Genomic DNA, 60,948 nt, shown 5'->3' with positions numbered 1-60,948 from the left:
AGGGTGACTTTACCACAAACTTGTTAGTTTAACTTCCTTGTTCCAGTTCCCTTCTGCCAATAAAATTCTTTCATTTTAGTACAGAGGAGTACTGGGAAATTTCCATTCTGTACCTACATTTTGTTTTTCATTTCTTCTTTGTCCTCTTTTCCCCCTTTAATTCAATCCCAATCCCATTTCTGTACCACCAGGGTAATGTGATTTTTGCATACATTCATATTTATTTATAATTTTGTGGTATCGGATTGATTTTTTTCCTCCTGATCCAACTAAAATAAAATGAATTAATGAATAAATAAATAAACAACCTAAGTATTGTTTCTAACACTTTGTGTGGACTATGGTGGTTCTCTTTGGGAGGTGGGAGGATAGGGACACAGAACTTTGGAGATGGGTATGGTGTGGAACTACTCACTGTACTCTTACAATCTTGTGACCCGCTATTAATCGCAAATAAAAAAAAAATGAAACAAAATCCCAAGTAAAAAAAAAGTAATGGGAACAATTTTATTATTTAGTTAGTTAGTTTGACCAGATCACTGCTCAGCTCTGGTTGATTGTGGTGCTGGGGAGTGATTGAACCTGGGACTTTGAGACCTCTGGCATGAGTCCTTTTGCTTAACCATTATGCTATGTCCCTAGCCCCCAAACAACTTTATTTCAAGAAGGAATTCTTTTTTTACATATAAGATTTCTTAAGTCTTTATTTATTTATTTATTTATTTTCCCTTTTGTTGCCCTTGTTTCACATTGTTGTAGTAGTTATTATTGTTATTGATGTGTCATTGTTAGATAGGACAGAGAGAAATGGAGAGAGGAGGGGAAGACAGAGAGGGAGAGAGAAAGATAGACACCTACAGACCTGCTTCACTGCCTGTGGAGCGACGCCCCTGCAGGCGGGGAGCTGGAGGCTCAAACCGGGATTCTTATTCTGGTCCTCGTGCTTTGCAGCCACGTGCGCTTAACCCGCTGCACTACCACCGGACTCCCCAAGAATGAATTTTGACAAAGCCTGAATTGCAAGTCAGATGAGGACACCTAAAAGCTTAGCCTGGCTTGGTGCTTTGCTAGGCAGGACTCCAGTGGAGCCCTAGGTTCTCAGTTTAGAGGTAGAAGTGCCCACTGCATCCAGATTGGGGGTGACATTTCCTTAGAGGTGCTTTACGAGCGGGGGACGGGGGTGGGGGTGGTTCGCAGGACACAGAGCACCCCCAGAGCTGACCTGAGGCCGCCCATTGATCTCACAGAACACACTCATCCCTGTAGTAACTTCCATCTTTAAAAAGCATTTTCCCATGTCCGTGTTTCTTCCCTCTCCTTCATACTGAAAGAAAAAGAATTTGGGTGGATGTAGCCGGCAAGTACCTGAGGGTCCCTACGCTACAGGCGGGAACCTGGGGAACTCTGCTAGAGGCCGCCACCATTTTGCTGCCAGTATTTTTTTTTTTTTTAAGAAGCTTTAGAGGCTGGGCAGACAACATAATGGTTATGCAATGAATTTTCATGCCCGAGGCTCTGAGGTCCCATGTTCAATTTCCAGTAGTACCATAAACCAGCTGAGCAGTGTTCTGGTCTTTCTCTGGGTGTCTTTTTCTCTGAATCTTCCCCTTCCTCATTAAAATATAAATGAATAAAGAGAGAAAGAAAGAAACTTTAGTACTAGAAACATAGCTCACCAGACAAGAAGTCTGTATTGCCTAGTACTTGGCTCAGACCTGAGCCCTCCCACCACAGGGGAGGAGTTATGGCAACAGAGGAAGCTCTTAAGCTGAATGAAAAAGTGGCCCACAGCAGTGAAATCCTGCATGTGTGAGACCTAACTCTAATTAAAAAAGAGGAAAGAGGGGATGGGAGGGCCAAACAGCCCTGTAAAAAAAAGAGGAAAGAGGAGAAGGAGGAGCAGGAGCAGGAGGAGAAAAAAGAAGAGGAGGGAGAGGAAGAGGAAAAGAACTTTATATCAATGGAATAAATATATGACTAAAAAGGGAGGAAATGAAACAGCAGTAAAATAAGTACAGTGAAAACAGAAGTGATAGAAAGTATACTAAGATTTTGTTGGTTATAACAGCATTGAGAGAGGGGTTAGGGAATGTAAAGAGAGGTGTTGAAGACAGCCTAGCAACAAGCAGCCTGCATCCCTGCATTATTTATTCAATGTGAGGGCCTTAGATCTTTTTATGCAGCCTGAAGGTCATTGTAGGAATATTACTCTGTCCTTATGCTTTGTTCTCTTTCTCTCTCATTTCTTCCCTATTTACCTGTTCGTGTCATCATTTCCTCAGTGTTTTTCTCCTCACTTCCTCTCTTTTAAATGTTCTCTCATCAGCATAGGGGAAGAAAAAGTACTTTCCTTCTACCCTGCCAGGTACTTGGTTGAAATGCCTTCTGTAATAGAGGGCAATGAACAGGAGAATGACAAATTTACTTTTGTATATATAAGACCCCAAAGATATGAGCCCTCAGACTGTCAAGCAATTGAAGCATATGTATAACCTGAGCTAGTGGGAAGAGCTATAGCATTAGGCTTCAAGGAGGGATCACCTGAAGATAAGAAGAACAGCAGTGAGGTAAACAAATGTTTAGTCTTTCTGATTTAAAAAAAAGGACTTGGTTGAGCACACACATTAGTGCATAAGGACCTAGGTTGTTCCCACCTGTGGAGGGGCAGCTTCAAGAATGGTGAAACAGTGCTACCTACAGGTGTCTCTCTTCCTCTTTCCTTATCACCCCCTTCCCTCTCAATTTCTCTGTCTCTCTCCAAAATAAATAAATGAATAAGTAAAATATATCCTTAAAAATAGTGGACCTGGGAGCTGGTGGATAGAGCATAGGGCTTGCAAGCATGAGGTCCCAGGTTTGGTCCCCAGCATTTCATATACTAGAATTGAGTGCTGCTCTAGTCTCTCATCCACTCAGTCTCTAGTCTCATAAATTAGTAAATCTGTGGGTCTGTGAGATAACTCACCCAGTAGAGGACACACCTTAACAATCATAGGAGCCGGGATCAATGGTACATGGAAGCACAATGGCACCAAGGCAGGGGTTGTGGTGAGGGAGTTCCACAGATGGTGGAGCAGTGCTATACGCCCCTGTCCCATATAAAAAGAATGAAAAGTTGACCTGGGACCATGGAGTTGTGCATGCTCAATGCCCCAGGTAATGGGGAGGGGGGATGGGACACACACACACATATATATATCAAAGTAACATATTTTTAAGTCATGTATTTTGCTTCCTGCATCTTCAATGCACTAGATACTCCATGAAAAAAGAAAGAGAGTGAAAACCCACAGCTAGAATTACAGCCTAGGTTGTCACCTAGCCCCCTAATGCTCTTGTTTAAAATGAAGACCGACTATAGTGGATTCTCTCTAAGGATTCTCCAGCTCTAAAGTTCTAGAGTTCTAAGGATTATAAAACTGATGCTCAGAAATCCTAAACTAGCCCAAGTGGCAAACTGAAGATGTAACTGAGTCCCTCTGGCCCTACCTATTTCAGTCACTGCCTTAAATAGTAACAAAGAAGGTAATATTTTCAGGGTTCTTCCTTGATTTTTTTAAGAACAAGACAACAGACCCCCAAGTGGTGTTATTTAAGCTAAGCTCCACCTCACCAAATTAGATTGAACATAATTAGTTTCTGCCTCTCCCTGAGAATGGACTCTTAAACCAGTGCACCAGGAACCGGTTGGCCAGAACTCAAGCAATGATCTGCCACAGAGACCCCCGTTGTTACCCTTACAAGAGGATGATACAACCTGGTACCAACTTCCTGGTACCAACTCCTTCCAACCAATACAAATCTTTCATTTTGTCCAGATCCTCAGGCCTCCATTCTACTACCTGGACCAGATGTTGCCCCATTCACACATTAAGGAATAAGACTAATAAGATCTTTAAATTGTGCCCGGTGACGAATTATTATTATTATTATTATTATTATTGAGTTTGTTGGTATTCTTGCCCGCTCCTTCTCACTGTTGCTATGCCAGTTTAGGATCCCTAATTAGTTAATGCTTTGATTAAGTTCTTTCCCTGTTGGTTTTCCAGAAAGCGAGTGACTGGAAAGGAAGAGAAGCTCTGGTGTTTTTCCTCCATCTGCGGGCCACCGCATGACTCTAAACAAGCCGTGGGCGCGGGGAGGCGGCCCAGCAAGGTTCGGAGGCGCCGCGAGGTCAACTCAGGCTGCACGCCGGGAGCCACGCGCCGCCGGGAACTCGCAGGCACGAGCCACTCTAGGGCCCAGTCCAAGTGAGCCCAACTGGCTTACTCATGAATCGTCCACCTCCGTCCAGGAAAAGGGGTGAGTCACCAAGGGGCGGGGCTCGCCAGAGAAAGAGGGGGCAATTAACATGACAAATGTCCTGCAGGAAGTGGGGAGGGGGCAGTGACGGGAGCGCTTCCTGTTTCTCCTAGCCCCCCGATCTGGAGTAGGTGGAGCTAAGCCAGAGTGACAACAGGGAAGAAAGACTTCGGGAAAGATGAGTCCTGTGAGTTAATGTTTACCCCTGGGCTCCAACCTGGGCGGTGTGCACGGCCAGCCCCACCCCCTACCCAGTGAGCTACCGCCCTGACCCTTCGTTGTTTTTTTTTTTTTTCGGACTAATACTATAAATTACTTAGTGTCCAAAATTCAGGAAATAAAAGCCTAAAAATAAATAAATAAAGATGAGTAATAGGCAACTCATCTACTACGAATGTGTTGATTATTACTAGGACCTAGGCACTGTAGTAAGCAAGCTCTTGTAGACTCTCATTTAATTTCCCCCCAAAGTCCGATGAAATAAGCACATTATAGGGGGTAGATAGTATAATGGTAATGCAAAGAGATTCTCATGCCTGAGGCTCCAAAGTCCCAGGTTCAATCTCCGGTATGACCATAAACCAGAGCTGAACAGTGCTCTCATAAGGAAAAGAAAGAGGCACATTATGATAACCAGTTTGCAATGAAGAAAGCTGAAGTACAGAGAGCTTGACATCTCCAACCAGGGCAGAAGAGATAGCAAAATGGTTATGCAGAACTTTCATGCATGAAGCACCAGAGGTCCCAGGTTCAAATCTCCCCTTCACCCCCAGTCCCTTCCCCACCCCTTCACACACCATAAGCCAGAGAGGTGAGCTGCACTCTGATAAAAGAAAAGAAAGATAGGAAAAGAGAAACAAAGTCACATAACTATTAAGTTGTAGAGTAAGAACAACAAAGGTAAAGTTAGATTAACCATGGCTGGAGATGGGCTTTAGGTAGCAACTGACAGAAAAATCTGACTCAGACTAACTTTAATAATATAAAGATTGCATTGTGTTGATAGCTGGAAGGACATGCTTCAGGATGACTGATTCAAGTGACTCAACAATGTAGTTCATCAAGTTCTCTCTTCCCACTCTGCTACCTTCAGTATTGTATCTGTCTTCAGAGTAAAGACAACATAGCCACTTCCAGACCCCAACAAATGTTCAGAGCTAAAATGCAGACCGTCTCTTCCTATGCATTTCTTTTAGGAACAAGGAGATTTTTTTTTTCCAGAAGGTCCCTAAGTGACATTCTTTAACTTTTTACTAACCAGAACTGGGTCACATGCACCTTTTCATACCAATGAGTTGACAAAACAAGCCAGTTAGATCTACTCTGGAGTGTGGGGCTAGGATTAACTCCCTTGGAAGACACTGACTGCTTGGGGGATGTGTATATTTTGAACAATACTGGAATTGGAATAAAAAGAAATAAGTGTGGGAGTTGGGCGATAGCACAGTGGGTTAAAGGCAGGTGGCGCAAAGTGCAAGGACAGGTCTAATGACCCTGGTCCGAGGCCCCAGCTCCCCACCTGCAGGAGAGTCGCTTCACAGGCAGTGAAGCAGGTCTGCAGGCGTCTGTCTATCTTTCTCTCCTCCTGTCTTCCCCTCCTCTCTCCATTTCTTTCTGTCATATCCAACAACAACGACCTCATTAACAACAATAACTACAACAATAAAACAACAAGGGCAACAAAAGGGAATAAATAATAAAATTTAAAAAAAGAAAGAAGTGAGGATGGTTGCTGAGGAAAAAAAAAAAGATAACAGTGGGTAGGTGGGCTATGAGTACCATCATGAAAACTATTCTGCTTTAGCTTATTTATTATTTTTAATGTTTTTATTTATTTTCATTAATGAGAAAGATAGAAGAGAGACAGAAAAAAAACAAACATCACTCTGATACATATGCTGCCCCGAACTGAACTCAGGACCTTGAGAGTCCAGTGTTTTATCCACTGTGCCACCTCCTGGACCACTATTATTAATTTTTTAATTGCCACCAGGGTTATTGTTGGGGCTCAGTGCCTGAGAGTTGAATCCACTGCTCCTGGGAGCTTCCCCCCACGTTTTTTTGTTGAGAGAGAAAGAGACAAATTGAAGGGGGCCAAGTGGTGGTGTAGATGATAGAGCACACATGTTAGCATGTACAAGGACTCAGGTTCAAGTCCCCAGTCCCTACCTGCAGGAAAGAAGCTTTATGAGCAGTGAAGCAGGACTGTAGGTGTCTCTATTTCTCTCTACTTCTCTATCTCTCCCTTTCTCTTTGATTTCTCTCTGTCTCTACCCAATAAATAAATAAATAAATAAACATTTTTTAAAAGACAGAGTTAAATTGAGAGGGAGGTAGAGAGGGAAAGAGAGACACCTGCTGTCCTGCCTCACTGCTCATGAACCTTCCCCCTTCAGATGGAGACCAATGGGTCCTTGACCATGGTAACATGTGTGTTCTGCCAGGTATGGCACAGCCTAGCCCCTCAACTTTAACTTAAAAAAATTAGTTGGCAATGTGTAGGGGGGATAAAGTAGCTGGGAGAGCACAGGACTTGTATGCCCAAGGCTCCTGGTTAGTTCCCCTGCCCAGCATGTACCAAAATGGTGATCTGGCTTCTCTCACTCTCTACCTACCTTTCTTATATCTCACAGAAAGTAAGTATTTATTTTTAAATAAAACAAAGGTTAATTTTTTTTTCTTTTCATCTTAGGGGGTGTGGGGGTGGAGCCCAGAGTAGTGATCTGCTGAGGGTGGAACCTGGAACCTCATAAATGTAGGTCCTAAGCCCCAGCTCTGAGCCACCTCCCTGGCTGCTCTTTTAGTTTTTCATCTGCTCAAATTCTCACTGGCTATGTTATGCTTATTTCTTCATATACACCTGCTGCTTTAGTCATGCATATCCACCTCTTGCTCCTACATTATACTTTGTATTTCTTCACTTTTCCCTGTCTGTGTTTGTGCTCCTCCTTCCACCCACCTTCTAGCAGGTAACCAGACTCTGCCCCTCAAGGTCTGACCCAAACTCAATTACTTGGTCTATAACCACATAATATTAATGCCCTAAAGAACCTTCAAGACCATCCTGTCTGGTAGTGTCTGTCTTTAGGGAGCTCTGTGTATAGACATAGCTCTTGGAGAGAGAGTGGGTTCAGTCTCATACTTCTCAGGGGTCCTCTTAGCCCCCAGCACAATGACTGATGCACACAACAGATGTTCGCTAAGTACTTATTGACTGACAGATTAATCAATAAATGCTCACAGATGGAGGAGTTAGTGTAACCTGCCCTGCTTTTAAATCTGCAAACTGGCTCTCAGGAGAGAGACCCTGGGATGGTGGGAGGAGAGGCTGGCTATGAACCAATGTGCCATTGCTGGGCAACTCCTGGATGTTGGTTGGAGTGAGAAATAGCAGTGACTTCAACACTGAAAGGTGCAGAGATTATCACTCTTCAAAGAGACTCATTAAATAACAAATTCCAGCCTTTTGAGTGTCTTGTAAGTTATACTTTGGCTGGGGGCCAGGTGGTGGCACACTAGGTCAAGTGTACATGTTAGTTACCATGAATAAGGACCTAGGTTCAGGCCCTCAGTCCTCACCTGAAGAGGGAAAGCATTACAAATGATGAGGCAGTACTGCATGTGTCTCTCTCTACCTCTCTAGCTGCCCTTTCCCTCTCAGTTTCTCTCTATCTCTATCCAAGAGAAATTAATTTTTTTTCTTCTGGTCTGAGTGGGGAGTCATAATCCATCAAAAAATATTTTTAATAAAAAAAAATCAACTTTGACATCACCTTTGAAAGTGAGTGTACCTGCTGCCATTCTCACCACTGGCCATTTTTATCACAGGCTTTAGAGTCAGGATCCTTGGGGAAAGAGATAAATAGGGATCTTTGGAATGTCGCACAGAGACTTTCCCTGTGAAAACTTCCTTTTCTTGTTCTGGGGGAGAAGGGGCAAAAGAGGGGGCACTGCTATTTCAAAGGTGACCCAATTACCAAATAATGTGATTATAGCAACAAGTATCTGCCTTCTTAAAACCTGAGACAGCAGGAACCTCCCGCTTCCTCTATAGAGCCTATATTTCCCCCAATCCTGGAACCGCTAGGGTGCGGCTCACTTTCCTGCATGCTTCTCTCAATTCATACCAAATGATATTGCATCCACTGATCCCAACCAATCAAAGCAATGAGTACCACCTCAGTGTGCTCCACTTCAGACTGTGTCCAGAGACGTCTGGCATAGAATGTCAACCCTTCACCCTCATTACTTGGGTGAGACCTTTCCTTTCATAGGATTCTCTAATTCATTCCAGGCAGTTCCCTTCCTAACAAAATCCTAAAACCTAGATATAGACCAGGCCCCATGAGATAGAGCATATGTTCACATGTATCCATAAATTAGGGCAAAATATATACCTGAAAGCAAAAGTACACAATAGTCTGCAGTGAGTCAGTATCAAGTTCATAATGAAATAGTGTCTACTTAGACTTAGATACCCTCCTCACCTACTTCCTATTCCAGTTCTCTCACTCACTCCAAAGCTAACCTTAGCAAAGCAAGGACTGCAAAACCTGAATACGGGCAAGAGACTGGCATACTTGAATGATGACTCTTTAGTCACTATCAGGCCACCCCATCAGCTGGGGCCCTAATCGGGGAGTCCTGAGATTCCCAAACAGACTTGATGGACCTAGACCTCAAATAAATCCCTTTCTCCATTGTTACTGGTCATTTCTATCAGGAACAACACAATAGACCCCTTTGTGGGCCCCCCATAGGACCTTGTCATCAACTTGGATCAACAATGGTAGAGAATGTTCCATCCTTCGAAAGGAGGCTGGACAACATACTCTATGCTACACCTGAGGAAGATGGGTCGATATTAGGGCAGCTTGGAATGTTCCTACTCATGACCACAGAATGTGGTCCCTGATTGGTGAACAACTTGTTTGGCTTTGTATGTTAACTTTCTTTTCAACTACCAGGTTCCAGATCCTAGCATGATGCCAACCAGACTTCCCTGGACAGACAACCCCACCAATGTGTCCTGGAGCTCTGCTTCCCCCAGATCCCTTCCCCACTAGGGAAAGAGAGATACAGGCTGGGAGTATGGATCGACCTGTCAATGCCATTGTTCATCAGGGAAGCAATTACAGAAGCCAGACCTTCCACCTCTGCATCCCACAGTGACCTTGGCTCCATACTCCCAGAGGATTAAAGAATAGGAAAGCTATCAAGGGAGGGGATGGGATATGGAGAGCTGCTGGTGGGAATTGTGTGGAGTTGTGCCCCTCTTATTCTATGGTTTAGTCAATGTTTCCTTTTTATAAATAAAAAAAAATTTTTAAAGAGGGGGCACTGGATGGGAGAAATTCTTTTCATTTCTTTTATTTATTTTAATTCAATTTAAAAATATTAATTTATTTAGAATAGAGACAGAGAGAAAGTGAAAGGTAAAGGAGAGGGAGAGAAGGAGAGGAAGAGAGAGAGAGACACTAACAACACTGATTCATGGCTCATGAAGCTTCCTCCTTCACCTCTAAGGAGGGCACCTGGGACCAGCGGCTTGAACTAGGGTTCCTGTGCACTGTGATGGGTATTTTCTACTAGGTGCATAACTACCTGGCCCTATTTATTTATTTATTTATTTACTTACTTACTTACTTATTTCAGAAGAGGCCAGAGCCCCAAGCTAGTATATGTGGTACTAGGGAATTCCCTGAACCCACAGAGCCACCTCTCTACTGTCTTTTTGATTTTTGATGGCAGCAGCAGGAAGTCTGGGTCTCCCCCAATTAGTCTGAATTTCCAGAAGCCTTAAAGAGCCTGAGGATTCTGGGTCAGCTCTGAGTTTCACGCATAGGCCTCTTTTCAGTGATTGGTGATCCCTGACAGGCTAGTTTGCCTGGTTAGTCAGACAATCAGTAAATTTGCTGAGGGCCTGTTTATTGGGAGACACAGCAGAGTAAGCAGGGCAGATAATCCCCTCTGAGGAGTTCACAGGCAACTTTGATGCCATGGTTAATGAACACTGACAAAGATGAGTGAAGGACATGGCAAAGATGATCCGGGCAGCTCAGACTGCCAGATTTCCAGTGCAATCCTCTTCTAAATCTTCTTCAGAGACTTCACCAACTCCAGAGAGAAAAGGATGCTTCTGATTATAGGGTTGAGAAGGTAGAAACTGGCAGCAAAGATAGCCTAGTGGTTATCCCAAAAGATTTTTATGCTTGAGGTTTGAAGTTCCCAGGTCTACTTCTGGTACCATAAGCTAGAGCTGAGCAGTGCTCTGAGAAAATCAAGAGCATGAGAGAGAGAGAGAGAGAGAGAGAGAGGAGAAAAGGAACTGGGAGCAAAAAGGTCAATTTCCAGCTTTAGAAGGCAGCCAACCTGAGGGGAGAAATCAACTTAGAGACAAACTGGAATTTGCCAGGCAGGAGCAGGTGACATAAAGTTTAAGTCCTTAGTTGAGCAGGCTGGTGCTGAGTTCTGCTTGGCACTTTTCTCAGATGGCTATGATGACCTTTAAATGTGGTACCTTGTTATATTGAATATTTCAAGGTAAATGAGCTTAAAGAATGATAGAAATGGGATGTTTACTTCGATACACATACTCCCTAGTCCTTCCACCTCTACAACCTTCTCCCTGAAATAGGCTATAAAATCCTATGGAAGAGATGCTCTTCCTATACCACCAGAAAAGAAACATTCTTAACTCTGGAGACAAAGGGATGCAAGAAAAATCCCATCAAGCAGCCTTCAGCCCCCACTTGCAGGGGAATAGCTTCACAAGAGGTGAAGCAGGGCTGCAGGTGTCTCTCTGTCTCTCTCCCTCTCTATTGCCCCCTTCCCTTTGACTTCTGCTGTCTCTGTGCAAATAAATAAATAAAGATAATAAAATTTTTTTTTCAGAATCCACATTGGGCACCCCAGTCAGCAGCTTCTGCATATCCAATCAGACAAAGATGAAGTTCTAGATATTCTCATGACAAATCTGATTTACATTTCCGAAGGAGCCTTCTGTATCACCAACTGGATCCAGGGTAACTTTCACTGGGCAAACCTGACAAGCCACCTTAGGGATCTACTGCAGCCCAAGAGCCTCCTCCCTGTCCCTGCCCCACCCAGACTCTGAGTCCTCCACACTTGGCTCCTTCCTATTACACCCAGGTAGTACCCAGCCACCCTCTCCCACTCAGCTCTGTGACTCAGTGGAAGACAGTGCCCCCCCACCCACACTCGCATTCCAATGGCCAGCTCACTCTCTCTTGGCATTCAACCCACACCCAACAGGCCTCTTTGCCTAGAGTAAACAGTCATCTCTTTATGGCATGATTTTCCATCAGGGCCTGGCCCAAACTGGACGGGTCACTGTCTGCCTTAGCCTTCGAGTGCTGGCCTTTCTCACCACAGCTATTAACTGACCTCTGCGGACTGTCTTTGAGCCCTGATTGATCTTGAGTCTGTGTAAGGGAACTAGATTCATACTCAAGTGTTATACCTGGCACAGTGCTGGCTTAACACATGTCTGAAGAAAGGAGTTTTTTTTTTTTCCTCAAGAGGATTAAAAGGCCAAAGAGGTGACTCAGTGGTAAGATTCAATCCTTGCATGCTCAAGGCCTTGGGTTCACAAGGCCATGCATTTGAATTCCTGCACCATATAACAGGAAGAATCATTAGTGACAAGGTGGTGCAATTAGGGTGGGGTAGCTTGCATAATGTTTATGCAAAGAGACTCTTATGGCCAAGGCTCCAAAGTCCCAGGTTTAATCCCCTGCACCACCATAAACCAAAGCTGAACAGTGCTCTGAAAAAAAAAAAAAAAACAACAACAAGGTGGTGTTATCATGTCTCTCTCTCTCTCTCTCTCTCTCTCTCTCTCTCTCACACACACACACACACACACACACACACACACACACACACATACTCATTCTTTATCTGCTCAAGTGATGCTACTTGTATGTGTAAGGCCCTGCCACTACGCCACCAAGGCTGAAAGAGGATTGATAAATGGAGTGCAATTAGGGGAGGTGGGTCTCAGGCTTCCCTAACACCTGACAGATACTACCACCTCCATAAATGCTCACTCTGGGCAAATGAAAGGTGAGTTGTGATAACCTGCACTGACGCACCAGTTGCCCAGTCTCTCTCAAGGACCCCCCCTAAGCCTCCCTTTCTCATCTGTATACTGGGGATGGTTCTGTGTTTTGTCAACTGCGGGGCATACAGTTACTGAACCTTTTCATTTCTCTGAAATGTCTTCCAGTTGATACAGTAGTAGGAAATGTTATTACTCTTCACTGCAATGCCCCCCCCCCGCCCCGGCCCCGTACAGGAGAAACCTACATCTAGCCTGTTGAACTTGTGCCCATGCAAGCTGTTCTGAACAATGGAGTGTGCAGGGATGGACATGCATAATTTGGGGTTAAATCTTTCAAAGCTGGTAAAGTTCCAGATGAAGACTATTCATAAGTTTACTGTATCCCACAGTGAAGATGCTATGGAACTAAGCTGCTGTCATTGGACATTTAAAGGAAAAGAAGCAGAACCTCTTATTTAACCAAGCAAAGTTGCAGATCCTTATTTTGACAGCACAGTCTAGCATATCCTGTCTGGATCTGCATCTTCCAGTTAATTGACAGATTATCTTTCTTTCTTAGTAGTGCAAGTCACAATCAATGATATTGTCCATTCAGTGAAAGGCCGTAAAGGTTGCTTCAGGTCTATCACTTAGCACAGCGATTTCCCTGCAGTAAGTGTTCATGTATATTAGCCTTTGTTACATTTCTAGCCTTCTGTACCTTTCATCATAATTCTGAAGTAATGATCTGATGATATAGATAGTAGGAGGCCCTCTCAGGTCCCTTGTGGAATAAGAAAGGACAGTGGAGTAAACAAAAGTGTGGTTTTGGCAATTGCCACTGGGGCCTAAGGTGTTTCAGTTGGCCTTCTCAAACCCAGCCATTTAAAAAGACACGTCTTTTGCCATGTAACTAAGAATACTGATTTTCTTTCTTTTTTTTTCCCCCTCCAGGGTTATTGTGGGGTTTGGTGCCAGCACTACAAATCCACTGCTCCTGGCAGTCTTTTTTTTTTTACATTTTATTGGATAAGACAGAGAAAAATTAATAGAGGAGGTGAAGATAGAAAGGAAAAGAGAGTGTCCTGGGAGGTGGCACAGTGGATAAAGCATTGTACTCTCAAGCATGAGGTCTTGAGTTTCATCCCCAGCAGCACATGTATTAGAGTAATGCCTGGTTATTTCTCCCTCTCCTTTCTCATTAATAAATAAATACTTTAAAAAAGGAAGAAAGAAAGAAAGAAAGAGAAAAGAGAAAGAGAGAAAGGCAAAGAGACAGACACCCACAGACCTGCTTTGATGCTTGGGAAGTGTTCCCCCTGCACATGGAGAGTCAGGGGCTTGAACCCAGATCCTTGCACAAGTCCTTGCACTTAGTACTATGTGCACTTAACCAGGTATGCCACCACCCAATCCCCCTGATTTTCATTATCATTAATAACTTACTACATTAGATATGATAAAGTGAGGAAAACTAAATCAGGCTTTTTTTTTTTTTACAAGATTAAAAGACTGCATACTTCCTTAGGCAGCAAAATACAAAAATCTTTAAGTTTTTTCAGAATTAGATATGAGCCACAGACCTGGTCTGAAAATACTAGACTTCTAGCTAATTCTCCACCTCTGTATAATATCTCAGTGTTTTAGTATAGCTCTGTCTGGAAATTTTATAGACAGTTCCTGCAAACACAAAGGCAGGAGCTTGTTGGGCTGGACCCAGGCATCATTGTGAGGGCAACCAGGCCTCCCTCTGCCTTTCATAGCCACTATGCACCCCTTCCGAAGCTGCTCCTCTGAAACTCGTGTTACCTGCCTGCCCTCCCTCTTACTCCTTGTATTGGTGACATACTTCCTCAGGCTTTTTTTTTTTTTTTTGTATTTAAAAAGGAAAACTGGAAAGTGGAAAAACGAACACTGCAGGACAGTAGGTGAGACTGTCAAAAGTCTGTTGATTGAAAGAAAAAAAAATTCACGGGGCCGGGTGGTAGCACATTGGGTTAAGTGCATATAGTATGAAGCCCAAGGACCCGTGCAAGGATCCTGATTTGAGCCCCCAGTTCCCCACCTGCAGGGGGGTCACTTCACAAGGGGTGAAGCAGGTCTGCAGGTGTCTCTCTGTCTCTCCTTCTCTCTATCTTCCCCATCTCTATTGATTTCTCTCTGTCCTATCCAATAAATATGGGAAAAATGGCATCTAAGAGCAGTAGATTTGTAGTGCTGGCACCAAGCCCCAGTGATAACCCCAGAGGCAAAAAAAAGAAAAAGAAAAAGAAAAACTCACTCAAACTACTATTAAGATTTTTAAAAAATAATTATTTATTTATTCCCTTTTGTTGCCCTTGTTTTATTGTTGTAATTATTATTGTTGTCACCATTGTTGGATAGGACAGAGAGAAATGGAGAGAGGAGGGGAAGACAGAGAGAGAGAGAGAGAAATATAGACACCTGCAGACCCGCTTCACAATGCTTGTGAAGTGGCTCCAATGCATGTAGGGAGCTGGGGGCTCTAACCAGGATCCTTATGGCGGTCCTTGCACCTTGAGCCACCTGCATTTAACCCAGGGCACTACCGCCCGAGTCCCATTTTTTATTTTAGCTTGTCATTAGGAAATTGAAATTCACATAAAAATTGGTTGCAGATAGTACAATGAGGCCTCAAGGGAACTGAAAAGTTTTCAGGTAGTGATGCTCTTTGATTCTTTCTTATTCTCTGGAAGTCCATGTTCTTTTCAGTTCTTCTGCCTATGTCAATTCAGTCTATCTTTCCCTCTCCCTCTCCCTCCTTTCCCTCTCCTTCCTCTCCCTCTCCCTCCTCTCCCTCTCCCTCCTCTCCCTCTCCCTCCTCTCCCTCCTCTCCCTCCTCTCCCTCCTCTCCCTCTCCCTCCTCTCCCTCCTCTCCCTCCTCTCCCTCCTCTCCCTCCTCTCCCTCTCCCTCCTCTCCCTCCTCTCCCTCCTCTCCCTCCTCTCCCTCCTCTCCCTCCTCTCCCTCCTCTCCCTCTCCCTCCTCTCCCTCCTCTCCCTCCTCTCCCTCCTCTCCCTCCTCTCCCTCCTCTCCCTCCTCTCCCTCTCCCTCCTCTCCCTCCTCTCCGTCTCCCTCCTCTCCCTCCTCTCCCTCCTCTCCCTCTCCCTCCTCTCCCTCCTCTCCCTCCTCTCCCTCCTCTCCCTCCTCTCCCTCTCCCTCCTCTCCCTCCTCTCCCTCTCCCTCCTCTCCTTCCTCTCCCTCTCCCTCTCCCTCCTCTCCCTTCCTCTCCCTCTCCCTCTCCCTCTCCCTCTCCCTCTCCCTCTCCCTCTCCCTCTCCCTCTCCCTCTCCCTCTCCCTAAGTATCACTCTGACACTTAAAATGCTAGAGCTTGAACTCAGGACCTTATGCTTGTAAGTCTAAGGCTTTATCCACTATACCACCTTCTAGGCCACATCTCAGTCTTATTTATTTATTTATTTATTATTTATTTATTTCCACTAGAGTTATTGCTGGGACTGTGCCTGCACAATGAACTCACTGATCCTGGTGGTCATTATTATTATTATATTTTATAGAGACAGAGAGAAATTGAACAGAAAGTGGGAGATAGAGAGGGAGAAACACTGGCAGCACTGCTTCATGCTTATGAAGCTTTCCTACTACAGATGAGCATGGGAGGTTTGAACCCGAGTCCTTGCATATTGATAGCATGTGTTCTACTGGGAGTCCACCTCCCTACACCTCAGTCTTTTCTTTCTTCCTCATGTACCAGTTCACACATAGTCTCATCATGGGAGCCCTAAAATGGCAACCCCCAAGCACCTTTGTGGCTCTCTACTTCAATTCCCAACATCAGTTAACTACAGTGTCTTTAACCTAATTCTTTGGGAAGGGGAGGAGTTCATCTTGTTCTTTTAAAAAATATATGTATTTACTTACTTAAGTAGGAGTACAGATTAACATAGTTATGTTAATAACTCCCACCACCATAGATCTATGTCTCTATGCCTACTTCCCTAAAAATGAGCTTAAAATCTATTCTCCCCTGGACCAAGACACTTTTACTTTCATGTAAGAACTATTTTGAAAGAAGGAAAGAAAGAAAGAAAAAAAGAAAGAAAGAAAGAAAGAAAGAAAGAAGGAAAGAAAAAGGAAAACTCTGGCAAGGAGACAGCAGTGCTTAACTTAGAAGAAAAATTTCTAGAGGAAGAATTTTAGGGCTCAGAGAAATGATGGTGTTTTCTCCCCCCCCCCCCCTTTGTTTTTTGGATAGTAACAAAGAAAATTGAGAGGGAAAGGGGAGGTAGAGAAGAAGAGATGGACACCTGTAGCACTGTTTTACCTCACCTCCTGCAAGTAACCTTGGGGACTTCAACAGCTTTCCTTGTTCATGGTAATGTGTGAACTCCACCAGGTGTGCCACCACACAGGCCCAAGATGGTGGTGTTTTAGAGGTGAAAGCCCCTGCCAGAGATACTTGTTATTCCACAAAAGTGTGCAGAAGACCTATCTGGTTTGTGTGCATGTGGTAGTCATGAGTGTTCATCTCTTTCTGTCCTTGAAGCCAAATGGCTCTCTCTACATTACTGTTTGCCCTCTCTTCTCTATTGTACAATGCTTGTCACTTAGTTTGGTGGAGTGTGAAACTTCCCTTAGATGCACTTCTCTTTTTTTCTGCAATCCCTGCCCCCATGCAAGTACTCACTCTAAAATGTGAAGCAAGCCTACCCACCCCTATTTAAATCCTTCTCAGGCAGCCAGATCACAGTAGGAAAACTCCCTCCTCAGTAAACTCCCCTTTTTATCTAAGCCCTATTTTCTGCCTCTGTCCTTCCTCAAATTCAGTCTCTAAGAAGCTTTTGCTTCTTAGGATGCCCTCTGTTTGCTTGCTTACTTAACAACTCCTATACCTTCTTCAAAGCCTTACTCAAAACCATGTCCTCTGTGACACTTACATCAATGGTTCACAAGTACGGGCCTGTTCCCCTAATGGTTGTGAACATAGATTCATTGCTACCTGACCTGGGCTCCAAGCCAGGCTTTGCTACCTACTGTGAGTTAATATCTCTGTGCCTCAGTTTCTCTACCTATAAAAAGCTGTTAACAACCCCTCTTGTCTCACAGGTGTTCAAGTGGAGAAACATTTTATCTTTATTGTTTCTGGATCAGATGCTTGAGTAGCATGAGGGGTTTATATAGCCCTGCTCAGTGACATTTGGCTAGGCAAGACTGTATCCTTGAGAGACAGAAGGTGATGCTGCTTACAAAGAGGTCTGACAATGAAACACGAGCATGTCATCTTCCTGAAAAATTTAGGAAAGTTACAAAACACCATATCTCTCCTTGAAAAATCATTCATATGCCCTTGGCCCTAGTCTGTTTGTAGAGAGCCAATTTAGTAGCCTGAAGAGAGGGTCTGGAACAGGCTTTACTCTACAAGGTTAATCCCAGAACCTTAGAAAGAAGTGGACTCCAAGGAAAGAAAGTTTTCTAGGGATGGTAGGAAAAGAGGTCTCCCTACATCCATCTGAGGCACTGGGAGGCATCATCATGGTAATAGAGCTTGAGTCTCATCCCTACCCTGAGAGAGACAGAGAGAGAGAGAGATAGAGAAAGAGAGAGAGAGAGGGACATGCATTTCAGTTCAGGGTAATGAGTTCCCAACTCTTGGAGCAGAATTTCCATTCTTGGAAAAATGAATCCATTGCAAAGACAAATTACTCAAGAGGGAATGCGATTACTAGATAGGGAGCCAGAAAATGAGAGATGGCACCTAACCATAGGCTCTGTCCTGAGGCCAGAACTGTAGTCTGAGGAAGTAGAGGTGGGTCAAGGCAGGTATTAGGGTGGGGCTGGTTATTTGGAGAGCAAACAGTTTAACAAAGATACTGGCTACCTTCTTGGCTGACCTATCTAAGTCTTTGTAGTCTAGGTTTGTCAATTAACATGTCAGTATACTTCCTTCTGGAAATGGCAGAGAACTTACAGTGGTAGACTATAAATTTTGCCACAGACCTTCACTGTTCCCTTACCGTAAAGGTGGTAAACACTTTGCATCCCTTCCCAACAAGAACAAGCTATTTCTTCATTCCTTAAACTTGGGCTTTCTCAATGACTTGTTTTGCCCAATAGAATGCAATTGACATTATGTGCATAGTCTCAATGTAGACCTCAAGAAGACTAGGCTCACTTCTCTCTGGAGAACTCCTGCAACCAGGCCAGGCTAACCTGTCACAAAAAAAGGGGTGTCATATGGAGACCAGAGAAGCTGTCCCAGCTGAGGCCACCTTAAACCAGCTGGCTTCCACTCCAGTCCCTTGATGGATGTTTAGGAGACACACTCTGACTCTAATTTCTCTCACCTTGTATCTTTCCCACCTTCCCTACAGTTTGCTTTGGGAAACCATATCCGCAGTCCAAGTTTCACCGTATATTCCAGCAATCAGTCTTATGGCTAATGCAAACACCATCCTTCATCAAATGTTAAGGAAAAGCTTGTGAATTACCAGTGGGTTGGATTTATTTCCTTTAGTGTTCATGGGCTTCAGCTAGAGGAGGAAAGACTTGTAAGCACCTTGGTTCTCAAAAGTTTCAAATTTGATCTCTGTGTTTTCTTCTCAGGTGGTATGGTGTAACTGAGAAGTCATTTCTCAACCATTTCCCATTAAAGCCACGGGGTGTGTGGGGACAGTCAGATATTTCTGTATTTAAGACCTGTCTCTAAGTAGCAAAACCAGGAAAGAAAGGAATAAATAGAAAAAAAAAAAAAAAAAAAGCACAGACTTGGTAAAGCACTCTTTTGGATGGTTTTATAGCAGACTTCCTGTAAGTTTCAAATTAGTTGATTCTGCTGACATAAAAGGGACCCTACCATATATGGGCCCCAATACTTAGATGTCTCCATGGGCCGACTGCTGAGAGGATATCTGATAAATGTCTCCTGAATCTTCAGGTTGTAAGTAGTCTCCCTTGAAGGCAGTGTGGGTCTCTTCATATTCTTCTTTTCAGCCCCCTTGTGGCCTACCTGCTTCTAAAGAGCTCAATGCTCATAATGACAAAAACCCAGAGGAAACCCAGAGGCTAAAAATACAGCTGGTTTCCCAGAATCTCAGGTACCAAGAGGGAAGAGGGGTGGGGACTTCTTGAGCATGAGTGCATATTAGCTAATGAGATGTGGCTGTCATATGCCCCACACTCAGTCTAGCCTCTGGGACCAGGAAGGGAGCTGATTTCACTAGGAAACACTGCAGAGGTTTTTCACCACACTTTTATGAGAAGGGCTGAACTCTGCACACTGGAAATGTGGACCAACATCCAATGAACCTGTGGCTGGAACTACTTTGTTCTGTGAATGTGCAAGGTCAGTTCCTAGCCACGGGGGTCTTCGAATAGTTTCCTGGATCTTACTTTAATATTTGTCACCTGAAAACTAACCTCTGCCTCCCTGAGACCACTGGCTTCTGAAGCTGAAGCTTTTGAGGTAAGTGTGAAAGTTGTCATTTCAAAGGAAGCTTTGCAACTTGCCCAGATGGTCCTAATCCCATCATATTATACATAACATCAGAGCAAAGTGTCCTCAGCTATCAAAAGTGTTCACAGCACAGATGCGTCAGGCCATCTCCCTCCTCAACTTTGTGATCCATTTGGAGTTTACTTTTGCGTGTAGTGAAATGTAGTGGTTCAGTCTGCATATTTCATCCCAAATTTTCCAACGCCACTTGTTGAGGAGACTCCTTTCTCCATGTAATAGTTTGGGTCCCCTTGTCAAAAATTAGATGGCCATAGATGTGGGGACTTATTTCTGGGCTCTCCTTCTTCAACTTTTTTGCTGTAGTTCTGACCCAAGAAAAAACAATAACAGGGCAGCAAGATATGAAAGATGATGAACCTGTTTTGTTATGCATGACCCAGACTCAAGTCCCCATCTCTACTAGAGGAAGTTTCTATGCAATGGTATCTTTCCCTATGTCTCTATTCTTTTTTTTTTTTTCACCTCTAGGGTTATCACTGGGGCTTGGTGCCAGCACTATGAATCTACTGCTCCTGGAGGTCATTTTTCCCATTTTGTTGCCCTTGTTGTTATAGCCATTGTTGCTGTTGGATAGGACAGAGAGAAATGGAGAGAGGAGGGATAGACAGAGAGGGCAGACACCTGCAAACCTGCTTCACTGCCTGTGAAGAGACTCTCCTGCAGGTGGGGAGCTGGGAACCTGGATCCTTCTGCCGGTCCTTACGCTTGGTACCACGTGTGCTTAACCCATTGTGCTACCACCCAACTCTCATTTCTCTTCTTTTATCTGAAGAAAAAAAATTTTTTTTCAGCTTGGAATGGTGACAAAAACAAAATAAAACAAAACAAAAAATAATGCACACAATAAATAAAATAAAATAAAAGTAAAGTAAAGTAAAAAATAATGGCAACCAGGGCCAGGCAGTGGTGCATCTAGTTAGGCACACATGTTACAGTGTTCAAGGACCCAGGTTCAAGCCTCTGGTCCTCACCTGCAGGGGGAAAGATTCACAAGTGGTGAAGCAGTGCTGCAGATATCTCTCTGTCTCTTTCCCTCTCTACCTCCTCCTCCCTTCTCAATTTCTCTATGTCTCTAATAATAAATAAAAATATAATTAAAAATAAAAAATAATGGGTAAACATTAGGTATTGGCCCTCTTTTTTAAACTGGTTCTCTTTTCTTGTGTGATAAAGTGATTCCAAAGTCTAGCTGCTTAGAGCAGATTTATTATCTCACACTGTCCCTGTGGCTCAGAAATGTACACTTCTGGAGGGCCGAGCAGTAGCACACTGGGTTAAGCGCATGTAGAGTGCCAAGCTCAAGGACCCACCTGCACAAGGATCCAGGTTCCCTGCTCCCCACCTGCTTCACAAGTGGTGAAGCAGGTCTGCAGGTGTCTATCTTTCTTTCCCCCTCTCTGTCTTCTCCTCATTCAATTTCTCTCTGTCCTACACAGTAACACCAAATAATAGCAGCAGCAACAACAACAACAGTGGAAACAAAGATGGCCCCCAGGGGCAATGGATTTATAGTTGCAGGCACCCAGCCCCAGTGATACCCCTGGAGGCAAAAAAAAAAAAAAAAAAAAAAAAGAAATTTACACTTCTGGTTTAGGGTGTTTAAAAGCTTGAGTCAAGGTATCAGCAGAGGCTGTAGTCAGCTAAAGGCTCAAAAGGGGAATCCACTTCCAAAATGGCTCCCTCAGCTATCTGGCAACTGTGCTGGGCTGTTGGCAGGAGGTCTCTGCTCTTAAACTATGTGAAAATGCTACCTTGACTAAGCCTTTAAACTCTGTATTAAACTAAATAACTGATTATTCACTACCATGGATCTAAGGACCAATTTCCCGGCAGGGATTCCATTCACACTGCAGCTCCCTCCTGTGGTTACACATCATCTCCCCCACTGAACTGCACCCCCCTCATGGTCAGAAACCTTGTGTTCTTGGTAATCCTAGTGTCTTGCAATCCTTGCCCCTCTCTTGTTCCTCTTCTTCCATTACTGAGGAGTTTGCCCAGCATAATACACATAGGTGCTCAGCGTGAAGAGAATTAGATGGAATCATGTACTACCTACAGTACCTTCACATCTGGAGAGTCACTTAACCCATGTTTGGTGAAAGGGAGCAGAACATGGGCCCCAGATCTCCTGGTCTGATCACTTCTCAAATGCACTGGTGACATCAGGGTGAAGAGTATGGTGAACAGTGCCAATGTAGAAAGAGGTTCAGAGACCCTAAGGGTTTCTTTACTAACCTAGGTCAGGGGTTTTGCTCTATCTGGAGTCCAGACTGAGCCGACACGTTTGACCATGGTCAGCTCCCCACCAAATGTGGGCCAGAGGGCTGACCTGCAGCTGAGTACCATGGAAAATCAACCCTGGCAGAACTATGGGAGGCACAGAGTGAAACAAACCCTTCTCGTTTAAAAGGGAAAATGTATTCTCTCCCACCCAGATTGCTCCCTGTTGGTTTATCTCAGCACAGGCTTTGGCAAGGAGAGAAAGGGGAAGAAACAGAGGAAGGAGGGGCACATTTTCTCACTGGCTGGATTGCCAACACAGCTGCTCTAAGATTCCTCTTCTCCCTGAGTCTTCCAGACAATATAGCACTACCACTTGTATAGAAAATGCTTTCTCAAGGGTCGGGCAGTAGCGCAGTGGGTTAAACACAAGGATAGGGAGCCCCCTACTCCCCACCTTCAGGGGAGCTGGTGAAGCAGGTCTGCAGGTGTCTCTCTTTCTCTCCTCTTCTCTGTCTTCCCTTACTCTTTCCATTTCTCTCTGTCCTATCCAACAACAATGACAACAATAACAACAACAATAAAACAAGGGCAACAAAGGTAATAAATAAATAAATAAATTTTTTTAAAAAGAAGAAGAAAAAGAAAAGTATACTGGGCAGTCAACACAGGGGACAGGAAGAAAACTAAGAACATTCTTATGTTACTGATCTTATATCACATAAAAACATAGATGCATGCAAAGAAAATGGTATGGAACAATATATCTAAGGGGCTATCGCTGGGTGGTGGGTTTTTGCTCTTCACACTTTTTGTCTGAGTTTCTTTTTTATAGACTATGATCTACTTTTGTATTGAGAAAAAAAACTCTTTAAAAAAAAAGACATCGTACTGTGGCATATTTATCTTTCTTTTATTCAAGCTCCAGTAAAGGATAGAGAATTGAGGCATTGAATCCATCCCTAACACAGGATGATCTCTTTTCTTTAATTTTAGAACTTTTAAAAAGTAACCCCCTTCACACATGGTGAAAAATATGAATAAAGAGCCTTCTTTAGTGGGATTATAAATTTTACCTGTGTCTTGCTACTGTGAAATAAAGTAAGCTGAGCCTGAGGTCTGGGGGCCAAGGATAGTCCCTCAGCAGCCTGGAGTAGGGCAGAGGGCCCCAAGCTGCCATGCTGGCATTTTCATAGCCCCTTGTCAGAGCTCCAGTGCATCTGGGTGACCTAGGCCATGTGTTCAGTCAAGTCCCCTCTTCACAGACTTGCCATACTAGAGCTCAGGGGTTTGTGTGTGTGTGTGTGTGTGTGGGGGGGGGTGAATGTAAAATGTATCCTGCTGCTGACTTTCCTCTTCCTCCTGGCTCCCTCCTGGCTCCTCTACCAGGTCCCCTGGGTCCTCTGGCCAGTTCAGTTTTTGTGTTTGGGCCAGGAGGGGGGAAAAAGTATTTGGCTCAACTTGTTTGACAGGAGTCCAGCATTTCCAGGGGTCTAGCCTGGCTTCAAGTATTTCCCAGTGCCTTCCCCTGCTCCGAAGTCAAGTTTCTAGCCAGGATTTCTTGGCTCCAGGAAAGACTGAGTGCCTGTCTGAGCCTTCTAGGCCTGTGTTTCATTTGCAGCTGCCTGGCTCTGCCTGGGTGACGGTCCTCGCCCTCCCCGGTCAGCCCATTCCCTTCTGCCTGGCCTGCAGAGGAGGCCCTTTGTGTTTTGTGGCTGTCCTGGCACTGGGAAGGAGGAGGCTCCTAGTTTCTTTCCAACCAGCCCTGTGTACTGATTTTTCTGCAGTCCTAGTACAGGCTTAGAGGTGCTCCCAAACCCAGCAATGCCTGCCTGTCTGTAGGCTGAACAAAAGCAAGAATGCCAGCCTCAAACACTAACTGTTTCTAGGTCAGACCGGGACCTGTTTAGCACCTGGTGCACTCCTGCTAGAAATCTCCAGCTGTTCCAATCATTCACACAGGGTTTGGCAAAGCTGAAAAAGGTCTGGAACCTAATGAGTTTAGAAAACCTGCAGAATATCAGGACTGGCCAGGTGGGTGCCTCCCCTCCTCCAGCCTAAATATATCTACTAAGACTCCCCCCATCACTTCATGCCTTGGGATTCATCTGGGGCTGAGGACCAGATGGAGCTGCCAGAAACCCAAGCACCCAGAAAAAAAGAGCGGTTTGCTGTTGTGACATTGTGCCACAGGCGAGGATTGTGACAGTGCAGAGAAGGAGTGTGAGCCAAGGCTGCAGGTCCCAGTAGTCAACTTTGGAGCCTATTCAGGATGTGGGCAAAAACAAAAAAAATATTAGGGAACCCCAGTGCACCCTCAACCCACAGGTTACCTGTGTCCTGCCATATTAGGGTGTGTGTGTGGGGGGGGGTGAAAATTAAAATAATGCATCCTGGACTTCCTCTCTTCCTCTTCTTGCAACCTGCAGTGGATCTCCTGGGTTTTTGCTTGCTTTTCTTTTAAGTTGAGAGTACTGAGTGTTAGTAGCCTATGGAAGGTACCTGATAGAAGTATGCTGCTGTAACCATGCATGGAGGAAAATAACTATTATCTGCTAGGGTGTCTTCTTTTCCTCTTCTTAATACGCTAAGAAAGAAGCACACGGGAGAGTTGAGGAGGACTCCTCCCGTGCTCCATCCTGCCAGTCCCTCCCCAAGGGCTGCTAAGCCCCACTAGCTGATTGCAGCGGGCAGTGGGGGAGGCAGGAAGTCCTCCTCCCCACGGGGGGGGGGGCGGTGTGAAGGGAAGCTGAAGTTCTTCCTTTGAACCCAGGGAATTCCCTGGCTGATGGGTAGGAGGCACCGCGGTTATCTGCTGCAGGGCAGGAGGTGACAGAGCGACTTGGATCTGCCGAGCCCTCTGGCTAGGAGAACTTTCTCGCACCCTTCCCCTGGTCTGGGTCCTCCCATCCCGCCCTGTAACGAGGACCTGGTACTCCTGCCCGTCACGGAAAAGAGAGCCCAGCTAGCCCAAGTGCTGTGACCCGCGGGGAGCGAGGGGAATCGGTGCTGGGGGAGGGGGGTGCAGGCAGAGTGGGTGGGGTGTATCTGAACTGAGCTGGGCCGGGAGCACCAAAGGGGCGGAGACAAGGCTGGGGTGTAGGGGTGGGTGGGGGTGTAGGGGGTGTGTGTAGGGGTGTGAGTGGGGGTGGTTGAGGGGGGCCCAATCCCGCGGGCAGCCCAGCGGCCACCCCAGGGTGCCCCAGCTCCTGCGGGGAGCTTAGAAGACTGGGCGGGTCATTGGCCACTGGGAGCCCGGGGCTGAAAAAGGGGGCGGGCCAGGCTTCGGGTTACTCCGGGCACCGCCAACCCGGCTGCGGGGAGGGGCGGGCTCGCGGCAGCTAGCCCCAAAGGGGGCGCGGTGCCGGGTCCTAGGGCAGAAGGGACCCCCCCCCCCCCCACACACACACAGCTAGCTCCCTGCTCAGTGGAAGAGAAAGCCTTTCCGCTCCTGGAACCCACTCAGCCAGCAAACATTTATGTAGAGCCCATTCGGTGTCAGGTGCCCTGCTGGACCCTGAGCGATTGCAAAATCCTGTCATTCGGATTCCTGCCCAGATTCACACTAATGGAGGAAATAGCCCACACAGAAGAGAACACCAGGAAGTAGAGGACAAGGCCTGAGAATCGTGGGCAACCAACGCTGCAGAGGTTCTTGGAAAAGGGAATCTATACCTCCCTTCCCCACCCCTCCCCCCTCCCTAGATAAATTGGGGAGCTGTCACAAAGGGGCTGTGTCTGGCCGCCTGGCATAATACCCTCCACCCCCAACCACCACCATCTCTACTCTTAATTTCCTCCAAGACTAAGAGGCACAGCCTGTCCAAAGCCTGTCAGCTCATAAGAACAACCCACACAGTCTTTCCCATGCCAGCTCTTGTCAGGCCCTGCGCTTCCAGCCTAGTCATGTCCTCTGCCATTAACCATTATTCCTATCTACCTTCTGCCATCCTCAAAGATCCAGTTTCTTTGGCATAATTCTACTACCCACTACTCCGAGTTAGTATCCCTTAGCCTACTCGTGGTCACTTCCACATCCCTTGATGACTGCAATTCTCCTTCCCCCTCCATTGTCACCATTCTTGGCCTACCTAACACCCTGGCTCTAAGGCACTGTAACAGCCAACACAGCACTGGTCTGGCCTGGCCTGGCCTAGCACCATCTTTGTCCTGTTCATCCTAGCCTTTTGTCAGCCCCACCCAGAGCCTTGGGACTATAACAGTCCAGACTATCACTAAAACTCCAAGTTCAGAGCTAGGTGGTGGCCCACCTGGTTGAGTGCACACATTACCAAGCATAAGTACTGGGGTTCAAGCTCTTAGCCTTCACCTGCAGGGAGGAAGCTTTGCGACTGTGAAACAGTGCTGCTGGTTTATCTATTTATCTATCTACCTCTACCACCCCTTCCCTTCTCAATTTTTCTTTCTCTATTCAAAACAAGTAAACAACACTTTAAAAAGAAAATATTTAAAAGCAAACATAAGCAAAACTCAAGTTCAAAGGTCAAATCACCTGCAAGCCCTCTAGCACACTCCCTACAGCCCTCTCTCTCAACCTGAGACCCCCAACCCTCCCTTGTCCTGGCTCCACTACTCTTTCTCCTCTGGTCTTCTCTTTTCAGCCAGCTAAGAGCCCATGATCCAACTTTTGTCAACATTCCTGACTTCTTTACTTCAATCTCTCACCACCATATTCACCTGGCAAAAAAACCCACTGCTTTAGCTTACAGCCTTTAAACACAGCTGAGGAAAAAAAAAAAAAATCACCTGACACCTTTAGACAGACCCAGTTCAAATGTAGAAACTTTAAGTAAGCATGTGAACTATAGTTTTACTTATTTATTTTTTTAATCCCCCTTTCCTCTCCACAATGGAGCAATTTCTCACATTCTCTTTTTTGTGCATATTTTAAACACATTTTCCTCTTTCACTGTCAATCTGACCTCATACCAACCTTTACAGAGAAAATAGGTACAATCAGACCAACTCCCTGATCACCCCAGCACCAAAACCCAGTTGTGGAATGCTCTGCATTCTCTCTACCCACCTGTGGTCATCCCTGTCATCTGGTCCTAGGGTCCTTCCTGTTGGGGAAGGTTCATATAAGGTTCATAACTCAGTGCCTGAAAGACTCTGTTTCCAGTAAGCTATCTGCATATTCCTCAGACATAGCTAGATTAATGGACAACAGTCCATAGGTAGCCAACAACTGCTAGACATCTAATGTCTTAACCTCTGATGTGGAAGAGGTGTATGCATAATATACAGCAGTCGTTCATATGTTCAGTTTAAATCTGCACTTTTTAGGTTCAGTTACCACACCCTATGTTTCAAACACTTTGAATCATTCACCCCACTGTTTGTTCTGCTTCCTACCCAAACCCTACCTCAAATACATCTGAAACTTGTAATGTTTTGTAAACCTTGTTAATAATACAAGGGTCATGGCCCCAAGGGGAGGGCCCTTTGCTGGTCTGTGCTCACTCCTATGGTAGTGCAGGTCAGGAAAGGTCACCTCTAGGCTCTCAGTTAGACAAAGAACTTTCTAGTCTCTAAGATCTTTTGGGTATCCTGCTTCTCTAGCCATGACAATGAGACACCTTCTCCTCTTACCATAGCAGTACTCCCTCTCCTTACATGTCATAATAGCATATTAGAGCCAGGAGTTAGCTCATTCAGCAGAGCGTACTGCTCACTATTTATGAGGACTGGAATTTGAATCCTAGTACCACAATGGAACTTCATAGCATCAAGGCAAGTTCCACAAATGGTGCTGTGGTACTGTGCTACCTCTCTCTTTTCTTTTTAAATTAATTAATTAGATAGGACAAAGAGAAATTGAGATGAAAGGAGCATAGAGAGGGAGAGAGAGAGAGAGAGAATGAGAGATACTGTAGTACTACTTTATGAAGCTTCATCATTGCAGGTAGGGGCCAGGGGCTTGAACCTGGGTCCTTGCACATGATAAACTTGTGTGCTCAGCCAGGTATTCTACCACCTAGCTCCATTTCTCTCTTTTCTATATGACTTTTTTTTTTTTTTTTGTAATGCGTGCGCTCAACCACGTGAGCCACCACCCGGCCCCTGACTTTTTTTTTTTTTTAATGTGTAAAGAAGTCAAATCTTGGGAGCAGCGGAATGGTGAACATATAGGGTTCCTGTTTGGTAAAATAAATAAATAAATAAATAAAGCCAGCTCCTTGGGAAATAACTCAACTGGCAGTGTGTGGAACTTACATGGCAGAGAATCTCAGCTTAAGCCCCAGCACCACTTGCATTAGAGTGGTACTCTGGCCTCTCTTTCTATCACATATGAAATAAATAAATCCTTTTTTAAAAAAAAAATACTGTTCATAGCCTCATGTCTCCTTCAGGTCATCACACAATTTTCCTGGCGCTCTTTAAAGCAGCTGCTTCTGAGAGAGTTGTTTATATACTCTGGCACTCTTTTTCCTTACCCTTTAGTCTCATCTCTACCCACTTCAGCCAGGCTTTTATCCTTGTTATCCTTCAGTCATAATTCTTACCAGTGATTCCAGTGTCCTGCCATAGTGACCTACTCACCACTGCCTTGCTCTCCCTGACTTCCCAGTGGCATTGGCCATGTTTAACTAAACTCTCTGTACTAGATTCAATTACTGGTTCTGACTCTTTTCACCTTTCCTGTGTCCACATCCCTTTTTGTGTGTGTTTGTAGTTGCCCCTGCTAGAGGTGAAAAATACTGTTTTTCTTCTTGACTCTGGCTTTGGTTGTGTGACCCCTGTTTGCCCATGAATCCTAGCAGGAAGTGACATGTGCCAGTTCTCCTATTTTTAATTTTGTTTTTTATTGTTACCAGGGTTATCGCTAGGCCTCAGTATCTGCACAATGAATCCACTGCTTCTGGTGTATATTTTTTTTCCTTTTCTTTCTCTTATTTCATAGGGCAGAGGGAAATTGAGAGGAAGGAGAGGGACAGGGGGAGAGAGAAAGAGAGGCACCTGTAGCCCTGCATCACCAGTCATAAAGCTTCCTCCATGGCCGGTGCGCCACTATGTTCCATCGCTGGGGCGCCAGAGACGACCTGAACTGCCCCTGCGGCTACAGACAGACTATGACCCACATAGTCAACGACTGCCATCTCTCCAGATTCAAAGGAGGTCTCGAAACTTTACATCAGGCTCAACCTGACGCTGTTGACTGGCTACGGAAGAAGGGCAAACGCTAGAAGAAGAAGAAGCTTCCTCCCTGCAGGTGGGGAGCAGTGGCTTGAACTTAGATTTTTGCACATGATGATGTGTATCCTCAATCAAGTGTACCACCACTTGGCCCCAACAAGTGCCAGTTCTAATTGGAGACATGAGGAGGCATTTTGTGTTTCCACCTACCTGCTTGTGCTAATGTTATCACAGTGGAAAGAAAACAAAAACTCTTACTGACCTGTTAGTGCAAGGAGGACTAGAGACCTGCAGATAGAACATGTTAACCAACTGCAGCTTAGAGCTGCCCAGCCAATTCCAGCCTTATCGGGCTCATCTTCAGCTGGCCCACAGAAGCATGAGAAAAAAAAACAGTGTAGTGTTATGGGGCATTGAGGTAGGTTTTATTATTATTATTATTGTGTATTACCCAACAATAGCAGATGGATACATTTTCCTAATTGAAAGACTTGCTTTCATTGATGTATTCATAAACACCAACTTCACAAGTTGCTCTTCTCCATCTTCTCTTCTTCCTCCTCCTTCTCCTTCTCTTCCTCCTCTTCTTTCCCCCTTCCTCTTCATTAGATAGATACATTGAGAAGGGAGGGGGAGATAGAGAGGGAACGAGACAGAGAGACACCTGAAGGCCTGCCTTAACACCTGTGAAGCTCTTCCTCTGCAGGTAGGGACCAGGGGCTTGAACCTGGATCCTTGTGCACTATGTGTGCACTGAACCAGATGCACCACCACCTGGCCCCACTCTTCTCCATCTTCTTTGCTGGTTTTTCCTCTCCTAGATCTCTAAATGTTGGAATGGTTTCAGTCTCAGCCTCTCAACTTCTTCTGTCTTTATTTTTTCCCCTAAGTGGAATGATCCAGTTCCACAGCTTGATCTTTTATCTATATGTCTCTCAAATTTTAGCCTGAAGAGGAGATGCCCCTGGACTCTAGCACTAAACCTCTTTACACAGTTAAAGTCTGACCTACGACAGGAGAGGAGTTGAAGATGTTAGCTCCTTCCCTGTTTAGGTTAAAACTGAGTGGGTGGGCTGTTCCTGCTGGAGAAAGGGCTGGCCAGCATCACTGTCTTCACTGTGGGTAGACCTATCAAATATTAGCTGGATATATGCAAGAAGTCTTGAGAGCCAGGCTTATTACAGGGGAGAATTGCATGTGGGAGGTGGCAGGAGGGTTTGAACAGTCACTCCAAACCTCTCAAGTTAGTGTATGCTGCCAGTGTGATTATAAATGGAGGGTGGCCAATATGGCTGAAGGGCATGCAATTCGGAGGGTCCTTAACTAAGTGCTGTGACAAAGACATCTAGAAGAATCTGAGAACCCAGGGGAACTGAAGTCAGTCCCCTTGGCTTTGAGATGCAAGAAAAATCCATTACCCATCTTTGTTGGAACCTATATTGAGTTCTCAGTTGTGGAAGGTCTCTCTGGGTGATTAAGGCTTTCACAGAGTGCACAATCTACACTTAACATGAGCTGCTGCCCCGCATGCGCCCTGGGCTCTTTACACCCTCCCCTCAACGTGGGGACACACACACACACACACACACACACACACGACTGAACTGCTTTATTATTATTATTTTCACCCAGTGACTGAACACAGCTTCCCCACACCCCCACACCCTACAGCTACACCCGAGACGAGCTACTTGCCTTCCCTGCCCCCTCCACCCAATTCCATTGTCAGAGTTGAACAAAAGGCCCAAGGCATCCTGGGTTAAAGGATTTTTTAACTCTGCCAGTCCCAGGGGGCTCCAACGAGAAGCAGCTTCCAGCAGGAGAAAAGTGACTGAGAAGTCTCCCCAGGGGACAATGACCTCCCCCACTTTCTGGCTTGAAAAATAGAACCTAACCACCAGACTCTCCCTCTTCCAATCCCCCCCCCAGCTCTACAACACCTGCACCCTCCACCCCAGCCTCCAGCCCCCCAGCCCAGCCATTACCTCCTTGAACCCTTCCTGCCATCAGACCTGTCTTCAGGGCTTCTCACTGTAGTTAGTTTCATTTGTGGCGGTCAGGTTTGTTAGCTGCCACTCAAACCAAAGAAACCGTCTCAGCCACAATCTCACAGGACTCTCCCACCAGCCCCCAGAGACACCCTAGGCCGCACACTGCCGCCTCGGAGCGCGGGGACCCCACACCCCGCGCGCCCCCTGAGCCCCAGTCGCGCCTCTGCCTTCGCGGGATCCGCGCGGCGCTCGGCCTGCAGATCCGAGCCTGCGGGCAGGCAACCCTCCGCACTCGGCAGCGCCCGGTCCACGGGCATGCTGGCGCTCAGCACTGGGGTCGGAGGGCTCCGCTCGCCCCCGCCCTCACCCGGGTGGCACCAAGGGGGCCCCAGCCCCCGAGGTCTCAGGAGAGGAACTGCATTTGCTGTCAAGCTACTTGGCCCATTCTGAAGCGGAACTTCAATCATGCATTTCCTTCCTAAGTTTTTCGCCGAGGAGAGAGAACCTGGCAATTCAGAAATACGTTTGAGAAAGGGGTGAGCAGCGGACGCTGGCATTGCAACAACACAAAATGCCCACAGCTAAGGCCACACGCCCAGGCGCCCCGGCGCACCTGACGAGGGAGCAGCGCCCCCTGGCGGCCCCATGGGGCTTTGCCGTCGCCCCCACCCCAAGTTTCCAGAGGGAAGGAAAAGTTAACTCCTCCAAGTCTGAGAAACTCCTGAGCAGTTTAGGAGGAAGGGAACTGAGATCCAAAGAAATGCTTTTTACCGCCCTGTGGCTGACCCAGAGGACTGGAGCCCATGGTAGGGCCCTATCCCACACCCCTTTTAAAATAAAGATTTATTTATGAGGAGCACTCGCAAATCCTCTGGCCCACTGTGCAACAGCACTGCACCAGCTCATCCAAAGCTGATTGGGGATTTTCTTCCCAAAATCAGCAGAACTTTCCTGCTTTCAACTTTTTTGTCAATCTGGGGCTTCTCTCCAGAACAGTATTGCCATTCCTCCATCTGGATTCTGGGATAGGTATAGCTGCTGGATTTCCCTACCTTCTGTCTTTCCTCACTTCCTTCTCTCTCTTTTGACCAGACCACCACTCTGCTCTAGCTGTTGGTGATAGTGGATGCCAAACCTGGGTCCTCTCAGTGTAGTACCGCTGGTATTATCTTCTGGGCCCTTCTTCTTTTTTTTTTTTTTTAAATTAAAAATATTTTATACAGCATCAGGGAAAAGGTCCACCATAGCACCAGTCCACTACTCATGGAGCTACCATTAATGGTGCTTCCAGATTGTGGCAGGGCTCAAGTCCAAGAAGATATGTGCTCTACTGGGTGAGCTATCTCTCCGTTCCTGGGTGCTGGATTTCAGATGGACCCAGGTAAGCTGTCCTTCAGTTCTCACTGTTTTCCTATAAACCCCTCTTTTCTTTGCTTGAAGTGTTTTACTTATTCATATTGTCTGGCAGGACTGCTGCAACTTGCAGTCTTTTTCCTTTAGAGGAATTTCCTGTAGTATCTATTGCGATATAACAAACCACCCACTGTCTTAATACTAGAATCACGGATTTATTTCCCCATGACTGTGTGGGGGTGTAGCTTCTGACTCTGCTGGCCTTGCTTATGTGATGTGGTGATCTGGCTGGCTAGTAGATGGTTTAGGACAAGCTCACACATCTGGCACTTGGTTGGCCATTGGGAATCACAGGCAACTGTCTTATACAGCAAGCTACCTCCCCAGGCCTGGCCCTGTGGCAGGAGGGTTCTTAGGTTTCGTGTGTGTGTGTGTGTGTGTGGGGGGGAAGCTGCAAGATCTTTTGAGGCTGTGCCTGGGGACCAGCATCTCCATCACAGTTTCTTGGTCAAAGCTAATCATGAGGCAGGCCAGGCTCAAGGTAGTGAGGAAACTTCAAACCATGCTGCAAGGAGCTGCAAGGTAGCACAGTGTCTCTGCTCTCTTTTGAGTCACAGTACCAAAAAAAAAAAAAAAAAAAGAAAGAAAGAAAGAAAGAAAGAAAACCTCACTTAAGGGTATCATAACTTTCTTTCTTTCTTTTTTTTTTTTTGTATTTTAAGATACAGAGAGAAGGAGGTCAGGCAGTGGCACACCCGGTTGAGTGTACATGTAACCATGCTCAAGGACCCAGGTTTGAGCCCTTGCTGCCCAGCTGCAGGAGAGGACACTTTACAAGTGGTGAATCAGGATTGCAGGTGTCTATGTTTCTCTCTCTGTCTCTTTCTTAATTTTTTATTATCTTTATTTATTATTGGATAGAGACAGCCAGAAATCAAGAAAGAAGGAGTGACAGAAAGGGAGTGAGACAGAGAGATACCTGCAGCACTGCTTCACCACTTGCAAAGCTTTCCTTCTGCAGGTGGGGATAAGGGGCTTGGACCCACATCCTTGTGCATTGTAATATGTGCACTCAACTAGGTGTGCCATCTCCTAGCCCCCTCTATGTTTCTCTCTTCTTCTTTATCTCCCCCCCTCAATTTCTCTCTGTCCTATAAAATAAAAAATATATAAAGGAAATAATAGCTGCAAGGAGCATTGGATTCATAATGACAGCACTCAGTCCCAGCGGGCAATAAAACAACCATAATAATAAAAATTAAATAGCTAGATAGACCACAGTACTGAAGCTTACTTCATTTCAATAAAGTGGGGACTGGGATTGAACCTGGTGGCTGTGTACATCACAAAGGAGCGCACTGTCCTGTCCACTTGAGGTATTTCACATATCACATCCTGTAGAAGCATCTAGAACAGGCAGCACAGTACAGTGCTGGGACACACAGGCCAGGATCTTGGCACCATATTACCAGCTATAGGAAAGAGGAAAGTGATCTTAACTTCTTTGGCTCTCAGTTTCCTAAGCTGTAGAAAGGGGAGTTATAAATATTAAATAAGTCACTTTAGGCATAAGGATCCCGGTTCGAGCCCCCGGCTCACCACCTGCACGGGAGTCACTTCAAAAGTGGTAAAGCAGGTCTGCAGGTGTCTGTCTTTCTCTCCCTCTCTCTGTCTTGCCCTTCTATCTCCATTTTCTCTCTGTCCTATCCAACAACGATGACAACTATAAAAAAAAAAGGGCAACAAAAGGGAATAAATAATTTTTTTAAAAAAAAAGTCACTTCATTTTAAATATTCAGGCAGCATCTGGAGCATCCTAAATTCCCAGTAAGTGTCTGACAGTATGGCACCACTGTGTTTTAGCCACCAGCACCAACCTCCATCTGTGCCTCACAGTCCTCTGCAGTAGTGGCACCGGGTGTTGGCAGTGCCTTTGAGGTTTCAGCTCCTTCACTGAGGCCACCTCTTCAGAGCTGGGATAGGTCATCAGTTACAAAAAGGGCTCTGTAGTTTGCTTCCAACTCTTCCTCCTGAGGGATCCAGAATAGCTCACCTGAGTCTCATCACTTTAAGCAGTTCAGGAGTTGAGGTCTAATAAGCATGTATAGAGCAGAGTTCTGGTGGAGAAGCAAAAGCAGGGGATGTGAAGGGCTGGCTGCCCAAGGCCTGCAGGCTGACTTCTAAAGGGCCAGGGTCCAAGAGTCTCCTTCAAGCAGGCGGGCACTGAAAGCAGTGATCCCAGAGCAGTGTGAGCAGACAAGGAAGGGCAGCTTTTTCTGTGGTTATAAAACTAAAATATTCTCTACCAAGATGATGGGGAAAGTGAAAATGAGGCCATTAGTGGAAAAAAAAAAAAAAGAAGAAGAAAAGAAACTGAGTTCAAGGCTGTAGAGACAGCATAATAGTTCTATAAAGAGGCGTTCATGCCTGTGGCTCTGAGGTCCCAGATTCAATCCTTAGCACCACCATAAGGCAGAACTGAGCAGTGCTCTGGTCTCTCCCTCTCTGTATCTCTCTCATTAAATAAAATAAATACATAAAATCTTAAAAACCTGAGTTCTTAAGTTTACCTTTGTTTTCTTGCCTGCTGTGCTTTTAACTTGAGTCCTTTGAAAGGCTGTGCATTCATCCACATACTAGAAGGGTGATAGAAACATGGCGGATGTGGATGCAGATTATGCTCAAGAATGAGGAGGGTTAGAGTTTGAGAACATGGGATCTCCTTGAAGTGCATCTTTTGGGTTTGGGGCAGAAGATGGTCACCTTTATCAAGAGAGATTTGTCAAATGCTGAAACTTTCTTCTTCTAGCGTTTGCCCTTCTTCTGTAGCCAGTCAACAGGTCAGGTTGAAAGCTGTCAGGAGCTGCTTGTTGCTGGCTTTGAAAGTGACTGGGATCCATGTGGATTCAGTCTGCTAGGAAGGATGGTCAGTTTCCCCAATGAATGGGTACTCACGGGATGCACCACGAGAAGGTCGATCCAATGCACCCAATGCTGAAACTGAAATCTAGTGTTCCAAGGACCAAGGAAACAAAGGCTAGCTTTGTGGTGCTCCCAAGTTGGGCCCTGGAGTCTCTGAAACATCCAGGCTGCTATGGAGGTGACACACCTGGTAGAGCACACATATTGCCATGCACAAGGACTTGGGTTCAAGCCCCCAGCTCCAACTGCAGGCGGGAAGCTTTATGAGCAGTTGAGCAGTGCTGCTGGCATCTCTCGCTCACATTCTGTTTCCCCCTCCCCTCTCAGTTTCTCTGTCCTATCAAATAAAATAAATAAGTAAACCTTAAAAAAGGAATACTGTGGGAGTTGGGAGGTAGCACAGTGGGTTAAGCGCACGTGGCGCAAAAACACAAGGACCAGTGGAAGGATCCTAGTTCGAGCCCCCGGTTCCCCACCTGCAGGGAGTTGCTTCACAGACGGTGAAGCAGGTCTGCAGGTGTCTATCTTTCTCCCCCCCCCCATATCTTCCCCTCCTCTCTCCATTTCTCTCTGTCCTATCCAACAATGACAACATCAATAACTACAACAATAAAACAAGGGCAACAGAAGGGAATAAATAAACAAATAAATATTTTTAAAAAAAGGAATACTGTGTTGCACATTGGAAAGTTCCTAAGAGAGTTCATATCATGAGAAAAAGAGAAAAGAAATATGTAGACTGTAATAACCCTGAGACAAAAAGTGATCCTGGGCCATTTGTATGAGAACTGAATGGGGTCACTTGTATAAAACATACCTTAGCTCCCAGATCCCCAAATATCTAGATATTGGGTTACCTAGGATTGGGTCTGGGGAAACAAACTATCTAAATGTGTACCCAGACTGACTCCAAGGTGCCTAAGAATCAAAAAACATTGTAGGGTTGGCAGAGAGAGAAGAGGCAAATAACTTCCAAAACTGGGGGCTTGAGAATGGACCCTGAGCTTTGAAAGACTGCAGCTGCCTTTGGATGCTCTGATAAGAGCCCAAGAACCTGTGTGCTTACACCATCCCCTGAGATGAGTAAAATAATCGCTCAGGTTCAGAGTTCTTGGAGAGAATTAACTGTAGAAACTTTCCTGATCTACCACTTTACTCTTAAGTCTTTCCAAATTATCTCTTAGTCCAAAGAAGGGATTTCTGCACAAGCCCTCAGAGCCTGGGGCATGGGCATGCTGGGGCCATTCTTGTTGTTGGTTTTCAGATGTATTGAGATGTGGTTGACATATAACATTGGGCAATTTTAAGGTCTGCAACTGTGTTGATTTGATAAAACTCATATATTACAAAATGATTACCATCATAACATTAGTTAACACCTCTATCACGTCACATAATTACCATTTGTTTTTTGTGGTGAGAACATTTAAAATCTACTCTCTTAGCAACTTTCAAGTACATAATGCATATTAACACCTCCACCAAGTCACTTAATTACCGTTTCTCTTTTTGCGGTGAGAAATTTAAGATCTATCCTCTTAGCCACTTTAAAGTATACAATATGGTATTATTACCTATGATCACCCATGCTGTTTATTAGAGCTCCAAAATGTATTCATTGTATAGCTGGAAGTCTGTACCCTTTAACTAAGGGTACACCTTAGTTACACCTCAGCTTCCCAGGGCCTTGCAGCCACTGTTCTATTCTGTATCTATGAATTTGATATTTTTAGATTCCACATACAAGTGATGCCTTGCAGTATTTGTCTTTCTCTGACTTATTTACTTAGCATAACCCCCCTCCAGTTCATTCATGTTACTTCAAATGGTTGAATTTCCTTCTTCCACAGGCCTGAATACTATTCCATGTGTACACATCTTTATCCATTCATCTGTTGATGGATTCTTACGTTGTTTCCCTATCTTGGCACTGTGAACAATGCTACAATGAACAAGATTTTCCCAAGGAGAAGTAACTTTCTCATGTGCTTCTAGCCTCAAGAGAATAGTCTGGTCATCACTCTTCTCTTTAATGTTCAAATGATGAGAATAAATACACAACAGGTGCATGTTAACACCAGTTGAGGTCCTGTTTCTGGGTGCCACTTTCTGACTATATCTTGGCTAGAGAATGAACTTCAATTCCAAAGATTTCATCAAAGACAAATTTCCTATAACAAAAAGCCTCCTCAATTCTTATTCAAAAAATAAAAGTTGTATGTATCTTACCCCCTACTGAATATAATATTAAAATGGACAGGGAGATTGTAAGGTCAAAAATGATTTCATAATCTGTTGTTTGCCTTTTTCACTCTCATTTTATTTTATTCTTCTCACTTACTTAGCCAAAAGGCCAAGAAGTGATTTCACTTTCATTTTCTTTTCTTTCTTCCTTTTTTCTTCTTTTTAAATTTTTTTTTAAATTTCTTTTCTTTTTTTCTCTTTTCTTTTTTTGTCTCCAGGGTTACTGCTGGGGCTCGGTGCCTGCACCATGAATCCACTGTTCCTGGAGGCCATTTTTCCCCCTTTTGCTGCCCTTGTTGTTTTGTCATTGTTGTGGTTATTATTGTTGTTGTTATTGATGTCATTATTGTTGGATAGGACAGAGAGAAATAGAGAAGGGAAAGGGAGGGGAAGACAGAGAGGGGGAGAGAAAGATAGACACCTGCAGACCTGCTTCACTATTCATGAAGCAACCCTCCTGCAGGTGGGAAGCTGGGAGCTTGAACCAGGATCCTTGTGCCAGTCCTTGTGCTTTGCACCATGTGCACCTAACCTGCTGTGCTGCCGCCCAACCCTCCTTGTAAAATTTCTTTACTCTCATTTTCTACACTCAATTTCTACACTCTCATTTTCTATGAGCACAGTAAGCCATGTGCTCTGGGAAAACTCATTTGATATAACAAGAATGAGTCCCTAAGCAGATATGAGATTCCATCTGTCTTTTATTAAGCTGGACAGCTTTAAAATTCGCAAGAATGTAAAATGTTACCACACTTTTTACTAATCCATTTTTGATTTGGAAAATATAAGGTTTTCTTTATTATTGAAATATTAAGCAGATAACTTTTTTTTTTAGATTTTCAGTTTTCATTCCAAATATGGTAAATATTGGGACGTAGAAGGCATATAAATAAACGACAACAAAAGATTTCTTCAAGGTTCTCAGTTAATGCTTAAGGATACAAAGGGAGTTGAGAAGTTGGAGAACTGTTTTATTCCTTCTCCACATTCTGGGTTATTGCTTACACTCTACTTCTTAAGTTTTTAAGTGTTCAAGCAATCCAATGGCCTTGGCGATCTGGCATCTCTCACTTTTGAAACAACTGCTTCAAATTTAGCAGGGCACCGCATCTTCTCCCCTCCTACATTATCACCTTCTTCCATTGAAAAATGCTCAGCAAACCTCTCATGTGGGCCCGTGACTGGTGTGTGCTCAAGGCAGCAAGGGGACGAAAACAGTTATTGTCTCCAAGAACCTTCCAATTCTGGAAGTAAGCAGCTGCCATTAGATACCTGTCATTAGTTGTCTGCGGTGAAATCACCTTACTTCCACCCTCCACGCCTTGTGTTCCTCCTGCACGAGATCCCGGCCGCGTGCGCCCCCTTGTGTCTGGCACTGAGCATTTTTTCCCCTGGAAATGTTGCACAACATACTCCAATTAAGACTATATGTATACGCATACGCAAATGCATATGTATATATGGGATTAATAATGGTTTACAATAGAATATTATAAGATCGTAGGGCTAGAGTTCCACACTAAACACACCACCACTCCTACCCCCACAACCCCATAACCACCACTATAATTTTTACATAGTTTTAGTGACAGTTCGCCTTTTTTTTTTTACAAGTTCATATTTGAGTTATTTACACTGTATGTATAAGCGAAATCATCTGGTACTGTCCTTCAGAGAAATGCATGTCATTTGATAACATATATAAATGATAGCAGTAAGAATACTTGAACACAGAACTGAAGGATAAAACTCCTTCATTTTACCTCTTCCCTGAACCCATTTTTTAAAATTCGAGGGTTTTTTTTTTTACATAACTATTATGCCAAATACTTTTATACTTGATCCCTTACGGTTTTAGGTTCAATCCCATACACCACCACAAATCAGAGCTGAAAAATTCTCCAGTGAAAAAAGAAAAGAAACAGTGGCAGAGATAGTTATGCAAAAAGACCCTCACGTCTGAGGCTCCAAAGTTCCGGGTTCAATCTTCTGCACTACTGTAAACCAGGGCTGATCAGTGCTCTGGTAAGGGAAAAAGAAAACAAAAGGGGGGTGGAGAGTCTGTATAGGGTTGAGCTGCTTGCTATAAAGCCCAGGAACTTCTTTTTTTTAAGTATGTGTGTACAGATGAACACTTTGACCTGGCTTATTCAATGCAAAATAAAGCTCTAAATAATAGGACAAAATACTAGGGTGTCTCTCATTTAATAAAATCCTGGAAATTCAGAATGAGCACATTCTCAAAATGAGAACAATACTGGAGGTTGAGAATGACAATCAGAAACAGCAGGCTGTTCTGGAGAGCCAGTCTAAAGCTTTCTCCTGCAGATATGGCAGAGTCCATCAGCAGGAACCTCATCTCCCTATAAGCAAGATCAGCCATCTTAGATGAGTGGTTTCCATGGTGAACTCCAAAACCTGTTTCTTTTTCTTTTCTATATGCATTCCTCCCCCCTCTATACTTTCTTTATCACCCCCTCCACCCCACATTTTCAGGCTGTTAGCTAGAACTAGATTCTATTAAAATACTGTCAATAAAAGAAACCCCTCTTCCTTCTGTCAAATCATGTTTTAAGAAATTGTAAGCTATTTTCTAACTTAAACAGAAATAACCCCTTAATAATAAGCTGGTAGTCTCAAATACCTGGGGAGTTTGGTTGTTTTTTTTTTTTTTTTTGTCTCTTCTCTCCCTTCTCCTCTTCCTCCCCCTTCTCTTCCTCCTTCTCTTCCTCTTCCTTTTCCCTCGTCCTCTTTTAACATTTGTGAATACTTAAGATTTTCTAGAATAAAATAGTCAAAGTTTGTTTTTAAAAATAAACAAAAAAGAAATATTAAGGGCATTCTCTCAGCATTTCTGAGGGAAATCTGTTTATTTTCTTCCTCAAGGAACAGGTTACAAAATATACATGGTTTTCAACAAACGAAGATCATAGATTATAAGCCTCAATTTGAATTGGGGGTATAATGAAGAGAATACAGCTTAAGACTTTAATTTTTGGGGAAAAAAGACTTTAATTTTGAAGTAGAAGCAGACTATAAGTACATCTTTATGACAAAAAAGTATTTACTTATTTAAAAAAAATTTGTTGACACCAGGGTTATCACTGGTGCTCAGTGCCAACACTACAAATCTACTGCTCCTGGAAGTCATCTTTTCCCTTCCTTCCTTTCTTTCTTTCTTTCTTTCTTTCTTTCTTTCTTTCTCTTTATCATTTATTTATTTATATTTTGTTATTTGATAGGACAGAGAGAAACTGAGAGGGGAGGGGAAATAGAGAGGGTGAGAGAAAAATAGGCACCTGCAAGCCTGCTTCACCACTTGTGAAGTGTCCCCCCTGCAGGTGGTGAGTGGGGGATCAAACCTGGGCCCTTGAGCATGGTAACTTGTGTGCTTAGTAGGGTGCTCCATTGCCCATCCCCCAAAATATATTTACTTACTAGCATAAGGAAGAGAAGAAGATTCAGACTTCACTCTTGGAATATGTGACTCCAGGGATTGAACACCAGACCTCCTGCTTGCAAATCCAGTGCCCTACCTACTAAACCACCTTTCAGGTTGCTATAAAACACCTTTCAAACTTAATAAAATGTAGATATTTGGGGAAAACTTAAAAAAAAATCAACCCATTTCATGGCCTTTCTCTCCATCTTTGTCCTTACACAGTCCTTCCCCACCCCCACCTCCCTCACAACAGTAAATGGAACATCTGCCACTCTGGCCTACTACAGTTTGAGTTGACACTGGTCGATTCTGGCTCGAGGCCTGTGTTTGTGTGACCAGTCAGCTAAGAATGGCCTATACAGTTTTAAAGGACAACAGATAGATAAATAGATAGACAGACAGACAGACAGACAGACAGACAGACAGACAGACAGACAGACAGACAGAGGAATATGCCAGGGAGATCAACTGTCCAGTCACATCTGATCTGTGCACCAGCTCTACCAGCTGGAGAAATGCAAGCTTTTTGTCCATCCCACTGACACAAGAGGTGAAGAAGCTGAGGTGCAGCAGGGAAGTTGCCATGCCGACTGGGAATTCAGTTCTTAAAATAGTCAGGCTGTGCTCAGGCATTTTCGGGGTGGGTGGGTTTGGAGGGAAGGGGGTTTAGAGCCCGGCAGGAAGAATATGATAAACTAATGAGTCAGACCCAACTGGTGACAGCTGTTCTCTAGTCCCTCTGGTAATAGAAGGTGGGCAGGGCTGACTCCTGAACTGGGTCTGGGAGAGAAGATTTCCATTCAAAGAGTGGGGTGGGGACTGCTCGGCTTCCTCACATGGTTTTCCTGCCTGACAGCAGGAAATCCCTCTCTCCACCTCCTCTCTCTCTCCAGTCCCGCTGCAGCCTCCTCCCTCCAGGGGAAGAAGTAGGAGGCACACCCATCTCACAAATGGTGATTCAGAGGGGCTGCATGTGGGGGTGAGTCTGTGCAGGAGGTGGGGCTCCCACTCCTACTCTAATGCCTTGAGAGGCTTAGGGAGGATCATCGTCATCAACATCCTCATCACCATCATCATCCTGGATCCACAAAGAAAGTTGCAGCATTAAAAATGAGTATTCAAGAAAGAGGAAACATGAAGTAAAATGAACCGGGTTTAGTCTTTTGCACCAAAGCAAAGTACACTGCGAAAGAAAGAGAAGGGAAGGGTGGAGAAGAGTTGAAGTCCGGGTGCAGGATGGTGGGAAAGGACCTAAGTTGGGGGGTGAGAGTGTTTTGTAGACACCTATCATGGTGAGATGAGAAATCTTATCCATGTGTCAACAACTGTACAGTAAACCATTAGCCCCCAATAAAATGATGAAAATGTGTGTTCAGGGGCTGGGTGGTAGCATATCTGGTTATGCACATGTTACCATGAGCAAGGACCCAGGTTCAAGCTTCTGGTCTCCACTTGCAAGGGGGGAAGCTTCTCAAATAGAGGAGCAGGGTGGCAGGTGTCTTTTGTTCTCTCTATATATCCCCCTACCTTCTCAATTGCTCTCTGTCTCTATCCAAAATAAATAGATAGATAGATAATTTTTTAAATGTGTGTTCTCCCAGACAGACCAATCTATCAACACTCATCCTTTGAGACGATCCTGTTGTCTTTTGGCTATATTATCAATGCTTGGAAAGGTCAACTAAGTTTTCTTTTTTTCATTGCTATAAGATCTTACCATTTTTCTGCATAATTTAGGGACAATATACTCACACAGCTGTGCATCCATGCTCACCACACATTTTCAGCATTTCTTTATCACCCTATATTTCTAATTCCCCATTTAAAAAAATTATTTATTTATTTACTTATTCCCATTTTTTTGTTGTCCTTGTTTTGTTGATGTAATTGTTATTGTTGTTGATGTCGTCGTCTTTGGCTAGGACAGAAAGAAATGGGGAGAGGAAGGGAAGACAGGGGGAGACAAAGATAGACACCTGCAGACCTGCTTCACCACCTGTGAAGCGACTCCCCTGCAGATGGGGAGCCGGGGGCTTGAACACAGACCCTTATGCTGGTCCTTGTGCTTCGCGCCATGAGCGCTTATCCCGCTGTGCTACTACCTGACTCCCTAACTTCCCATTCTTTACACACACACACACACACACACACACACACACACACACACACACACACACACACACACACCCTGGCAACCACTATTCTACTTTCTGCTTCTTTGAATTTGACTATTCTAAGAACTTATATAAGTGGAATTCTATAGTGTTTGCTCATTCATGTCTAGCTTATTTAACTTAGTTTATCTCCAGGGCTTTTCTGTGCAAAAATGTGTGTCAAAATGTCTTTACTTTTAAGGACTAAGTGACATACCATTGATGAGTATACCACATTTTACTTAGCCAGTCATCCATCGACTGGACTGAGTCATTTCTACCTTTGAGCTATTGTGAGTAGTGCTGCTGTGAACATAGCTGAAGTCCCTGCTTTCAATTCTTTTGGTGGCTTGGTCCATTTTCAGCAAGAAAACAACAAGCAGACTGAGAACCCACCCAGGGTGCAAAAGATGCTGCAGCAGCATTTTAAAATCTCTCCATCCTGTCCAGTCCTACTCCACCCTCTAAGAGGCCAGGAAATCCCCATGTCTCCTTTCCTACTCTTGTCCTCTCTTCTCACCATCCACTGCTATGAGGATAATCCCTGGGGATCTCTGGGCTCAGATCCTTCACCAAGGATGGTGGGGAACTTTTAAGGTTAAGAGTTAACTCTTTCAGAATTCAGCATAAGAGCAACACTTTCTGCTTTAAATTTCAGTTATATCATTTGGCATAATTCTAGTCTGCTTCTATGCTCAAGGATCCATTCCCCATTTGGGGATAAGAATGGAAAAACTCCTCCCCTCCTTTCTCCATTTCTCTCTGTCCTATCTGGCAACAATATCAATAACAATAATAATAATAACCACAACTATGATAACAACAACCAGGGCAACAAAAAAGGAAAATAAATACATAAATAAAATATTTTTAAAAAAAAGAATAGAAGAACTCAGTCCGGAGGGAAGGAATTTTATTTCATGATTGGGCAAGATGTTTTCTCCATACCCATCCCTGGAAGTGTTCCTTTTGGTAAAGATCAAAAGAAAGCTGGACTGCGGATAAAACTGGCACCTAGAAAGGAAGGTAGAACTAACATAATACCTGACTAGGCTACCAGGTCAATGATCTGAATGCCTGAAAGAGTGCCCTTCTCCAGTTATGTGTTAGCAAGCTAAAAATTGCTTTGTATTGTAAACTCATTTTGGTAGGTCTTCCTGGGCCTCAGGCCAAAAATATCCCCAGAAGGAATGGGAGGTAGACGGAGTCACAGGCAAAGCTGAGGAAAGGTTTTACAGAAGAGATGACACTCATCTTTCTAGTGGGCATTCCAGGCATGGCAGGTCCTGGCTCTATGTCAGCACAGGAAGTGTGTCTAGAGCAGGGAGGGAGGGAGAGACCAAGCTGTGCAGGACTGTCATATCTTGTCCAGGAGCTGTGCTGCTCTTTGGCAGGCAATGACCAGGCACCCAGCACAGGCTTTAGCTTGATTCTGTGTGTCCATTCCTCCCTCCTTCTGTGCCAGGGAAGAGCAGGGACTGGGAGAATTAAAAAAATAATTTTTTTCTTAAGATGCTTGTTCCCCTCCTAGATCACTAATATTCTGGCTCCTTGGAATCTAAGAGGGAAGGCTAAATAAATAAATAAATCAAAAATGAGAAACTATGCTACCCCATGTGAAGAAGTAAAAAAAGAGCAGCTGGAAGGGCGACACTTGTTTGGAGATGGAATGGATAAATTCGATAACATCTTAAATAAATATCTTACATGGTATTAGTTGCATTTTAAGAGCAGCCACAAGAGAACAGATAAAATGATGCTATATTTTATTAGTCGCACTCTTAATTCTATGGTATTTTCCAGCAAGCCCTATTAAAACCACACTGTAATTAAAGACCGGTTCTGGGTCCTGTAATTTAGAGCATTATCAAAATATGGCAAGTGACTGGAGGTAAGGAAATGGAAACAAACACCACTTTCATGAGGTCATGTAGATCACCCAGAATGTGGATTTTAAAAGCTCAGCCTTTGTGCTGCCCTCGCCAGCAGGTTCTGTCCACATCAGCATGTTGCATTTGGAGGGCAACCAGTTCCATTTTTATTACCCCTCAGGAGTGTGGATGGGCAAGTAAATTAGTTCCTTTTTTTAAAAATGTTTTTTTAATTATGATATAATTCACATGATGTAAACTTGCCACATTAAAGAGTACAATGTAGTGGTTTTTACAATATTCACAGTGTTGTATAGCCGTCACCATTATCTAAAGCCAGAATGTTCTCATTAGCCCAGAAAGAACCCCTCCCTGTACCTCGTAGCTTTCAGTTCTCTTCCCCTCTCTGCCAGTCCCCCACACCTCCCACCCAGCATCCATAATCTGCTTTGACCTTTATACATTAGTCTACTTCTGGACATTTCTTACAAATGGAATCATACAACAGGTGAGTTTTTGTGACTAGTCTCTTTTAATTAGAATATTTCAAAGTTCATGTGTAGCATGCATTAGTACTTCATTCTTTTGTATGGCTATATATCCTATTCTCTTGTTTTAAAGTTTTTGATCTTTATTTATTGGATAGAGACAGCCAGAAATCAAGAGGGAATTGGGGTGTTGGGGACATGTGTGAGCCTGATAGAGCTTAGGGAGAACCACCCCCATCTTTGGATGGAGGTCTGAGAAGATAATCTCTTGGTAAGTCTCTCTCAACCGAGGTGAGCATAACGGGGGAAACTCAGACTTGGTTCTTTCCTTCTTGACTCTCAGGCCCACAGATACCCCAGTACTTCCCTCCATTAACTTCAGGCCACATGGCCACAGATTCACTCATTCAAAGTCACCTTCTGATCACAGAAGAACACACCTTATCACACACTTCATCACACACCTCAGACCCCAGACAAGAGAAATGCCAAACTATATGGCCTTTTGATATCCATCTTCTCTCTGTCTCACCCTACGGGTTTAACCCCTATGCTTCTCTCAAATACCTTTGGATAATTAAGTTGCTTGTGTTATGGAAAATAACTGTCTTGTATCTCATCAATTCCTGTCATACCAACCCCCTACCTTAGGGGCATGCTGACTGTTAAGAAACCTGTAATTTCTGTCATATTGCAACAATAATTACCTCCATTGCTTTTCTATTTAACTCATGTCAATTTTGCTAATAAACAGACTCAAGGATTCTGGGACTCAAGGACTCAGATTCTAGATTCACACTAAGAGTCCCCTGGTGTCTTTTACTTCGTGTCACCCCTGTCGTGAGCGAGAAAGAACCAGGCCGTTACCTTTCCCCTGGAGGACACCCTGCCGGAGAAGGAGAGAGACACCCCGAAATCGGGGGGGGGGGGATAGAGAGGGAGAGGGACAGAGAGACACCTGCAGCCTTGCTTTACCACTCGTAAAGCTTTCCCCCTGCAGGTGAGGAACAGGCGCTCAAACCTGGGTCCTTGCACATTGTGATACATGCTCTCGACCAGGTGCACCACCACCTGGCCTCCTGTCCTAGTCTCTAAATACACATTTTGCTTTTCCATTCATTTGTTGGTAAATATTTGGGCTATTTCTACATCTTTGCTATGTAAATAATGCCATTATGAGCACTGAGGTACAATTTTTGTGTGTGAACATATGATTTCCATGCTCTCAGGTACCTAGGGATCATATGATAATTCTATGCACAACTTTTTGAGACACTTTCAGACTTTTCCACAGAAGCAGCTTCACTTTACATCCCCAAAAGTGTTGTCTGAGGGTTACAACTTCTCCATATCGTTGCCAACACTTGCTATTATGCAATACTTTTTTTTATTATAGTCATTCTAAAGGTGACATGTGGTATCTTGGAGGAGAGAGGGTAGTAAATATTTAGACATGAAAACAGCCATTCTTTGCCTTTGTTTGCTTTTATTTTTTTATTGCCACCAGGGTTATCCTAGTTATTATTATTATTATTATTACCTTTTTGCATTTTTTCTTGGAGACAGAGAAATTGAGAGGGAAAGGGGAAGTAGAAGGAGTAGAGAAATAGAGACACCTGCAGCCCTGCTTCACCACTCGTGAAACTTCCTCCCTGCAAGTGGGGGCCAGAGCCTTCAGCCTGGGACGTTGTGCATGGTAACATGTGCGCTCAGCTGGGCACACCACCACTCAGCCACCGACCTTGGCTTTTGCTCTTTGCAGTAAACCATGTAGATTATTCTGCATTGGACCAGCAGGAGGCAGAGTCCTGCTTCTTCCATCAGGAACTGGACTGGAAACTACCTGTAGGCCCTGACACTAGAGCAGGTGTTCAGCAGGAATGCAGTGAGGGAGTGGGAATCCCGGGACCCTCATGACCCTGGGCATGAAAACTTCCTAAGTTCTCTCTCTAACATGGATGTAATTTAAGTGAATTCTGCTGTATTCATGGATGCTGAGTTATGCTTCTTTCACATCTTATCGTCACAAAATCAGGATGTCTTTTTTTTTTCTGCAAGCACCAGGACTTCTTGATTTCTTTTTTTAAAGTATTTTTTAAATGTTTATTTATTTATTTATTCCCTTTTGTTGCCCTTGTTTTTATTGTAGTTATTATTGTTGTTGTTATTGATGTTGTCGTTGTTAGATAGGACAGAGAGAAATGGAGAAGAGGAGAGGAAGACAGAGGGGGGAGAGAAAGACACCTGCAGACCTGCTTCACTGCTTGTGAAGCAACTCCCCTGCATGTGGGGAGCCAGGGGCTCAAACCGGGATCCTTACTCCGGTCCTTGTGCTTTGCGCCACATGCGCTTAACCCGCTGAGCTACCTCCTGACTCCCGACTTCTTGATTTCATTACCCCCCAGGTTGTTGCTTTTTTAATGTTAACTTTTACATTCATATATATTTGCATTTCTTTTTATTTCAGAGAGAGGCTAACAGAGTGGGAGAGATGCCTATGAAGAGAGTGAGAACTTCCCCCAGTGCTGGGGTGCCTCCCTGTGGTGTATGGACTCAACCTGACAAGGCACACACTCCCTGCATGTAAGTGATCGTCTGCCCTTGGATGTATCCTGAAATGTACACCCAGTGGTCTGCAGTCACAGCATAATTATCATTGCCTGCCATCACACATCACAACTGATCAGGGAAAAGCCCAGAGACAGCAACAGTGGAGCTATCATTATTAGTACTTGGCCCTCAGTGCTCTTGACCCACAGAGTTGTACACAGACCTCAGAGACTCTGCATCAAAGTGATCAGAAGAGAGGAGCCCAGATGTAAAGAGGTTAGGGAGTACCTTAACCCACTTATTTCATGTGTAGTCTTCTTTTTCCCTTTATTTAATAAGATAGAAACTGAGAGGGGAGGAGGAGATAAGAGAGCTCTGCTTCACAGCTTGTGAAGCTTACCCCCTGCAAGTAGGACCTGGGGGCTTGAACCTGGGGAGTTATGCATGGTGATGTGTAGGCTCAACTGGTGCGCCACCATCTGGTGCATATAATGCTTTTCAAATCCTCTCAAGAAAAGGCTTGTGTGTTATTGGCAAGGCTAGAAGCAGAAGTTGGCCTCCTCCCAGAGGACACTCACTCAACTCAATTCAGGTCAGCCCTGACAGCAGTGGATGTCTGGGCCCCCCACAAGTAAATGTGGTTCCACATTTTTTTTTCTGAAGTCCAAGTCTCTTTCCCTGTGTTGTGGAATCTCTCCTCAGCTCTGGGTTCAGTCACTTCATGTCAGAAGCCTGAGATTGGCCATGACCTGAGGATTTACGACACAGCAACTAGAAAACACTGCAGAGCAATCTTTTTGTTTGTGTTTACTTATTTTTATTCTGCACCAAGGATGGGGAATAAATGCACCGATTTCAGCATGCATGATACAGTTGAGCTCTTTGGCTCAATCTTTCATTTTGTATGTATTTATTTATTTATTTATTGAGGTGAAGGCTAGAGAAAGAGATAAGAGGGAAAGACAGACAGAAAGGAGAGATACCACAGCACCTCTCTGCCACCTATGGTCTCTCCCAGTAGCACCCATGGTGTTCCTTTGTGATGCCAAAGTTCAAACCCAAGGACTAACACATGCTCCACTGGATGAACTATCGCCCAGCCCAAATCAAGAGTTGTTTTTTTTTTATTTTTATTTTTTGGTATTATCTTTATTTATTTGATAGAGACAACCAGAAATTGAGAGAGAAAGGGGTGATAGAGAGGGAGAAAGACACCTGCAACACTGTTTCACCACTCACAAAGCTTTCCCCCTGAAGGTGGGGACTAGGGGCTCAAACCGTGTCCTTACACATTTTAGCATGTGTGCTCAACCAGGTGTGCCACCCCCTCGCCCCTCAGGACTTCTTTTCACCAGCTAATTTACTAGCTCATCGGTGTGTGGAATGTACTGATATCCTTAAGTGGTGGTGGCGGGCAGGGGGGGAGGAGTGTGTAAGCTCAGTCCCAGACCACAGACTGAAAGCCCTCACTGGGTCAGCAAAGATGGTTCCACTCTTTGAGTTGTGGCACCAGGGCAAGTGCTGGCCTTTGACTCCTTTCCCTGTAACATTATCCATTTGCCATGTGGCTGTCTTTGGGATGTGAGTGACCAGCTGAGAAGTTCTTCTTATTCCTCCAGCTGCAGTAACACACACCAGACAGTGGGCAGATCTGCTTTCTGGAGTTAGGCTAAAAGTCCAGGCTTCTGAGGTTGAGGAAGGATATAAGCGAACAGAAAAAAGGACACAGAAAAGGGAAACCTCTAGCATATTTGACCCAACTAACATAGCAGGCTGAGATGCACAGACGTGCCATTTCCAACTAAACACTCCACAGAGAATTCTGAAACTGCTCACTCAGTTTCAATTCACTCAATTACTCACCCCACTCAATCCCCTTAAGAGGCTTAACAAGAGTGGAAGCAGCCTAAATGCGCACTGACAAATGACTGGATAAAGAAGTTGTAGGACAGGTGATGCACCTGGTTGAACGCACATGTTACAATGCACAAAGACTCAGGTTTGAGTCCCCAGTCCCCACCTGCAGGGGGAAAGCTTCCCAAGTGGTGAAGCAGGACTGCAGGCGCCTCTCTCTCTCTCTCTCTCTCTCTCCCCCTTCCCTCTCAATTTCTGACTATCTCTATCCAACAAATAAATAAACATTAATTTTTTTAAATTTATGGGATATGTATATATATATTCCATGGACTACTAACTGCAATAAAAAAAATGGTATTGTATTTTCCATCCTTTGGGACAAAATGAATGGAACTGGAGGTGATTTTGCTTAGTGAAATAAAAGATAAAAGGCAACTAACTACCAAGTGGTTTCACGCATATGTGGAATCTAGAGAACTGTAACACATAAACTCGGGAAGGACAAATACCAGAAACACACTACCCCTAAGACTCTGTAAAAACTATGGTCGTTACCATGAGGAGTGTGTGGGACGCAGAGCTTTGGTGGCGGATTTGGTGTGGAACTAATCCCTGTGATCTTACAATCTTGTAAATCACTATTAATCACAAATAAAAATGGCTTAAAATAAATCTCTTTTAAAAAATAAAGCAAGAGGGGGTAGGGCGGTGGCGCAATGGGTTAAGCGCATGTGGCGCAAAGCGCAAGGACCAGCGGTTGAGTCCCCGGCTCCCCACCTGCAGGGGAGTCGCTTCACAGGTGGTGAAGCAGGTCTGCAGGTGTCTATCTTTCTCTCCCCCTCTCTGTCTTCCCCTCCTCTCTCCATTTCTCTCTGTCCTATCCAACAACGAACAACAATTACAATGGCAATAATAATAACCACACCGAGGCTACAACAACAAGGGCAACAAAAGAGGGAAAAAATGGCCTCCAGGAGCGGTGGATTCATGGTGCAGGCACCGAGTCCAGCAATAACCCTGGGGGGAAAAATTAAAGCAAGAGAAGAGTGGGGGGAAGCTGTGCAGGGGTGAAAGGGCAGTTTGGGGAGGCGACGCTGAAGCAGGTATGGAGTGGGAGGGAAAAAGATGGAGAAGTAATTATACCTGTGGCCTCTTGAATAGGTGCCATATGCATGAGACACACAACTACAAAAATATTTCCCCATCTCCTCTACCGTTGTATTCCAGCAGCCCCAAGAACCCCTTTATCACACCCTATCTGTGCATGGCCCTCCAGAAGCTCTCTGTGGCAGGAGTTCTGGAACCGTCCTGTAGTTAGAATCACCTGCCAGGCTTGTTGCTCCTAAAACAACCAACCTGTTTCTGGAGTCGCTTTTCTGAATCAGAGCTTTCATGGTGGGGCTTGAGAATCTTAGTTTCTATCAAGTTCTCAGGCAGTGTCACCACCAGGTCAGGGGTCATACTATAAGAACTGCTACTCTGGAGGTGTCTATAGGAATCTTTCCATATTTATGCTTCTTTTTTTTTTTCTAAAGAGATTTAAGATCTTCTTTTAAATTTTTTTTTTAATTTTTTAATATTTATTTTATTTATTTATTCCCTTTTGTTGCCCTTGTTTTTTTGTTGTTGTTGTTGTTGTAGTTATTATTGTTGTTGTCATTGTTGGATAGGACAGAGAGAAATGGAGAGAGGGAGGGAAAGACAGAGAGGAGGAGAGAAAGATAGACACCTGCAGACCTGCTTCACTGCCTGTGAAGCGACTCCCCTGTAGGTGGGGAGCCGGGGTTCGAACCGGGATCCTTATGCCGGTCCTTGTGCTTTGTGCCACCTGCGCTTAGCCCGCTGCACTACAGCCCGACTCCCCAAGATCTTCTTTTAAAAATTTTTTTAATGATCTTTTTTTTAAAAAAATTTATTAGATAGAGATAGCCAGAAATTGACAGGGAAGAGGGGGATAGAGAAGGAGAGAGACATCTGCAACACTGCTTCACTTGCAAAGCTTTCCCCCTGCAGAGAAAAGAACCTGGGTCCTTGTGACATGTGCATTGTAACATGTGCACTCAACCTGGTGCGCCACCACCCAGCCCCTAGTATCTGTTCTAAGGCATCACTGGTATGGCCTAATTCCATGCCTGTGGGCCTTCTCTAGGGCAGTTTCTTTATCTGGTACACCCTCACCCCTGACATCCACATGTCCAAGGACCAGTTCAAAAGCCCTGTCTCCCGGTAGTCTTCCTTGGTTATTTTCTAACATAAGAAAATCTTTTCTTTCTTTAAACTCTCATAGGAATGTTTGTCTGTATTCTTCTAAGGGAACCTCTAAGGCAGTCTGGAAGGTAGTGCAGTTCATAAATAGATAAACAGAACAGGATGTCAAATCGAGCTCCTTTTACATTTTTTTACAGGCTATGTTAAGAGATATTAAGCCCTAAAATGAGTTTGACAGGGATAATCAAATGCAGAATTTAGACTTCAAGAACTGTGAGCTTGCACTGGTTATCTTAAGACCATATAAGGATAAAGAGAATTTCTGGAGGATTTCCTGGGAGGAGGTGCTGTTGTAAGCCTAAAGGGTGGAAGGTGAGAGCAAATGGGGGTATCACATTCTTTCCGCTCAAGCCCAGAGATTCTGGTAGGCCCTCTGCAGGTGGGGGCCAGAGTCATGCTTCTGACAGAGCTGAAGGCGGGGGCTGGGCAGAAGTGCCTCCAGGCAGAACAAGGGGAGTGCTGCTGCTTCTCTGAGCAAAGGAAATTCTCCAAGGTGGCCTTAAATTGCATCCAACCATCCGGGATGGGCGGGGTCTGACAGGCCCGCAGCTCTGCCAAAAGGGAAGTGAAATTATAGCTACTGCAGTAGAGCTGTGACAGTGTCCTGGGAACTGCTGGTTGAGTCTCCAGTTTGGGGGTGGGGAGAGGGGGGCTTCTGATGAACACTCAGAACTATGAGCTTGTAGTCACTTTACTCCCTGCCATTAGGGAACCCCATATCTGGAGACTATGCAACTCCCTGATGGCAAGACTCCTATTAGGCTACTGTGGGGAGGGAGACAAGACCACCCACCTCCCTTCTCTGCAGCAAGGGAGATGGATGAAATATCATGTCATGACAAGTCAACGTCTTGGCTATTGTCTAGGGCTGGATATTCTGCTGACAGGAGACACTGGATGTGCCTTAAAGACTCTCAGGATATCAGATCACTGACTGCCAAGAAATGCAAATTACTTACTGATAAGACAATCCGCAGCCCTGTGGGGCTTCCACCAGTGGCCTGTCAATTTGTACTTTTTTATTTTTTGCGCATATGTTTGCTTACTATCTCAGACATGTACACGATCAACAATGTTTTTCACTATGCTACACTCTTCCTGCTACCATGGCTTACAGCACTTCTGTGACCCTTTTGGTGCCCAGCACCATACCTGTCACGCACCAAGTACACAGTAGGTCTATGCCTATATAGCCCTTATATCTAACACCCAACATTTACTGCGAGAGCCCATGCTGAGAGCTATCGATAGAGCATGAAATGTATGTGGCTTCCAAGCTTTTGCTATCTTGAGGGTGATGTAAAAGAAGCTGCTGGAGAACTCACACCACTCCAGGGTGAGCAAATGCAAATCTCCAGAGAGCAAGCTGGTGCCTTGAATGAGGGACATGGACCAGTGTAAGAGGGCAGGAATATTGGCAGTGCTGGCACAAGAGGACCTGCTAGTCCTTCAGAGGCAGCGATTGTTTTGTTGTTTTTTTTTTTTTTCCTACCTGTGAGAATCTATGTCCACTGTTACCATGTCACTCAAAGGAGTAAGAAATCCAGGTTTTCCAAGTCAGGAGTATAGTGAAGAAAGCATTAGATTTTCAAGCATGAGGTCCTGAGTTCAGTCCTTAGCATCATATGTGCCAGAGTGATGCTCTGGCTCTTCCTGTCTCTCATAAATAAGTAAATAAATAAATAAATAAATGTTTTATACACACAGTTTTATCCAAGGGCCATCATTTGGGGTTTCCTGTGTGGGTTCTCTCCCTGGCATTCTTGTATAGGAAGAGGGTCTGTGAGAAATTGACAGCCAGACTCACTGCTTAATTACTCAGGGTTTGGAAAAGCTTTAGACAAATAACGTAGCTTTATTAAAATACTCATTGGGCCTGAAGAATAAATATTTTTAAAATCCCAATCCTAAATGTTTAATCTAATAAGATGTGCAACAAATAAAAATGAGCACTCTGCAAAAGTCCTGCTTCCTGGGCGGAGGGCAGATAGCATAATGGTTATGCAAAGAGACTCTCATTCCTGAAGATTCAAAGTCCTAGGTTCAGTCCCTCGCACCACCTTAAGCCAGAGCTAAGCAGTGTTCTAGTTAAAAAATAAATTTAAAAAATTTAGAAAAAGAAAAAAGTCCTGCTTTCTGTTTCAGAAGCACTCCCACGGCTTCTATGATCAATATACAGATAACTGAGGGAACAGCAGGCTGCAATTAACTGCAACTCCATTACCTTGAAAACTATTCTTTCCTAAGGAGACTTAGTGACAGTTTGCAGGGATGACTCCTACGGCACTGCAGCCATCACCAGGTCCAGGCACCAGGCTGCCAGTCAAGCCAGAGATGTTTTAGGAGTCCACACACCACATAACAAACAGTTCAGAAGAGATGGCCACCTGAAATGTTTTTTCTCATTTTTAAAACTTTTATTAGTGATATAAAAAATTATAAGATAATAGAGGTGTAATTCTATACCATCCTCATTAGCAGAGTTCTATGTCCCCAGCTCCCTCCAGCAGAAACTGCAATAGTTCTCCCAAGGTCACAGATATGAGCTGACTATATATCCCTATCATCTAGCTAGCTATCCATCTCCCTCCCCCCCCCCCCATTTTTATTCACTTCTACAGTCCTGCCTTCACTTCCTTTCTAAGTCACAACTACACTTACCATTACTTCGGAGTGTCTCTCCTTTTAGTGCCCTTCCTTTTCAGATAAGCAAAACAGTTCCTGACTTCCTCTGGTGTTTTCTAGATTCTCTTCCCTATGAAATGCTTTCTCTGTACTGAGGACAGAGCCAGGAATAGCACACTCTCGATACAAGTAGAATGTGGGAGTACCATAAGATGAAAATATAGTTACATTTTTATTCTCACCATTAAAAACTCTCTTTTATTTCAAGTGACAGAGAATCAAATGTACCTCTTGAGACGCCCCCTTATATTTCTAAGAATTTCAGAGGTGAATAAACTCACCAGCACTGTTGTTTCAGTAGTCGCCACAAGGTGTCGCTGTCCAAAGCTGGTTTTACACATGCCTGGGTCTGCTTACCCTTCCCAATTCACCTAAGAGTCACAGACTAGGCTTCAAGGTGGCAGCGTTTTCAATTGAATAGCTCATCCATGTACCCCAAAGCTAGCAATAGATTCCATCCAGATTGCTTTTCTGCACTTATTCTGGAAGGCACCATCCCAGACTCCCCATAACTGCCAGTGAGGTTCCCTTTTGCACCTCAGGGTGTCCTTTTCCCTGCCATCAACCTATGGTCTGTAACATCACAACAGGTCTTTGCAAGTAAAATCCCAGGGAAGCACTGCAGACAACCCCAAGATGTTTTGCCTTCCTTGAAGAGGTGGGGGTTCTGTTGTTGTGGCTGCTTTAGTTGTCTTTCATGATCTAGGGTCTCAGCCCAGAGGTCCATGCACTCATAATTTGATTCAGTTCACAAAACATACAGAAGCAAAAAAAAAAAAAAAAAAAAAAAAGTCTCAGGGAAACCTGGATCAGAGATCAGAGATCAAAATTCTCTTCCTCTTTTGAGGCTCTGAGATGGGTCTGCAAATGTGTCCCTCCTTCCGCATCCTGCCTATCACAGTGAGAGGCTGCTTTGCTAAATCAAGCAATAAATCCTGGCGGTCCTTTTACTGATATATACATATAAATATATATGTATGTGTGTATATATATATATATGTATATATATATATAGTTTCTATGCATTTATTTATTTATTTGCCTACAGGGTTATCACTGGGGCTCAGTGCCTGCACCATGAATCCACTGCTCCTGGAGGCTATTTTCTTTTCCCTTTTGTTGCCCTTATTTTATTGTTGTTGTGGTTATTATTGTTGTTGATGTCATTGTTGGATAGGACAGAGAAAATGGAGAGAGGAGGGGAAGACAGAGAGGGGGAGAGAAAGATAGACACCTGCAGACCTGCTTCACCACATGTGAAGCGACCCCCTGCAGGTGGGAAGCCAGGGGCTTGAACCTGGATCCTTGGTCTTTGTGCCATGTGCGCATAACCCACTGTGTTACTGCCGACCCCCTATACATTTACATTTTTTATGCATTTAATTTTTAAGAAAGGTCAATAAACAGTTTTCATTTAAAATTTTAAGTGATTATAACTTAATTCATTTATTCATTCATTCATTTTTACCAGAGCACTGTTCAGCTCTGGTGATGCTGGAACCTCGGAGCCTCAAGGATGAAAATCTTGCCTAACCATAATGCTGACTCTCCAACCTAACACTTCTTTCATAAGGCTTCTTCAATATGATTGTCTCCTTCTAGCTATACAGAGTCCTCAGTAATTTCTTTTTTAAAATTTTTTTTAATTTTTATTATCTTTATTTATTTGATAGAGACAGCCAGAAATTGAGAGGAAGGGGTATAGATAGAGAGAAAGAGACAGAGATACACCCGCAGCACTGCTTCACCACTTGTGAAGCTTTCCCCTTGCAGGTGGGGACCAGAGGCTTGAACCTGGGTCCTCATGCACTGTAACATGTGCACTCAACTAAATGTGCCACCAACTGGCCCCCTCACTAATTTCCTTACATTGTAAGTTAGTGAGAGCCGCGGACTGTAGGGAGAGTACCTGGTAAATCACACATGTTACAATCCGCAAAGACCTAGGTTCAAGCCCCCAGTCTGCCTGCAACAGTGCTGCAGGTGTCTCTTTTTCTCCCCTTCTGCTTTCAATTTCTCTCTGTCACTATCCAGTAAATAAACAAACAAACAAACAAACAAATAAATAAAGTATGTTTTAAAAGTAAGTTGGTAACTGGGAAGGGGGTTCAGTGGTAGAGTACATGACTTCATGTGTCAGGTGTTGAGTTCATCTCTGACACTGCATATGTCTGAGAGATGCTCTGGTGTGTGTACCCTCCCCAATATTAGAAATATATGTAATTCAGACTTTACCTTACTTTGCTCCCTGTTCCAAGTTGTTGAAGAAAAGCAAGACAAAGGGGACTTGAATCAATGAACTATGATCACACAGAATGTGGGGCTAAACAAGGATGAAACCCAGGGCTGTCTGGCTCTTAAGTCTGGACATTTTCCACTGCTCTGCTTCCTTTTCCAAGAGGTTCTGCAGAAGGAAGAGGGAAGAGTGCCAGATGTCGGAGTGGTTAGGAAATGCTTAAGAGCTAAGCGAATCTTCATCTGAGTATGGATAACTCCCATATAACTGCAAGGGTTCTCCTGCATGGATCATATTTAGGAGAATAGGACAGACCAGATAGCTCCAGAAGGTCCCCAAGGAAGCACCTAGTAGTGGGGAGAGTCAGAAGTGCCCAGGGATGCTGTGGCCCTCCCCTGTGTCTGTCCTACACTCCTACTTAAATAAGGCTTCCCAGAATAGTGTTTACCTAGCCCCGTCTCCCTTTCAGTTATGTGCTATCATATGATTTGGTTTTGACTGACGAATTATACATAGAATCTATTTTCCAGAGACTTCTGAGAAACTCCTTTAAAACAGAACAACATTCTTTTGGATCCTTCTCCTTCCTTCTGTCCTGATGCTTGGGAGGTATACGTGATGGCTGTTCCTTGAGTCACCATCTAAAACCATGAAGACAAGGGCCACATTCTAGAACTGCAGTAGTACTGGGACAGGGGTTGAGGGGATAGATTCCTCAAGACAACAATGTGTGGGAGACCAACTTAGAACAGCTTGGACACATTATTATCAGAATGTGCTGAGCAAAGTAGAAAGATTTTTCAGGGATCCCAGGCTCCTTAGCCTTCATTAATCCCTTCATCCATAACAAATATTTAAAATCAGACGTCACTCCTGAATTGGCAGAAAGGTGGTTATGTTAAAACATATAGTAAGAGGCTAAGTGGTGGTGCAGAAGGACCTGATTTCAAGGCCCTGATCCCCACCTGCAGGGAGGAAGATTCACAAGTGGTGGAGCAAGTCTAAGGATGTAGGGAAATTGTGAGGATATGGTTGAGCTTGGTGTAGGGGCTCCCATTGAAAGATAGGTGCCTGGATGGTACGACCATCCTGTTAGCCTCTCTCTCTACTAGAGATCAAGCAAGGAGGGAAACGACCACCAGGATCTTCCCCGCCCCCGTCAGTTTCCCTGCCTCACAGAGACCCTGCACCCCCTGACAGACAGCCCACTTTCTCTTTCCCAAACCAGATGGTTAGCTTACTCAGAGGTTACTAGAAGTTCATCTCCTTTAATCATATATGACCCATACATCATTGTTCTGCTCTGTCAAACAGTAACTTCAAGCCCCCTCCCTACCCCCTCTGTTCCTTTGATCATATCTGATCCATCTTCTCTCTGCCCTCAGGACCCCCTCTCTTTCTGCTGGTTATTAATAACCCTATTTCCTTGTTCCTTCAACCAATTAAACCCTTGCTCAGCAGTCACTAATCAAACCCTGACTTTTTCTCAACCCTTAACAATTTTCTCGTTCCTTAGATCACTCACTAGAGAAACTCTGACCCCCTCCAGACCCTTTGCCTCCCTACCATATATGGAATATACATGTTACTTCCTCCTGCCACCACTTAAAAACCCTGCTTTGCTGTTTAATAAATGGATTGTTAGCAAACACAGTCCCCGGGTCATCTTTTGTCACGTTACTAACAACGGACACTAAGAGAGTCCTGTAGTGCTCACCACTGCTGCCCTGAAGTACATCCTTCTTGACATCTGTTTCTGGTGCACAACAGAGCAGGCCCATCAGAAGGCCTGTACCCAGGAGAGGTCCTCCCACAAGCGCCCGGCATGAGGGTGTCTTTCTTTCTCTCTCTCTTTGTATCCCCCTCTCTTCTGTCCTATCAAATAAAAGAGAAAAAGGAAAGAAGGAAGGAAGGAAGGAAGAGAGAGAGAGAAAGACCATCAGGAGTGGTAGGTTGTTGGTATACTTCTAAATTCTGCTTCTAAGACCCATTCTGTTTCATTGGTTTAATCCCCCCCTGCTTGACACTATATTCTATTTACATAACACTGTTAACTAAGCACCCCCCTGCCTCTGGGACATTGGTTTAATCCTCATCGGTTCTTGCTTTTTCTTTCTCCCCACCCCCTATCCTACGTACATCCTTTTTGGACCTGACTCTTCTGCCTCAGGATAGAGAAGGACAAGACTGTGATTAGAGATAGTTTAGACTGCGCTGCATTCCACATGAATAAAGACTGAACTGAGTACCACTCAGCCATGAGTCCCTGGTCGTCTCTCTCTCCCGCCCGCGAAGCTCAGCCCGACAGTAGGTTCGTTGTATTGGCATAGAACTCCAGCAACAAGCCTGACGGCACTAAAAATTAATTAATTGAAATATATTAAAACATTTTACCTGGGGGATGGGTGCTGTCACACCCAGTTAAGCTCAAGGACCTTTTCAAGGACCCAGGTTTGAGCCCTCACTCCCCACCTCCAAAGAGGATGATTCACAAGCAGTGAAGCAGGTCTGCAGGTATCTATCTTTATCTCATCCTCTCTATCTCTCCTGTCCCCTCTCAATTTCTCTTTGTCCTGTCAAATTAAAAAAGGGGGGTAAGGGGTGGCTACCAGAAGCAGTGGATTCATAGTGCTGGCACTGAGCCCCAGTGATAGTCCTAGAGGAAAAATAAATAAATAAAACACTTTATGCAACTTAATACTACATGGGGGAAGTGCCTGGTATTGAACCGAAAACTTCATACATGGGAAGTATTTGTTCTGTCACTGATTACATTCCCAGCTCTCAAGTTTCTTCTAGTTATAAGGGAAATTAATTTTTGTGTAACAATGAAAGTGCCATGAGCCCTAGGCTCTGTGACTATTTATGTCTACTGAATAAGACAGTCCTGACTTTTTACTCCATATACAATAGGAAACAAACGTTTGATGTACTAAGAGTTTTGTCTTTATGTTTCTCATCTCAGCATTTCTGGATCTGTCTGCCATATGCTTTCACAGATGTCAAGTGGCCTCATGCATATGTGGCAAAATGGATACCTGTCAGAGATGTCCTAAATACCACTAGTTGGCCTCACAAGAGGGTGGAGAGAGTTTTATGCATTATCAAGGCACTACAGCTGCTCTGTCTAAAGACAACTGTTAGAGTCATGAGTGAATGAGGAATGTGAGAGAATCCTCAACTAACTCAACAACCTGTACACTCTCCTCCCTTCTTTTTAAAAAAATTATTTGTTTATTCCCTTTTGTTGCCCTTGTTGTTTTTATTGTTGTAGTTATTATTGCTGTTGTTATCAATGCCGTTGTTGGATAGGACAGAGAGAAATGGAGAGAGAGAAGGGGAAGACAGAGAAGAGGAGAGAAAGATACCTGCAGACCTGCTTCACCACTTGTGAAGCGACTCCCCTGCAGGTGGGGAGCCGGGGGCTCGAACTGGAATCCTAACGTGGATCCTTGCCCTTTGTGCCACATCACTTAACCCACTGTGCTACTACTGCCCGACTCCCTCCTCCCTTCTGTTTTAATACTAGGCTTCTATGACCCTAACTATGTTTAATTTTCTAAAACTTGATCAGTCAGAGTAAGTAGCCAACAATACCAATAACTCAATGCTTAAGGCACACACAATTTTCCCCTATTTATTCTATCTG

General features: G+C 44.4%; 1 long non-coding RNA gene across 1 annotated transcript; it reads left to right on the top strand.

Annotated features, from left to right (window-relative positions):
* The first annotated feature begins 4,066 nt into the window (after positions 1-4,066).
* On the top strand, positions 4,067-9,635 carry LOC132537659 (uncharacterized). Its single transcript, XR_009549122.1, has 2 exons — positions 4,067-4,302; positions 9,270-9,635. It is a non-coding gene; the product is annotated as an uncharacterized LOC132537659 (long non-coding RNA).
* The last annotated feature ends 51,313 nt before the right edge of the window (positions 9,636-60,948 follow it).

This window comes from Erinaceus europaeus, chromosome 3 (genome assembly GCF_950295315.1).
Source record: "Erinaceus europaeus chromosome 3, mEriEur2.1, whole genome shotgun sequence".
Taxonomy (NCBI): Eukaryota; Metazoa; Chordata; class Mammalia; order Eulipotyphla; family Erinaceidae; genus Erinaceus; species Erinaceus europaeus.
Note: the sequence above shows the minus strand (reverse complement) of the source record. Positions and strands in the feature narration are given on the sequence as shown.